The 72,089-nt window shown below is 37.2% G+C and overlaps 3 protein-coding genes across 4 annotated transcripts; 1 reads left to right on the forward strand and 2 right to left on the reverse strand.

Moving 5' to 3' along the window:
- The first annotated feature begins 4,434 nt into the window (after window positions 1-4,434).
- LOC120416710 (ras association domain-containing protein 10) lies at window positions 4,435-44,597 on the forward strand. 2 transcript variants are annotated; one of them, XM_052708269.1, is made up of 6 exons: window positions 4,435-4,684; window positions 5,300-5,468; window positions 27,241-27,273; window positions 41,716-42,308; window positions 42,369-42,691; window positions 43,283-44,597. In XM_052708269.1, exons 4-6 carry the CDS (start codon window positions 41,787-41,789, stop codon window positions 44,214-44,216), a joined length of 1,779 nt encoding a protein of 592 aa, XP_052564229.1. In that variant the 5' UTR covers window positions 4,435-4,684; window positions 5,300-5,468; window positions 27,241-27,273; window positions 41,716-41,786; the 3' UTR covers window positions 44,217-44,597. The 2 variants fall into 2 exon arrangements, with proteins under 2 accessions (XP_052564229.1, XP_039434460.1); XM_039578526.2 differs by having other exon boundaries at window positions 4,435-5,468.
- LOC120416698 (apyrase-like) lies at window positions 24,317-26,429 on the reverse strand. The gene is made up of 7 exons (XM_039578514.2): window positions 26,272-26,429; window positions 25,776-26,217; window positions 25,426-25,716; window positions 25,080-25,364; window positions 24,952-25,024; window positions 24,549-24,891; window positions 24,317-24,488 (listed from the first exon to the last, which is right to left on the reverse strand). The coding sequence occupies exons 1-7, from the start codon at window positions 26,421-26,423 to the stop codon at window positions 24,356-24,358; spliced, it is 1,719 nt and encodes a 572-aa protein (XP_039434448.1). The 5' UTR covers window positions 26,424-26,429; the 3' UTR covers window positions 24,317-24,355.
- Window positions 44,598-49,952: 5,355 nt separating the features above from the next.
- LOC120416704 (uncharacterized) lies at window positions 49,953-52,842 on the reverse strand. The gene is made up of 3 exons (XM_052707098.1): window positions 52,741-52,842; window positions 51,125-52,478; window positions 49,953-51,072 (listed from the first exon to the last, which is right to left on the reverse strand). The coding sequence occupies exons 1-3, from the start codon at window positions 52,840-52,842 to the stop codon at window positions 51,005-51,007; spliced, it is 1,524 nt and encodes a 507-aa protein (XP_052563058.1). The 3' UTR covers window positions 49,953-51,004.
- Window positions 52,843-72,089: the final 19,247 nt, after the last annotated feature.

Consider the following 72,089-nt stretch of genomic DNA (forward strand, 5'->3'; position numbering starts at 1 on the left):
ATTGAAAGCTTATGTTAATCATAATACAGAATATGATGAGGCTATTGCAAATATTTATCAAAGTTTATTCCCGACCCTTCTCTTCTTTAAAAATCGACCCGAATAACCAGGCGGCAAAACAAAATTTCAAGAAACTTCAAAATTCGGTATTTTTTTCAATTATTTGCAGCCTGAAATGGGACTTTTCTATAAAATTGGACACCCGATTGTAAGGCGTTGTTGGATTCCAAATTAAAACGCAATTTTTATTCAAAAAAATAAAATTAAAAATGGCTTAAATTTTGTCGGGACACGCCATTTTAGCCTGATACAAATATTAATTAAAGTTTTTGTCTTCCAATTTTACATAAAAGTCCATTTGACATCAAATTTCCATATCATCACCATTTCAGGCTACAAATTATTGAAAAACACGTCTTTTTCGAATGTTCAAAAATGGAAGGGGTTGTACCGCCACTCCATCACGAGATATCGAAAAATGGAGCTCGGATTCATGATCAAAAGGACAAAAGTTACCCCTTAGGACAAAGTTTCACACAAATCGAAGAGGGGTCGGGCAACTTTTTTTGATTTCGTGTGAGAATTACCCTGGTTGAAGATCTTTTGAAAAAATATGAGAAATTTAATGATAAGCACTACCTTGATTTCTTACGCAATCGCAAAATTCCCCGAAACCAGTCACAAGTTGGCAGTCAATCCTCCAGTGCCGTACCGAACTCTCACAATAATGTAAGAATCCAGTTAAACGAGCATTTTAAAAATAAATACCAGCTAATTGAAATTCACCCCCAGTAATGTCCCAATCGCCCTTGCCAGTTCCCCTCCCTCTCTTTTCTTTCTCTTGGCATTCCTGTTTTATCTCCTTCACTTTACTCACTTGACTCCTTATTCAATTGCATCAGTCGCATTTCTCGGTAATTCATTCATTTAAAGTATACCTTTGATACTCGCTGCACTTTATCTTCTCCCTTCTCCCACTCTCCCTCCAACTCTTACTCCTTCTCTTTCCTTCAATAATTGTGGTGCCTGGCACTTTGTCATAATCGTCGTCGTCGTCTTCGACATCGCATCGCAATAATGTAAGCCAAGCACAAAGTTTACTTTTTACTTCAAAAAACAACCAACCAGACTGCACAACAATAACAATAGCAGCGTGCCTTACGGACCATGTGCCGTTTTTTTTGCATCATTTTCTTGCGCTCTTCAAACGAAATTTGTGTACGTTTTTATTCGCGCCGAGAGAGACGGGGGAGAGTTGCGAAGCCTACTGTGGCCACTCTCCTGAAAGCTCAGCTGGGGTTAGCTTTCAGCAAAACATTGAGCAAAATGATGCACGTGTCACTGCCTAGCGAGACTTATGCGAAAATTGCGCAGATTTTGAGATTTCTTTTTCCTTTGTCATCACGTGTGGTTTGTTTCCTTATCTTGCAAACAAGCAATTCACTCGCTGCGTGCATGTTTCCAGCCGTGACTCACTCGAATAATTGTTGCATTTTTTCAAGTTTCCGTCTTGTCCATCATCATTTTCGGCATTTCGTGGAATATTTTCTGTGGACATCAAAATGCGCAGTTTGCGTGATTTTTTTTCGTCAATTTGCACCAAACGAAGAAATTAGCTTTTTTGATTTGAGCTCGTGTGCGCGTCGTGCGCCTTCGTGCGCAGCAGCTAAACGAATCAAACAAAATAATAAAGAGATAAGTGTAGTATTGATTGAATATGGGCGCTTCGCGCCACGGCGAAAATTACATTTATCAAATCAAGTTTTCTCTCCCCTCACACGCACGTGGAGGGAGAGAAATGAGACTCACGGGGATCGCTACTTGAATGTGTTGATTTTTTGCTTTGATTCATTCGATTGGAAGTGTTAACCAATTATTCCGGAGGGGAGACGGGAACAATACAGTAAACAGTTGGTGAGCTGATTGTTTTGCAACCCGTGTCTGTAATTCGATTCCTATTGCGCTGATTGAAGCTGCTGCTTGAGGCAGTTGGTGTTTATTGTCGTGATTAGTATGTTTTTTATTGCTGGCAGTTGAAATACCTGCGATTAAAGCTTTTGTTTTGTTTTTGATGCGTTGTTATTCAATAGCAATTTTATGGTGTAACAATAGTTTTATTGCATTAATAGCAGGATGTTAAAAACTTTTGTAATATTTGCTTTGCTCAGCACGTTGTTAAGCTAGTAGAAGCAGAAAAGAAACAAAAAAGTGCACCGACTTTAAGTTCGACGAAGTGTTTACAGATATCAAAGCTTAAAATTGTGTTGATTATAAAAAATGGGTAGTAAGAAAATGAGACTAAACATTCGAGTGATTCTCAAAGCACAGTGTCTTTTCTAGAATAAATAATAAGATTTTCTAATCTTATGTTATCAAGCGCAACTTTTGAAAAGGTCTAAAAATAGATTATTTTCCTCTTTTTACATTTCAGATCAAATTCAAACAATTTGAATTTATTTTTATTGAACATATCAGAAAATTTCACAAAAGTTTATTTTTTTACATCGAAAATCGAACCAATAGTTTCCGAGAAATCGTGGAATTCTTAGTGGAGCTGTAGCTCAGAAATTTAGTGTCCGATTTTCAAAATCGCAGTTATCAGCTTTTGAAAATCTTTTTTCAGGAGTGGCTTTCCTTCATCAGACATTTAAAAAAAAAAATAAAAAATGCAGAATTTTGCGAAAATTATAACATCTGACTTACAAAAAATTTGGAAGAGTATTTTTCAATTGCAGATTCGATTTAGCCTTTAAAATTGTTCTTTTCAAATCAATCACACAGTCTCATCTCAAGATACAGATTTTAATTTTTTTTACCCATTATTAATGACCAGCCCGCAAATTTGTATGAAGACTTGTATAGAAAACAAATGATGCAATTGCTTCTTTTGGTATAGTAAATGTTTGGACAAAAATTCATTCGCATCAAAAAATACAAAGAATAGTTGATTTACAAAATCGTAGAGTATAAATCAAGTTTCGTTTACATAAAAAATGATTTTTTGATTATAAATCTTTGACAAAATTATACAGTCCAGACTCGACTATCGGAAGCCTCGATTATCCTAAGTTTCGATTATCCGAAGTTCGATTATCCAAAGGTTTTTATGGGACTTCGAAAATGGAATCACAAACATATTTTGTTTTCGTATTTTCTCATTTTCTTGTTTTCAACATAAAATTTGAGTTCTACAACCCCATTTAAGTCAAATTTGAGATGTTGATTGCCTATTTAAAATAAAATGCATTTTTTTAATATTGCATCACCGCCATTTTTGTCGCCATCTTGGATTTAAATGTTCTAAATCATTTTACAGTAGTTTAGGGGTCATACTTAAGCTCAACAATAAAAAATTAGACAACGAAAAAAAAATTTTTTTACGAACTTTTACTATCCGAAGTGATTTTTTTCCGAGGCCTTCGGAAAATCGAGTCTGGACTGTAGTTATTCAGTAAAAAATATCCATTTCTTGTACCCATGGTTGCTGTGGAAGACTATCTTCAATCGTTATTTATAAACCATTTAAAACGTCTAAAAATGTTAAATAATGATTTATAAAAATATTACAGTTCAGACTCAATTATCTGAAACCTTCAAAGAAACTAATCACGACCAAAAATTTGTTTTTTGTTTTATTTAGTTTTCTTACTTTTAACAACAAATTCGAGTTCTTCGATCCAATTTTAGTCAGATTTGAATAGTTGAGTGCCTATTACATTACAAAATGGATTTTTTCAATATTTCATCACCGCCATTTTGGCAGCCATCTTGGATTAAAAATTTTACCGTAATTAAGGAGTCATACTTTAAGCTCGACAATCAAAAATAAGACAACGAAAAAAAAAAATATTTTTCGTGATTCGATTATCAGAAGTTTGGTTTATCCGAAGTGAATTTTTTCCGAGGCCACCCTGTCAGATAAATCAACAATAGCGAGTTGAGTTGCTCTTTTCAATTTGAGGTTTATTAATTTGGAGTAGTCAAAAACACTTTATGAAAGCTGTACTTCATGATCAAAGTTCTGTTAAGCTGATGGTATAAATGGGCCAAGAAAGTTACGAATATAAATGTTTCAAAAAATTTCAGTAAGGAAAAAAAAAACATGAGCACTATGATAGAAAATCGGAAACGACGTTCACGAAATCGCACCTTCCCTGTCCCTCACGCGGTTCGTCGCTTACCCGCCGCCTCAACTCCAGCATAAAAACCATAAACAGACCGAGCATGCTCTCAACGCACCGCTCAGCTGCTGAGCCACATGGCGCGCACCCGAGAGAGAGAGAGCGCGAGCAAAACACAGTGAGCATTTACTCACGCGGGAGTGAGCTTTTTTGTCGCGCGCACGTTGCTTAGCATTCCGCTGGCGTTTCCACTCCACTGGCTCGGACTTCGGCCAACTTAGACCGACCCTCTGGGCTGGGAGTCGGCGCACACCTGGATCAGTGCGGCTTTCGAGCTGGTTCGCGTAGCACACTTGGAACGGGGATCGCTCGGTCGGCTTTTTATTTTATTTTTTTCGTTTTTTGGTGGGATCGAACGGATTCGCGGGTTTCCAAAAAATAATTCCGTTGAAACATATCGCGGTGAACACCTGTTTTGTTAGAACAATTGTTTGGTTCGGATCCACTTGAACGGGGGTGGAGTGCTACTTTCGTGTGAAGAATTTAACTGACTAAAATTAGAGGTGAAAAAAAAACGCACAACTCATAAATCTCTTGACAGCTGGAGTGTGAGAAGTGTGAGGTTGCGTTAAGCTGAAGTGTCCAGTGTGTGAGTGGGGATTATTGGAATTTTGGGAGTCAATTTGGGCAGATTTGGTGGACGCCTCCGCCCCCAAGTTGAGGCGTTCGCCTAATCAGTTATTCCTAAACGCGCGCGCGTGCTGGTCCTAAAGTTCGACAAAGTGGTGCTTGAATGAGTAACGAGACTCACCGGCAGCGTTGACCGTTGGGCGTCGTCGCCCGTTCGTCTTAGGCTAAGGAGTTGGAGGTGTAGTGAAGTAGCCACACCGAGAAGTGGCGCGTACAGAAAAAACGTGTAATAATAAAAATAATAATAATAGTAATAACACACCCCGGCACTGAACTGTGTGGCAGATTTGGAGCTCGCCTGGAGAACCCAGATGACGAAGAGCACTGTGGAGCACTGAGACCAAGTCCTAAGTTTACCAAATGACTTGGATTTGTGCCCGGTTTGTTCGGTTTCGTCGTCGTCGTTTTTCAGTGTGAAGTGGTTTTTCGCGAAGGGGCACAAGGTGTTTATAATGTTTTATTGTTGTTGTTTTGATTTGGGAGCCTAGCCTATTTTGAGGAGGAGGATAGGAGAGTGATTGGTGGTGCTTGTGGCTGATGAGAGGGACGGACAGTGTGTTCACGCCGGGAAGAGAATTCAAGTGAGTACAGGAGCTGACGGAAAAGTGAGATCACTGCGGATTTATACGGATACATTTGGAATCAATCGTAGGAGAGGTGAGTTTACAATTTATCAAATAATAATGGCCGTTGCAAATATTTTCCAAAGTTCATCGACAAATCCCTCTCCCCTCCCTTCATTAAGAAAATGGTCCGACTAATCAGGGGGGCAATTTTATTAATCTTCAAACTTTGTATGCTAATAGAAGTCTAATCAACTGAAAACAATTTACAAGATATTTTCATATTTTGGATGTTTAGGCTTGCTAACAATATTTTCAGTTTTATAAATTTCCAGCTTGCACAGCTAAAAAAGTAGTAATCCAGCTGCGTGTAAAAGGCCTGGGTGTAAAATAAATATTGCACTATTTTATGCAATTTTATGTGATTTTACACCCTGCAATATGTAGCCCATCAGCATGGGAAACCTACTTGACCGAAATGACAAGCTCATATATGCGTTTATCCATGCAGCTTTACATCGGTCTGATGGCCGAGTGGGCTAAGGCGCCAGACCTTATTGTTGGTGCTGGGTTTGGATCCCGTCCCGTCCCCATGAAAATAAATAAAAAACAAATTTTAAAGTCTATTTTTCCAAAAATTGCTCCGGATGGTTTCCATGCTATTTTAGAAAGTTTCGTTAATTTAGGCAATTGAATCATATATGGTATGAGGAGATGGTATGTTACAGGAAAGGAATAGGACAAGGAATAATATGAACATTTAAATAAATTATATAGTGAGTAGATAAATTTACATGTACACCCAAAACTGGCAGCGCTAGTACGAGAGAATGATGGTCTCGAGTCGAGAGAATAGTGGTACCATTCACGGACGCAGAGAACACAGCTCGAGATGGGCGATAGAACTATTCTCTCGAGGTTTATTTGCAAAAAAAGTTCATCCGTCAAACAAAAAACCAAAAGTATCGACAACGGGAATCGAACCAGAGACCTTTGAAAAACCAATCCAATGACATAGCTGCCTCGGCCACCACAGCTTGGTGACCATGGAGAAGTCAGAAGTCGATGTATGACACTTGTTGGAGATTTATTGATTCAACTAACGAATGAACTCATTTGTTATGATGGTGTGAGTTGGTACCATTATTCTATCGATTTTGGCACTGAGCCCTCAATAAATTTTGAGAGAACGATTATCTCGATTCTGAATTTTGGGTGTAGACATTTAATTTAAAAAAATCCAGGAAGCTGTAAAAAATAACAATCATTTAAAAACTAATACTCTAGATGGAAGCACAAATAAAACAACAGAGACAAAAGAATCCAAACACGCGGCTTCGCACCTTCCACAGAATTCGACGTGAACACGACCACGAATCTGCTTTAAACCTGATGATGATTTTTGTCGTTTTCCGTTTCTGTGCTCCCAATATACAAAATTTACAAAAGTTCAAAAGTGCTTAAGGTAAAGCCGTTGATCATTTTCGAAGAAAATTGATCATCACTATAAAATATTCTGTATTAAATTCAATTCAACGAATTTCAGCACCAAAAGGAATCAGCATGTGCCGGTTGTTGCCTTCTTAAAGCCACTGAAGGATTTTTTTTATATCTAAAACAATTGTGCTTCAAAATTAATATAATTTAGTGGCACAGTCATTGACGTCCTAGTTGGCAATCACTGATTAATGACGATTTCCATAACTTTACAAGGAATGGGATAATCGTTACCAAAAGGAATCAGCATGTGTAGGGCACTATTCTAAACAACTTGTTGAAGGAATTTTGTCAAAATATTGAAAGCGACGCAAAATTTATACCTTTGAACGAAAAATCATGACAATGATGGAAGTCTTCACGTTCAGTTGATTAAAATTCAAAAATCAAAAAATCAGACCATAAATATAAACAATAAAAACAAAAAAGGCGACAGATTTTGATATTTTTAAAGTTCCAGCTATGAATTTTCGCCCCAATGCTTTTCAGGAAAAAATACTTAGAACAGTTCTAAGCTAGTTGTCAAATAACTGTAAAATTTTTTATTTTGAAACTTTTTGTAAAACACAATATTTTTTTAAACAAAGGCATTGAATATCATTCTTCTTTAGCTTTAGATTGTTTTTTTTTTTGTGAAAAATATGTAATACTTTAGCATCAAACTTTATTTTCCAGAACAATTGTAGTTCTACGATAATGGAACCCTTAAATTCGAGCAGTTTTTGCTATTATTACAATGTATTCCTTATGGGAGAAGTTATAAAATGCATTTTCATGCTCAGATTATAAATTTTAGAATGTTTGGCTTGTTTAAGTTTAAAAAAGGAATAAAAAGGAGATAAAAGGGTATTTTGAACAATTTTAAAAATTTCTATTCAAAAATAACTTTTTTCCTTTAAAATTGTTTTTTAATAATATTTGCAAGAAAACTAAGTACGGGTGTATTATGCATTTCAAATAGTACTCCTCATTTGTCACGTTTTAATATATAAGAAAAGTAACCTAAAACAAAACAAACTACCAAACCCATGATTTCCCTCTAAAAAATTCTTTTTTCCAGTGCTTTTTTTTAAGAAATTGATTTTAACGTAAAAAAAACATTGAAAATTTGTATAAAAAGTTTGTTAATTCACATACTTCGATTATCGTCACTGTTACAATTTCACCACCGGTCCCTGTCATTTGCCAATGGTGATATTATTTTAGTTTCTAAGCTTCTCCTCTTTTCCGATCTCTCTCTCATTCTCCCACGGGCCGGCCGCCGTTACGATCGGTAATATCGTTTAGTCGCGCTGTTACAGCATCTTTATTCAAATTTTTATGGTGCGAAAAAATACTGTATTTTGCTATTTATATTATTTTCCAACCACTTCTTCTACTTCGTTTTCAAAAGCTTCTTCTAGTCGTTTGGTTTCTGTGTTGTTTGCGCTGACCATTCCTTCCATCCGTCAAGAGGTGTTACTTTTTATGTTTCGCCCATAGTGCGTGCGTCTCGCTAAAGATGCTTTTATTTTCGTTCGCATTTTGAAACACTGTAATTGCAATCACAATAGCACGATAAATTGAGAGATGTATTGTTTTAGCACCTGTTTGCATTTTTTTTGTTATTTTTTTCTCAACGGTTATTTGAGGCAAAGTGACTACAACATCTTAGTTTTGGAGTTATTTTGATTTTGGGAAATGAAGCCCATAAAAAAACAACGTGCTATTTAGGGGAGGGTGATTTTTTCGGTAAATGCCAAAGCGGTTTCGGAAGAATTCGAAACATTTGAAGTGGGTGGAGAACGTTCATCAAAACAGAGCGCCAGAAAAAAACAACAGCCGCTCATCGAGGAGAGGAGGCTCAAATTAATCTAACGTAACGAAAGAAAAAGTATTCCGCGAGAAGAGGGAAAACTCAAAGCCTACTCAGCTCATCAATTTATGATTTACCACTATACTTGAATTGAAGTGTGTTCGGTCTGCACTGTTTGTTTGTGTGTGCGGTTTTCCGATTTCAACCGAAGCAGGCGTCGATAATTCTTAACTGTTTCGTGACTTATTGAAAATGAGTAATTATTGATAGTTTTCCATTTTTTTGTTTGCCTCTGTGCGTCCAATTTGTACCACCACGGCTTGCTTCGATCGATTCGAGACCCTCTCTTTGAACTCACTCTCTGCTTTGATGAGAGAGTAGGCCACCAACGCAAACGAATCGCGTCGAACGGAACTAATATATTCACACAAACGCACACACACATATGCTTTCTTTCTCTGGGGCAGACAAAAGAGAAAAGCTGTGGAAAATTGAGGCATTTGAGGAGTTGTCCATCAAAGCAAAACCACAGGAAGTGAGCCACCAGCTGGGGAAAATCGAGAAAAATCGAATAGCATCGAAAATTGGAGAGAAACATTTTTAAAGAGTGGGCGAGGTAAATATGAAAATCCTGACCAGTCATTCGGCTACCGGGGTGCTCAATTAGGGGAAAATCAAATCAACTTTCACACTCATTTTGGTTTTGACGAAAGAAAGTCAAAATTAAATTGAATGGAAAATAATACTAGCACGAGGCACGAGTCAAATCAATGCTTTTGACATACACTCAAACCCCGATGGTTTGACACAGTTCGTCACTTTTTAGTTTGACTTTGACCAACCAACGGGGTACAAACTAAAAAAGTGTCAAACGAAAAAGTGACCAACCACCGGGGGTTGAGTGTAATTGATTATTAGGAATTATGAAGATATAGAAAGAGATCAGTGTCAATACATTCCACCAGCTGACCCAGATCCCGAAAACAAAAGGTTAGTTGAAATCGTGAACCACAAATCAATCACTGAGCTAATCGTTCAGGGTTTTCGAGAACCCTGGGAAAAAATACCTCTTCCTCCTCCACAGCTTCAAAAGCCGTCATCGCCGTCACCTCACCGCAAATTAAATTCATTATGTCAAATAAAATTCACCGACTGTGCGCGCCGAGCTGCACCCGCGGCTTGAACTCACGGTTAAACCATGTTAAACTGCCCCGCGAGAAGAACCCCCAGCAGCGTGGTTAAGATAAAATTCATTAATCTACCCCTGCTTTGCGCACAAGACCAGACTTGACTGCAGAGTAGGCTTTGACACCATGCCACCACCATCAGATGGTTGGTGGTGTCGCAAAGCTCTAAGCAAGCTTTGAAACAATTGCACACCCTCACAGTTTAGTTTGGTGTTGTTGCTGTTGGTGTGACATCGAGAAACGGGTTGCTTGGACGAGCCCTTCAAAAAAAATGCTTCGAGCTTTTCGGAGCGATTCGGTGTTGTTCGCACCGCGTGACGATCGGAACGATTTCGTTTTCAACGGCAGGGTTGTGAAAATTTTAGGGATTGGATTTTCTCAAATTCTTTTATTTTGAAATGTTATTTATCATTGTCATAAAAAAATTGTATGGTACTTCAGATTCAGATTTTAAACTTTTTTTAAATTATACTATAAAAATGAAATCTGTCAAAAAGCAAAAATTTCAATGAAATTTCCCATCTCTGCCTGATCCCCAACCAAAGTGTATCTAGCTTTCCCGAGCAGGGGTAAATAACACGGGAATACCAAATTTTGGTATTACTTGGGCAAATAACAGGGACCAAAATGTGCCCTTGGTTGCTCAGTAATAAATGGTAAAATACCATGAAATCATACCAAAGTCTTGAATGTGGAAGGGCACAACAATACCAATCCATGTTATTCCAAGGGTAAAATAATACTTCTAAATATAACCATTTCAATACCAAGTTGAGGTTTTCTGGATTTTTGAACATTGCTTGAATACCAAAACTTGGTATTACCAAGGTTTTATTTTTAGGTATTCCCGCGCCCTTGGAAAATCAGATTTTGGTATTTTTGTGGTCTTCCACATACATGATTTTGGTATGATTCATGGTATTTTACCATCTATTACTGGGCAACCAAGGGAACATTTTGGACGCTGGTATTTGCACATGTAATACCAAAATTTGGTATTTTCATACCATTTTTAGTGCAGCAGTTGCAGTTAGTGAAAAAACGGGAATAATCCATATGCAACAGCCATATATACTCACCTGATGATTCCATGTTGTTCTTAGTGATATTCTTCACCACATCGAATGCATTTGTCATTGATGAACGGCCTGTGCTTGTAGTTCTAGAAGATTCTGGAAAATAACAAGATTGAAAAATAAGTGTTCTTAAAATGAAACTGGATTGAAATTTACCAATATTCAATAATCTGTCGATTAACTCGTTTTTCAAAGTATTTGGTTATCCCCACCAAGAGAGATTTCAGCGTTTTTTAAAAAAAAATCTTAGTGGGTATATAAAAAAAAATTAAATCAGCTTTTACACTTTTGGGTTTCAAGTCATTTTAGCGCAAATTTAATTATCTCGTCAAAATTAATTAAAAAAAATCCCATAGTTTCAGAGGAATTTGATGAAACCTTTCAATACCAAAATAATACCAAAATGTGGCATCCTGACTTAGAAAATTTTCCACAATTTCAAGTCATTTCTTTAGGGGGTATATCAAAAATGTTTAAAATCAAGTTTGAAATTTCCGGTTTTCTGAAAGCATTCGCTTTGAGACATCATTTTAGCGCAAAATTGATTATTTTGTCAAAAATGGTCAAAATTTTCCCATAGTTTCAGAGGAATTTGATAAAATACTGTAATACCAAAGTGTGGTGTTCGACCATTGAAAAATTCTGCAATTTTGCAATACCAAAACAATACCCTCAATAGGTATGATACCACATTTTGCTCTTGCATAATCCTTAAGACAAATTTTAAAGGGTCCAGGAACACCAACATTTGGTATTAATACCAGAGAAAGGTATGATTACACATTTCCTTGTTATTTACCCATGATCGGGTTGCTCACGCGCTTGTTCGACACAGCTCCTCATCCTGCCTGCGGCCGCGGCGGCGGCATCCGCGGCACCGACATCAACCTGTCCAACCACCCAGTTCCCCCAGACCCCCTAGACTAGTCTACAGTGCCGGTGTGGTGCCCCTGGAGCAAGTGTCTGGAACTATGAGATAACTCTTTTGGTGCGCGCGAGGGGCGCGTGGTTCGCAACTAAATACCCCAGTAATATTTCATCTCGAGAGAGGAAAATAAAAACGAAACCGGCGGCGAATCATTTCTTCAGACCTCTCGGGCTGGTGGCTTTGCGCAATCCAGACCCAGCGACGAGACCTACTGCGATTTGGTTGGACTTGCAGTACGCGCTGCAGCAATCGCAGTTTACTGGCCCCGCGTGTGGACGACTGACTGGTTGCCCTCGATTTGGTTCCTTCGCGTCATGGCCTGCTACTATTCAGTACATACTATTTTATTTAATCTTTTTTTCTTCTGTTGTTTCGAACCACAATTCTTCTAAAGGGGCAACCCAAACGGAATCGTACGCAGTCATTTGGATTTGTTTCAGCTCGGTTTCACTCTCCGTAGTGCCATAGTTTAACAAGATTACTGTTTTGAGAGCTGCCTGCCACTTTTGCTTTTCACTGCACTTAAGAGACCCGCTGCTGACGGATTGACTGACCGGCTGACTGACTGCTGACTGACGCGTTCGGGACTGACTCTCACCGCAGTTTCTCGGACTAATGACCTGCGCGCGTTTCGAACTCAAATTATAATAATACCGATCGAAATCAATTAAACCAATGAGCGATCACTAAATGGTGGGTTGGGCGCGCCCCTACCGCGCAGGGATGATCGAATTTGAGATTTTGCAATTCGAAAGCTGGCTGTGGCAGACGAATTTGGTGGGTTTAATGAAGCGTGATTGCTGTACTTTTGTCTCATTTATCTCAGTTAATTTTAGATTTCACATTTATTCTTTAAAACGGGTACCGCAAACCTTTGATAGGATTTCAATTTATTTTTGGAATATTTCCCAACTGGAAAGGTTTTTCTCAAGATTATTATTTTTAAAACATGTACTGGGGTAGGCCACACAAAGTTCATGCACTATTTCTGGAAAAAGTTATCTTTCTATAATTCTCAGAAAAATAGTTACGTTCAAAATTCTCATTTTTAATTCCGGGGTGACTTTGATAGTCATAGTTTTTCATGTTAAAATCAGATTATAGGTGTTTAAACTTAATTTTTACGTTGAATCACTAAGGTTGATGATATAGTTTTCGAGAAAAAAAAAACAATGTTTATATTAAGTTAACTAAGTTTTAAGGCTTTTTAACAAAATACATATACATTTTAGGTAAAGTAATTAAAAAGTCGGAATTTTGCCTGAAATTCGTTAAATCTAGTATTGTTCATAAAATTATCGATTTATATTACAATTTAAACTGAATCACACGAATCACAAGTTTTCACATTTCATATGAAATATGTTCAACTGAAATTGCCTATACATTTGGAGATTTTTTGAATTATGTTTCAAAAACACATATTATTTAATATTTACAAAATAAGTTTACCTTCTCCTAGTGGAAAATTGTCTAAATAATCCGAAAATGCATTCCATTTTCCGATTCAAAATCATGTTCATTGAGAAAATCATGACACTTTGAGAAGTTTGAAATAATGCCATTCATCAACATTTTCTTAATAATAGTTAGCTAACTTTTTAAGCCTTTCAAAATGTTATGAAAAGTTCTTCTTGAGGTACTTTAAGTACTTCTCTACCATGGTCAGTAAAGTTCCAAACCATTCCGTACGTATTTAATTTGTACTCTTCATTTTGCGGAAAAATCTCAAACCTGTCAAAGTCACCCCGTTTTACGGTATTCGAAAAACTCATTTTCTTTACGATTATATGAAATAAAAAGGTACAACTCATTTCCACAAACATTATCAAACAAGTTGAATCGATAGAGCGTCGAAAAAAATTTACAATAATAAAATTTGTAATGCAAAAAATATCATAAAATGAAACTAAAGCCAAGTTTGGTAATTTTAGTGGCATAAAAATTCAGAAATTCTGGATCATCAAGAATTTAAGGAAATATTTTTTTCCCATTCCCAGCCCACATTTGTTTGAAAACGGAAGAATTAAAAGCATTTCATGTATTTCAAATAGAGCGTCCAATTTCTCGTGGTTTCAAAATTCCCGGGAAACGGGAAATTTTCAACAAATTTCCCGGGAAATCCCGGGAATTCCCGGGAAATTTGAAATTTAACGAATATTATTCTGATCCTGTTTCTGATTAATATTTCGCAACAGAATTGTATAGAACAGCAACTTTAATGGTCAAAATGAGTGCAAGGATCAATTAATCAATTAATGTAAAAAATCATGCAACTTTGAGAAAATATGTAAATTTTCTATTTTTATATGCTGTCTATCAAATCATACCAAATCAAAAAAAAAATAGTATTTTTAGTATTTTTTCCTGGCAAATAACTTATTCCAGAACAAGTATTTTCAACTCGTGAATAAATAGATCATTGAATTTGTCTTCAAAATCTAAAAAATTGCGCTATTCAACTCAATACTTCATGAAATCACAACTCTAAGTTTTAAAATATTTGTAGCGATTTTTTCAAATATGGTTGCATTCTTTGGGTTAATTCCATACGATACGAAGTTTTTTTAAAATTATTTTTCATGGTTCCATTTATGGTATGATTTTAGTTATATGATTATATGGCCTAATAAATTAATTATATTAAAATCATTTTCATGGTGTAAAAGTGGTTGAAATTAAAAGATATTTTATTCATTTTTATCCCTCTTACGCTCTTGGTAGCTCACGTGCTTCATGAGTTTATAACAAACAGTAAACAATTTTTTCTCGAACATCCTTTTTGAAAAATTTAATTATATAAATTCAAATTTCATCAAATTTGGTCAAGGTAAACAAAAATGTTAAACAAATCTCAATTTTGATCTTGGCCGGAAGAAGTGAATATCTTATTTTCAAATGATACAAAAAAAATCGTTAAAATTGGTTGTCAAAAATAAATTAGTTGATATTCATTACATAGTAGCGTAATTTTTGTTGCCCAACATGGAAGCAAACAATATTCCTAGTTGTGAATGCTTCAGAAATAAAATATATCTGAATTAAACCTTGACATGAAATTTACAGGCAAGCTGATCAGTATATTGACAGTAGATTGAAATAAATAAAATCAAATCAGGTTCTCTAATTATTATTCCTACCAAAAAGGTAGGAAAGTATACTTTCGTATGTATTTCGGGAATTCCCGGGAAATTTACAAATTTCCCGGGAAACGGGAAATATTTTTTTCCGGGAAATCCCGGGAATTCCCGGGATTTTTTTCCCGGGACGGGAAATTGGACGCTCTAATTTCAAATAAACTACGATCTTCTATACAATTCTATTTATTTATAATTTTTTAATCTAAAGCATTTGCTTTGCCTTTTTTCAATCCTTATAAATTGAAAATATTTGGTTTATTTTTAAGATGAAATGTCATTCAGACCAGAGATACTAGGTCAAAATTGAAAAATACAGTGCAAAGTAACATACATTTTTTTTGAAAATCTGGCAGACAAAAATCGAAAAACTATGAATGGGGTAGGAAATAAATTAATTCAAAATCTAGTAGAATTAAAATAATTTAATTGATTTTTTGTCTTTCAAATGAGTTAATGTTCTTTTACATTAAAATAAATAATTGCATTTTTTGTCTAATTTTAATCAAACACGTTAACTTTAATCAAAATCTTGTTTGAAATTTGCAGAAAATCAAAAATCTGTCATAATCTGTCTAAATCTGGCTGAGATTATGATTGAAAATTTCTATTCCTGGTTATTCATATCGCCTAAATGATAATTAAAATAAATAAAAATTGATGCATCGTTATTTTTAAATTTGAACAGTTGAACAGTAAAAAATTTGGGTTGAGATTAATTAACAACAAAAATGAAACAAACTAAGGCTTCATCCATAAAGTACGTCACGCTAAAATAAGCCAAAATTTACCCCCCCCCGTGTAGGCCAGATCCTTGCACATCTTTTGGTATATATAACATTGAAGTTTGGAGCACCCTAGAGCTCAGTACAGACCTTCAAAGTTTGGCATTTTTTCGAAAAATCGGCTCGGCAAAAAAGATATGCGTCGCACTTCGCGACGTCCGAGACGCCATTTGAGTTTGCCGGGACCGATTTTTTGAAAAAATGCCAAACTTTGAAGGTCTGTACTGAGCTCTAGGGTGCTCCAAGCTTCAATGTTATATATACCAAAAGATGTGCAAGGATCTGGCCTACACGCCAGTGATGTTTTTGGTAAACGCATTGGTGGCCAAAGTGCCTCAAATATAGACATTTTTGAAAAAAAGTATTTTTACGGGTTAAATCCCATTTAAAATTGAAGGGCGGAGCGCCAGCCCCTGTTACGTCCAATCAAGCTCATATTTGGGATTTGGGTTCAATATGCCCACCGGAACAAACCCCTGAACGCTCACCAAAAAGTCAATTTTGTTACATCCTACTGTAACAATCTTTGAATGTATGACAAAAGGTCAAATGCAAAAGGTCGAATTCCAAAAGGTCGAATGAACAAACTGTCGAAAGTGGACAGATGGTCGAAAGTTAAAACAATAATTTAAATGAGCCTTAGTGCATACAAATTGAAAACAGCTACGAAAAACTCATCGAAATATTACAACAAGCACGAATAGTTTGTTCATGAAGAATGAAAAAAAAAATCTCAAAAAATATTCTGGAAGTTCAACTTTTATTAAAGATTTGGTCATTTTTGAATGAATAAAAAACCTTATAATATTTTTACGGCAATCACAAAAAGTTTAAAAGCATGCAAAAACTCACCAAAAAATATATCAATCAAGAATAGGTTGTTTATAAAAACATTTAAAAAAACTTGCAGAATATTGTAAAAGTCTAACTTTTTTTGAAGAACTGCTAATGTTTGTTCGAATAGGATTACAAAAAATCTAAGGAATGGAAATACTCTATGTTAAGCGAGTATTTCCATTCCTTAGATTTTTTGTAAAGTTATTCTATTTATTGCTTTATTCTATTTATTGAAAGAACTGCCCACAGTGAAAAATTGCAAAGTCAAAGAAGAATGCGGATTTGTTTGTAAGAAAATGAATTCTACAAAATTAATTTCAGAAGCCTGGCTATTTCTTCAGATGTTTGTGTACATGTTTTCTATGTCGAGAAATTCACAAAAATATTACAGAATTTTGTTTCAATTTTCCACATTCGACCATTTGTCCATTCGACCTTATGTCTTTTGGCCATTTCTCGCACATACAATATCGAAGACCCAACATTTGACTACAAATTAATAAATAGTTTATGATTCGATTATCTGAAGTAAACATTTTTTGAGGACTTCGGATAATCGAGTCTGTACTATATGTCAAACCTTTCGGTATTTTCTTAAGTTATTCCAAAAACCCACCATCGACAAATCCAGCAATCAGTACAGCATTGTTTAATTGCTAGGAAATAAAACTTGTTCCATCCATTAGCAGAACAATACAACACCGGCACCTTCTGGTCCATTATCGCACCTCACCGCCAACTGTGATGAAAACAAGTCAACCGTCTCGGAAACAACCGTTTTCTTCAATTCAATTTAAATCGAAAAATTCAATCAATAAAAAGAACCGCTTTTTCCGGCTTCCCATCTTTTTTTTCTTCTCCGCCACTAGACAAGACAAAAAGAAAAGAAAGGTGGAAATAAAACATCGCACACTTACTCGCCAACTAAAATAATGGAAATCTTCACTTAGCACATATTCTGTGCTTTCTCTATCTCTCCCCTCAAGTCGCAGTATGCAAGTGGTGGCGGCGTTAAAACATGGCCAAAAGCTAACGGAAACTTCCCCATATAGATAGATAATTAATATTTTTGTTACAGTACAGGCCGCCAACCCGCAGAAAACAAGGGGGCTCTCACAAGTGGCGAAACGAAGAAGGTGTGCTCAGCCAACCCAAACTGCCGGAGCTGATTAATATAAAAAGGTAGCAGCACCCGCTAGTATTGTTACGGTGCACTCTAGAATGAATACAGGGGCGGTTGAAGGTTTTTGGACGATTTGACTTAAGTTGATGTCTGTAAACGCTTCAGTTTTTTCAAGGTATGACAGATTTGGGCTCCCTGAACACGCTTCAATCGACAGAATTGAATTTTAGTGATTTCTTTACCAATAAATAAAATTGTAAATTTCGGGTGTAAATTGTTTGGAATCATCTTAAGAAACTATTGGCAGGGAATTCACTGAAATCCTATTATGTCATTTGGATCTTGCTCAGGGAGCCCAAATCTATCATACCTTGACGAAACTGAAGCGTTTACAGACATCAACTTCAAAACTGTCGAGTTGTGTCATTAGTAGATTCGTCAAAGACCCTACCTAGGATTTGAGTGACGGCACTCGACAAAGCCCAAGGACTCGTCTTCATTACAATTTTAATGCTCAATTTCATGGCTGGCTGACATTTTATCTTCCCCCTTTTGACGAAATAATTGTAACCTTCGCACCGCACGACACGTGAATTCTTCACCAACTTCGGAAGCAAACAGTTACTCTTCAGAATAGCGCGCGGCGGCGGTTTGATATTAATTGAATTTGCGCGCACAAATCGTCGAATTACGGCGACGACGACGGCACCACAATTGAAATCTACCGCCACTTTTTTGCTCAGCGCAATTCATCGTCAGTACTTACTGAGTTAAGACCTCTTTGGCTGAACTCTCTGGTACTAATGGCTTCTGAGCATCATGAGGAGTCGTGATCGCTGAGGTTGAAAATAACATAGAACATTACCGACTATTACGGTGCGTTCACGGCGAGCGATTCTCAGCACTATTAACCTGCGAGTTTAAGCTTGGTTAAGTCACGTGATTAGGGCGGATCAGGTCTCTTTCTTCTTTGCGCGCGCGTTCGCGCGTTTTGTTTCTAGTCTTTATGAAGACTTTTATTGGACCTCGCAGAGAGTTTGCGGTTATGACGGCGATGAATCATGCTCCAAAATAGCTGCGGATCATTAAGGTGGCCACTTTGTGTGGAACTTTGCCAGGGGTGGCCCTCCGGGCAAGCAGGAACAAACTCGTCCAGATGGAACACTATGCGCTGTTACAGTATGGCCGTTGAACCTATTGTTCGTGCTTGTCTTAACTTCTGACGAAATTATACGCGGCGCGTATACGACGCGGGGAACATCAGAAACCACACACCGGGGCTTCGGATGGGTGCACAAAGCAGTGTGGAAGAAACGCAAGCATAAGTACGCGATGGACTAATTTCGTGTGTTTGCGAATAATAATAACATGTGATAAGGCACCGTGGCGAGCGAAGATCACTGAACTTACAGGGCAGGTTGGAGGAGTTGGAATATTTGCGATTTTTTTCGAGATCAGTAGGCCATGGACGTCAACAAGTTGATGTCAGTAGACGCTTTAGTTATGTAAAGATATGATAGATTTGGGCTCCCTGAACACGCTCCTATCGACAGAATTGATTTTTAGTGAATTTCCTGCCAAGGAATAACATTTTAAATTTCGGATATAAACGGAGATAATTCCACAGCATTTATATCCGAAATTTAAAATGTTATTTCTTGGCAGGAAATTCACTAAAATTCAATTCTGTCGATAGGAGCGTGTTCAGGGAGCCCAAATCTACTGACATTAACTAGTTGACGTCCATGGCCTACTGATCCATGCGCACCTCTTTATTTTTGTTAAAAAAAACGTAGGTATATTGAGCAGCTCTCTCAGATTTCGGTCATTCGATTTTTTATATTATTTAATCCGACTGAAACTTTTTTGGTGCCTTCGGTATGCCCAAAGAAGCCATTTTGCATCATTAGTTTGTCCATATAATTTTCCATACAAATTTGGCAGCTGTCCATACAAAAATGATGTATGAACATTCAAAAATCTGTATCTTTTGAAGGAATTTTTTGATCGATTTGGTGTCTTCGGCAAAGTTGTAGGTATAGATATGGACTACACTGAAAAAAATGATACACGGTAAAAAAATTGGTGATTTTTTATTTAACTTTTTGTCACTAAAACTTGATATGCAAAAAAACACTATTTTTTTTTGTATGTTTTAGAGGACATCAAATGCCAACTTTTCAGAAATTTCTAGGTTGTGCAAAAAATCATTGACCGAGTTATGAATTTTTTAATCAATACTGATTTTTTCAAAAAATCGAAATTTTGGTCGTTAAAAATTTTTCAACTTCATTTTTCGATGTAAAATCAAATTTGCAATCAAAAAGTACTTTAATGAAATTTTGATAAAAAAAACGGAATCGACGTAACACCTTATAATGTGGCCCTCTTAAACCTTGCGGTTTTGTCAACGGATCCACAGGCGTGTATCGTTCTTTTTGCGACAAGACTCCGCCTCCCGGGTCTCCTAAGTGTGAAGGTATGGGCACGGGGAGAGGGCACCGAATACCTATATTTACACTTAGAATTTTTCAAAAAAGTCGACTATTTTCAAAAAAGTCATTTAAATATGGCTATAACTTGAAAACGGTACACTTTATCAAAATTTCCCTAAAGTACTTTTTGATTGCAAATTTGATTTTACATCAAAAAATGAAGTTGAAAAATTTTTTCGACCAAAATTTCGATTTTTTGAAAAAAAAAAACAGTATTGATTAAAAAATTCATAACTCGGTCAATGATTTTTTGCACAACCTGGAAATTTCTGAAAAGTTGGCATTCTATGTCCTCTAAAACATATCAAAAAATAAAAAAAAAATAAAAATATCATTTTTTTGTAAATCAAGTTTTAGTGATAAAAAGTTAAATAAAAAAATCACCATTTTTTTTAACGTGTATTATTGTTTTCCAGTGTAGTCCATATCCATACCTACAACTTTGCCGAAGACACCAAATCGATCAAAAAATTCCTTCAAAAGATACAGATTTTTGAATTTTCATACATCATTTTTGTATGGACAGCTGCCAAATTTGTATGGAAAATTATATGGACAAACTAATGATGAAAAATGGCTTCTTTGGGCATACCGAAGGCACCAAAAAAGTTTCAGTCGGATTAAAAAATACAAAAAAAATCGAATGACCGAAATCCTAGAGACCGAAATCCTCTGAAGCGTTTACTGATATACTAATAATCTATTTAGAAAAATAGCGAATTGTGTTATAAAAAGACTTCTCATTACTGCTATATTAATTTTTTCCACCACAATCCGTGAATGTCCTTTCCCCCAGTACCAGAAATCTCGTCCACATGTCCACACCCCACACCAACCACCATAATTAAAACTCAATTACCATCCATCATGACCAGTTGGAGTACCCTGTCCACTGGAGGCCCGATAAAACCGGCTGTTGACTGCACTTGTCTGCTCTCCCCTTAAAACAAGTACCCCCCCGAAACAACACACTCACATACACGCCGACGACGAAGGATTAATAATGAATGTGATTTATGAAATAAGGCAAGAAAACGCCGACGAGACAGTGTGACTGCTGGTCGATAGCCCGGCATTACTGCGCCCCTCGTGAAATGGTTGACAACGAGGGAGTGTGTCCTGCCCTGCTAGAATCCGTTGAGAACCAGTTCAAAGCAAGACCACTTCATACGTTGTTTGATGATTAATTTGCCCCTCGTATAGAACATTGCAAGAACATCTCAAGGTGGTCCTGGTTCTAACCTTTTGTTCAATAGGGCTATCGGACGGCTGCGTTAGGGTGGCACTTGCTAGCTCGATAAACAATTATAGCTCGAATAACTAGATCACCCTAACCCAGCGGCTTTGGGTTCGAAGTTCCGCGTCCTGATTTACTTACAGCAGCTCTAGGTCGTCGTCGTCACGTTGTTGTTGTCGCGCGCACACACCAGAGTAGGCTTTGAGAAATAGAACAGAAACCCATTTTCAAGAACAAGCACTTGTTGTCGTTGTTGTCGCCGGCAAAGGCTGGGCCGCGTATGTAATTAACTTTTGCACGCCATCCAGCGTCAGTTGACTCTCCTTGGCATTGCATTTATGACACAAGCAATTTCTCAGGCACTTGCACTTGACTCTTTTCTTCGGGTTTCCTCTCCCCCGGCTGTTGTTGTTGCGCACACCTTCTACACGGAACACCACCATGTGATGTGATAGTTTTTCCAAGTGCAATGCCAACTTGTACGCGAGTTGTTGTAATTCAGTTTTGCTCCAAACGGTAGTTCGGCATGTTTTGTGTCGATGTTGGCAGCTTGTTGATTTCAATGGGACATGGCTGGTAAGGTATGGTAATGGTGGCGTACCCGGTCGTCGTCGTCTAGTGCTCCTTGAGTCAGGGGGGTATCAATCTCCAAGGTTGGGATAGCGCAACATAGCAACCTCTGGGTGCCTGCACGGCACTTGTTGCAGTTGAGTAAACAAGCCGTGTGGCGTGTAATTATGCACACGCCGAGAAGCATCCAAGTAGGCGCGCATCAACCGGGAACGATCGTTACCTGTTTGGGATGGTGGAAAGTTTTGCTTGGTGTGATTTGTTCTAGACCTTATATTACGTGACTTTCAAACATGAAAATTTCAACAAATCAGGTTAATCAGGAGTAGAAATCTTGGATTAATTATATGTCTCAAGGTTAGATGACTCAATCAACAATCTGACATTTTAAGCCTCCTAATGAGGTAATCGGCTCCCCTCCCACTAACATTTACACACAAGATCCTCTGTAATTATTAAGTTTTTTGTAATTACAAAAGCCGACTCGGTCCTAACCAGGTCCCAGTACCGAAAAGGACCTAATAAAAATAATTTTATGAAAAAAAAAAAGCCTCCTAATGAACCTGTCAAGTCCCTTCCACACCTTGTTCCAAAATCACCAGCAGCATTGAACTCCGATCACCCGAAAAATTTACATCCCATAGGTCGTAAATCATAACTGCGAGTCGCGCCAGGCTTGCGCCGTTCTCGGAATCGCTCAACAATGGCTCAGTAGGAGTGCCCCCACAAAAAAACTATCATTCATATTTCGCACTTGCCACAAAGCAATCCACCGTATTTCCTTTCAATTTTCGCTCCCTTTAAATTGAAGGTTCAGCGGCACGGTGTCAATCAGGCAATCTCAATTTCAACGCCGAACGATGTGCGTAATGTGCCACCTGAACCAGTCAAAAGTTCGACACGAAGGGGAAGGGACGGAAATAGGAAATTGCTAAATATCGCCACTTCCGGCACAGACGTTCGAGGCTGCCACCCTCACGAGCAGTCCTTGCTGGAGATTGACACATAAAAATGCAACACAACTTCATCCGACTAACCAACCAAAATGTAGGTGATTTGTTGTGTGAAGAAAAAAGGTTTGGAATGCTCGCGAGAACTTGGCACCAACGACAGTCGCAGTATGCCGTGCGCGCCAATCTCCGGACGACGACGAGCATGCTGCTGCGATTGCTGGCGATGACAATCAATCAATTTGCTTTTGATTCGCGACGCCAGCTGCATACTTATCGCGCGTGGCAGGCCGTGAGACTTGCTCTTCTGAGGTGAGGCTTCGAGGGGTTCGTCGCCGACGGACGGCTCAAGTCTCGGGCCGTTTAATCCATCGGGTTTACACGAGAACTCAATCAAAAATCGTTGTCGATCGAGACGATCTTAATTGTTTGGGAAAGCAACAAAAGGGTTCTGGGATGAGCCGAAATTTTCTCCGAAAAAATCAAGATTCCACAGTGCCGCTACACGCTAATCAACAGCTAGTTACACCGCTGTTCTGGATGTCCACTCGTTTGGACGTGGAGATTCTATGCAGATATCACTTTACGTTTGCGTCGTTAAACCGTTCCCATCGTCTGTCCACCAAAGCTAGACACTTTCCTGGCGAAGAAAGCTTGAAATATCTCCGTTGTCATCCACATTTTACTCATCATACCTGGTGGGAAGCAACTTGGAAGCAACCAAGCCCAGAAGTGCCTCAAGTGTAGGAGAACATATTGCTGCCACCACTTCGTCGTTTCGTGCTATCTTGTCACACGTGGAATTTAAACCAAATTGAGTTGGAACGCAAGTTTGTACAGCTCTCAATGCATCATCTTTTGACCTTGTTGTTGTCACTCTTCGTATGAAAGAAGTTTCGATCTGATCGTGCTATCTTGACACACCCTGAAAATTGCTTTTAGTGCGACAACTGGTTAGAGGGATTTCAGGTCAGAACTCGTTTGACACACGTGCATGCCCGACTACTGTAAACATTTGTAATTATAACTCGGGACTCCGGCAACCAAATTCAATCAAATCTCGGGACAATGCACCGAATAGTGTTTGTTATTGTTTACATTGCGTGCTTTTTTTGACCGTCAAAAAGCGACGTGCGGCAAGATAGCACGATCGCGCCGACTTGAGGACGGGTTGAGTAAATAACGCAATCACATCACGACTTCTGACGCCGCGCCGTGACGCGGCGCGCGCAAAACAGTTCTTCAGGTTGCGGGAATTTCTCATAGTTTTGCCTAAGCTGGCGGTAGCGTGTACGGCACGGAAAGTGGCTGCTTGGATGAATTATTTAAAAAAAAGTTGACTCTTTTTTATATTTCAAACTTTTTCAAGAAGAACACTCTGCTCCTTTGTAACCGATGCCACAAATCTTGAGACGATTCATTTTCAAATTCTTCGAATTTACTTTTTTAATCTTCTTAACGTAATTCGTCAGCGCATCGGAGTCCAGAGGTCCAGTCCTAAAAATAACTCAAATATTAAATTTTAATTTTGGTCCAAACTGCACTGTTTTCTAATACCATCTTCCCACAGCTTTCTTCATCCAAATGAATCCATCTTTTCCATTTGCGAGATAACCTGTTGTAACCACGTAGTAAAACTTCTCTGGATCTAGCAGTTCCGAAGCCTCACTTTTCGGGTTGGCATAGTTTTTAGCTTCAATTTTCAAGATCCTGTTATTGAAGGATTTCTGTAAATCAACCACAACGTTGAATCCCGAAGTTTGCAAGCAATTTGTTCGATTTTCGTCGTCCAGTGTGAATGAGTGCTCCACCATGTTCATTATATCTTCTCCCTTTAGTTTGACCATATCGGCCGTTGAACCGTACGGAGCAGCTTCGATGACGTCACCGTTGGTGATTTCTTGAAGAAAGTTTGAAATGGTTATAACTTACTAGAAAACACGATGCTTGTAGTTTTTACTTCCAATGGGGATGGGATTTCTGAAATTTCCTGCCTGAATCATTGCTAGTGGCTTGAAAGAAGCATTAGAGAACTAAAATTGAAGTAGTTATTGAAAATCTAAAAAAAATAATTGAGTTATATCTTACTGCATCAACAAAAGAATCAGCCATTAATACTCCCAGAGTGCATTCCTGCTTTCGACACGACTCACGGTCTAAGTGAATCTCTGTGGAACCAATTTCGGTGGATCCAAGTTTTTCAACTTTTTGACGCCATGGGATCAACTCTTGGAGGATAGTTTCATCTGGTTTGATTGAATTTTTCACATAAACTGGATAACCCTCCCAGTGTTTAACCTCTCCTCGCTTGTCGAAATATAAGGTTAAGCGTCCGACATACTTTCCAAATGCCTTCGCTTGAACGATTGGAATCTGAAATTGAAAATTGAAATTGAATATTCTTCATATAACTATAAATTACAATCAAACGAACACTTCTTCCACTACTACTGCTATTGACAATTTCCGGATATTCCCCTTCAATTGTATCTCCTTTATCATAAGGCTTCCCCGATTCCCTGGAATACAAGAACGAGTGCGAATGAGCTCCAACAATCACATCGATATCGTCTCCAGCTTCGGCCGCGATCCTCTTGTCCTCCTCGAAACTGCAGTGAGACATAACGACAATGATTTGAATGCCCTTTGCCTTCAATCTGGAAGCTTCTGCCTTCACTGCTTGCACCGCGTTGGATAGTGTTACTTTTCCGGTCATTGCTATTTCCTGTAAATTAATTATTTCGCTGAAAATCACCTTAATTTTGTAACAATAATGCTACTCACGTGAGTTTTATCGTATAGTACGCCAATCAACCCAATCCACCTATTCTGAACCTTAATAGTGATACTCTTCGGCAAAGCTTTCAAGTTTGGTTCACCATTCAGTTCCAAATTCGCAACAACCGTGCGAATTCCAGCTTCCCTCAAAACTTTCAAGTAAGGCCGCAACCCTTCCGGTCTATGATCGAACTCGTGATTCCCCAAAGTCATCGCGTCAGGCTTCAGAAGCTTAACGAAATGAGCGGTTACCTTCCAGCGGAGCAGATTGTACCACAGCGTTCCCTGGTAGTTGTCGCCAATGTTTAGGTACAGGGCGTTTTTGCTAGCGTATTGCTTGCGAAGATTTTGAATCACGGTTTGTAGTCTTGCAATTCCAGCGATGCACTTGTTTTGCTGTTTGTCACTTGCAGAACAGGCCTTGGATTTGAGGTTTGTTTCCTCGTATCTTCAATTAAAAGTTTTAGTTTCTCTGAACAATTCATCCAAATTATTAGCCTACCTTGCATGAAAATCATTGTTATGAATCAGCGTTAGCGGAAAGAGATTTGACAAGTCTCCATTCGCAGGCAAGTTATCAACACTTTCGGTTAAACTAGTGAAAAATCCGATAATTATCAAAATAACTGAAGAACACTTTACAGGTTTTCCCATTGTAGTTTAATCACATAAATGACAGTGCGAGAGTTGATAATTATGGATTTTATATGCATTTCTACACCGTGGTTTATCAACAAAAGCATCTGTGTTGATTGAAGATCACGTGTACAAACTTACAACTATTGTAGGAAATAGTAAAATGTTTAGTTATACACCGTTGTGAAAATAATACCGAGATAAACAATAATTTAAAATTCTGAGAGGATTTTTTTTCAAATTTGTGTTAAATATCTTCTATATATATAAAAAATTTCGACGGTTTTGTTCGAACGCGCATCAGTTGATAACGGAAAGTCAGATCGGAGCGCTCTTTGCTGCGTTGGGTTCGTATAAGCCCAGGGAAGGTTCTTACGCTAAAGAGTGACAACTTTGGCCACTCCGGAACCGATTCCGGAAGATCTGCAGATTGTATGGGAAAAGTTGCGTAAAATTAAATTTTGATCACAGGAGGCTAAAAACGTCAAGAAGTGAAAAAATTACAAGACGAAGTTTGTCGGGGTTAGCTTGTTAAATCAGAAAAAAATAACACAAATTTCTTGGTCAATAAACTGGTATTAAAACATGAAGAAATTTTCAATATTAACAGCACTTAGCTTCTTGATTGTACAACACTGTTAACGGGGGGGGGGGGGGGGGGAATCCTTATTTTTGGTATTGGACTTTTTTCTTAATTGAATTTTAATATGGAAAAATATATAAGAACAATAATTCAGATTTTGTAAAACCAACCTTGAGATTATTAAAACATTAATTTTGACTTTTCTTAGCAACTTTCAACCATATTAATGATTTTTTTTTATTGTTTTTGTAGATCATCAAACACAAGGTGGAGTAAATTAACCCAGTAAGTATACTTTTCTTCAAAGAAATCATTTATGTCTCTCTCACTGAGAAAAGGGTATAAAATTACTTGAAATAAGATCTTTTTTAATAAAGTCTGTGTGTGTGTTTGTGTGTGTGACATAATATTTCACGATTTTTTATATGACTTTTTATCACTAATATCACGGGATTGAAACTCGTCTGAAAAACCTGTATCATTTTCTCATTCGAAACAGTGGTGCCACATGGTGGTAGCTGCCCTGTTTATTACACTGTGAAATTATCCATGGTCAATCCAAGGAACCAGAAGGTGATAACAGAAATGTCTGTCCAAAAGGGGGCTGCAAAAAAACTTATTATTTTTAACAAATTTTCGACCAAATCAGCAACGAATTACAAGTTTGACAGTCCAACTACTGTTAAAAGTGTGTTTTGTATTTTGTTTTTGCAAAACCACATATATTTTACGAAAGTGCCAAAAATATTCGTAATCACCTTTTGCCTCTTGGTGGTGCTTTGTGTTAGTATGTGTGTGGTCGATGTTTGCGGACGTGCACGCAAAACACAGAACAGTGAGAACTAGCGAAAACGCCTCACTTTCTTCTGAAACAAGTCGCCATATTGAAATTGCTTGAAGATTCATACCCGTGCTAATATTAAACTTTTGTTGATTTCCCAAAATACCTAGTTTTAGAAAAATAGAATAGTGTGTTTTGAAAAAAAAAATATTCTTAAAACAAACTTTAGAAATCATTATCAGATAAAATTAAGTTATTCGAAAAAAGTAGTTTTTTTGATTGAAAAATAGTTTATGAAGGAAAAGCACATTGAAAAAAAATATTTTCGAAAAGATGAGAAAGTTCACTCTATCTAATCATTTTTGGACTTTTTTAATTGAACTTCTGGTTGCTGAGGTACAGCCTCATAATGCATAAATTATAAGAAAAATCTTTTTTAAATTTTTACATGTACCTTTCTTCTTAAAAATCTTATCCATAACCTACGAATTTGCTGAGGATAGAAAATCTATCAGAAAAATACTTTCTCGAGATTCAGATTTTCGAATATTCACTTGCTGTTTTGTATGAATTGTCGAAAGATTGATTGTTGTTGTCGAGAGTTTTGTATGGAAAAACGTAATGACTTCTTTTGACATGGAAATTCATGGTCACAGTTTTGTCAAAATCAATAAAAATCACAATGAAAAAAATCGACATTTTTTTTGCGAAATTCTAAAGAATAATTCTAATAATAAGTAAATTCTAGAATAATAAGTAATGATTTTGACCATTTTTGAGCCATTGAAAATCCCTATCCCTATTGAAAATTGTTAAGTTAATATTAGTGCTTTAAAACAAATGTTAAACAAACTAGGTTTTGATGAATTTTCGAAAAGATGTAGTTGATAAAAACATTTTTTTTAGAAGGGATCTTTCCAATTTGAAAATCAGTTCGAATATCTGACAACTCTGTCTAAAGTTATTTGCACTTAGATGAAATGAACTTGCTTATGTCAGATCTAGGACATTTTGATGAATATTATGTTAAGATCCATCATGTGATATTTTTCGTTTTTTCTTTTAAACATAAATAAATTTTATGAGTTCATTTCATCATTTTCAGCTAGAATTGAAGCTATGATACATAATTTTAAAGTTTCCGTGCCCTGAGAACTCTCCTCCTGAAGTTCTCTCCACAAATCCACCTGGGGATGAGACTTCACACTGGAAAATCCCTGCTATTCCAGCCGACGCAGCTCACAAACATTCGAAGCTTAACTGTTTGTGTCGTCGCTGGCTGGCTGGCTGAGTCTGTGAATTGATGTGTGCAATTCACGTACCAAGCTTTGTGACGGAGGATTCGACGTGAGAATATGCTGGATTTGCTGTGGCTGTGTTGAGTTTGCTGTCGTTCCCTGGAAGTGCGACTAATTTTGCGTGCAAAATTTTTACTTTAGTGGTTTTGCCATAATATTAAGGTAATTTGTAAGAGTTTGGATAACTTTTTAAGGCGCGTAGAAGTAGCCTCGAACCCAACTCGTTTCGCACCCATTAATCACAGCATCGCAGCGGCTTAAGCGCCAACGCCAGACTTGAGTGGTCCTTGACGTGCGTGCGGCTGAATACAATCAGCTATCTAGGTTCCAAAAACAAAACAACAAAAAATCCGGCTGCGATAGGTATTATGACAAACTTGACACCTGCCTGATCCGGTGGCCTCTCTCCGGTAGGTCAAGTGCGCGACCGACAAGAGCTCCAATTTCAAGCACATCGCAAGTAGGCCACTAAACGACTATTTAAATGATGGACAACTTCTTTTTTTGCTGCGATTCTGTCAAATTTAATGGGTAACACCGCCTGCTTAGCAACCTTTCAGGCATCAATCGGAAGCCATCAGCATTCTACTACAGAAAAACATTTTTATGAGATCTGCGCGAACAAATCTGCCGACGAGTGACGACTTGTTTTTTTTTGGCGACCAGTTTCAGCTGATTACTATTCTGAAGGTCGCCCTGGTCCGTGTCTGGGCTCCGGATTTAATTGCACTAGATCAGTTGTTTTTCCTTCTTCTTAGCGAGCCCAGTTGACTTAAGCGCGCGCGGATAATTAGAGACCCTGATGGGAGTTCCAGGCCGTCGGGTCCAAGTCGGGCCAGGTCTGGGCTGGAACAGGTTGGTGGTTGGCGCTCGATGCGTGTGATTTGATTGTGAGAATGCGCTAAACGAGTGATAAATGAGCTTTGTCAGCGGGTTATGGCTTGTTATGACAAATTAAGTTATTAGTTGGATCATAATTATAATTGCCGTCCACGGAGAGGGGGGCTACGTCGTTTTAGAGAGCACTTGTGAAGGCTAATCGGTTGTGTAATTAGGTACAATGAACTTGAGTTGCCTTTTACAGATTTTTTTAACTCAAATATTGATCAATCGTGAGAAATAACGTCGAAAATATGCAAATCACAGAAGATATGCAAAATGGAGGGAATTCAAAGTAGTGGTGTCCAAATTTAAATTACCTTGATGGCAAGTTTTAACAATTCCGTTCTGTTAATGCAAAACGGTACTGGCGAATGCGGACAGCATTATCCAGCGTTGTATTTGGACGACGATGACGAATCTTCGTGTATGACACAGATTTGTCAGTCAGGCGATGGAAGATAAAATGAATGAAAGATAAATCTTCAAGTCCATCACAAACTTGATGAAGATGCAGTGCCGCAAAATGTGACATCGTCGGGTTTGTGAGTGTAAATTAATTAACCCTTCACGACTTAAGTATTTCTTTCGAAATGTATATTTTCCTATTTTTTTGTTATTACGAGTAATTTTTGTTTTACGAAAAAAAAATTGCTGGGTATTTTTATCCGAGTAATTATAAGTTTCACAATTTATTTTTACTTTTGGGTTTTAAAAAACTTGAAATTTATCATGCATTGGTCAAATTTAAAAAAATCGTAATGTTTTCCTTATGCTTGTTAACTGACTGAATCCAAATCGTTAAATGACATTTGTAGCAAGTTTTTCAGCAGTTAGCCACGTTTTAGCAAATCGATTTTTTTTATTTGGACGAAACTTTGTCCATGCATTTAAAAAAAGAAATTAAGAATCTTTATGCAACATTTCTAGGGTTAGTTATTTTTCGTGATTTTGCGGAAGTCGCGTATTTCGTGAAATTTAGTTAATACAGAGAAATGTCGTGGAATTTGAGATAATCTATTGTCAAATTGCTCCTTGGTGTGTTTAAACAATGATTCTTAATACTCCATTAGACATTTAAGTGACATTTTTGAAGCACAGGTGAAAAAAACATTGAAAATTTAGAACACCTTTTAAAAAACGATGAAAATATATCAATAACGTGACGACAACAAAAATAAAATCGGATTTATATATTTTTTTATTCAACTTGGTTTGAAATATTTTTTTTTCAATATTCGGGAATTTTCAAAATTTAATGTTAACATACTGCCTAAACTTTTTGAAATACTCAAATTTCTCTTTGCTGAAAACCATGACAGCAAAAAAAAAAATTCACTCGTTTTATTGATTGTACTTCTGATAAATCTGTTGTTCGGGATGGGCTTTGATTTGGCGATATTTTAATTTGCTAATTTGAAATGTCTTAAATCTAAATAATGAATCGTACATTTAGCTGATAAAAAATCTGCAAAAAATAGCAATCTTGAATTCTTTTTTTATAAAGAATATTTTGTATAAGAGTTTATATTTTGTATATTGAACTTCTGCTACTACTAACTCTAAAGTTACAAATTGTTGCAGTACCGTGAAATTTCAATAAAAAATAGTTTGGAAATTTAAAAATATACACAGAAAAAGATGGTAATATTTATAAGGGAATGGTTGACAGGTTTCAAAAAATTGTGTCATACTACATCAGGAACAAGTGAATTTTAATAATTTTCTGGTCAGTTTTCATCAGGTTCACATATTTACATTTTTTTTTGGTAAAATTGCTAAAAATGATGTATTGTTTAACCAATAAAATTTTCAACCTTCCAAGACTTTTTTTTCTGTGTATCCAAACATTTTAAAATGACCAAAATTAGTGTTTTAAGCTCATCCAAAAGGTAACTTTTGATTACAGTAATTACTATATTTTTATCAAAAGCGGCATAACATTTTAAAATGTTCGCTTTTTAACATTGAAAATTGAAACAATATTTTCCAGGATAGCTCGAGTTAAAAAATGAGGGTTTTTTACTCCTTTTTCAACTCTTTTATGAATTCTTTTTTCAGATTTTTTTTTCAGCCATTTGAAAATATTTTTTGCAGGGGTGCTTTTCCTTTATGAAGTATTTTTGAAATAACAAATTTAACTTGGAATGATTTATGTACTTTATCAAAAAATGAGCAAAGTTTTATTTATTTGCAAATTAGATTTTGCACCTTAAAAATGGTTTAGGGAAATGTTGTAAAAAATATTTGAGTTTTTTTTAATTAAAAAATGAAAATACGTTATCAAAAAAAATTCAACTTGAGATGCAAAGTCAAATAAAAAATGAATGAATAAAAAACAAAAATAAGTAGTAAATATTTTTTGAAAAATAATTATGATTTTCTGAACGGACTTGCTGTAGATTTTTAAATTTAGCGCTAGAGACTACAATGATTGCAATGATTGATAGTTGTGATTTAACTACTGACTAGATTTTTAATCCTGAGATTACGCCAAACCCAGATTCGAAACGTCGTTAGGAGTTAGAAGAAGTTGTTTTAATTTTCTCAAGATATCAACGCCAGAGAGCGAAGAGATTGACAAAAATACCAAACTAAAAAGAAGTTTATGGTAACCCGCATAAAAAAGTACCATATAAAAACTTTTTTTCATATGGTAATTGAACTTTAAACTATATTGTTACTACCATTTCCAAAAATGTTTGACTTCTATTTTAAAAATGGTATTTATATGGTTGGCATGAATTTTTACTATCTCACAAATGGTTTAACCATCTGGCATAAGGGTGGTTAGCAATGGTAACCTTAAAAAACTCAGTACTATTTTCGTCAAAAAACTGTTTGTTGTATGGTAAATAAATGGTTTAAGTACTATTTGGCAAAAAGTAACCTTAAATCAAACAGTTCACAAATAGTTTAATATAGTTAAATTTTAATTTTGGGAAATTGAAAAAACGATTTCACAAATAGTTACCATTTCTCAAAGTGTCATTGTATGATCCAATATGGTAATCAAATGGTAATTTTTTATCCGGGAAGTTGCTAGTTTTAATTCACCACCGACCTTGCCATTTGAAGAGCAACATCCATGGTGGAAAAGTTCATCTCCACCACAAAGTGCGACCCCATAAAACATCTTCTTGGCGAGTACTTCTGTTCTGCAGTCAGAAGCAAATTGTTGTTTTACAACTCCTCATTTCGATGCACCCAAAACAAGCCGTTGCAGGTGGCAATCCTACTGCCACGCCATAATCCGAGTGCGTAAACTTGGCAGTTTCGTACCTTGAGCAACCTTAGTCCCGCGCAAAGTGCGATATAAATCTATGACATTAAAAAATAGTACGGCCCGCTCGTGAGACCCAATTCTAGAAACTTTACGCGATCGAAGAAGGCCGTGCCCTGGACTGCTACTGCCGCTACTGGTCATTTATTTCCACCCCAAGGGTACAAATTACGCGGTGGCCACGCGTAATTCACCCTTAGCAGGCCATGAGAGAGATTGATATATCATCGATCTGTCACCCCATTAGTGAGATTTATGCCGTGGCCTGCTTGGCCACGGCGCTGTCGTCGCATAAACTAACAATTATAATGTAATAAGTTAAAGGTGGGTACACGCAGTTGTGGCCGGCGCGCGTTAGCGACCTGCTTATCCGCGTCCGAGATCAGAAGAAGCTGTCTGGGCTGGCGGGCAGGCTTGCTAAACTTTTCGTTCTCATGTTCTGCAGCGTGTACAATGGAAGTTCTCGACACCATACACTTCTCGACGCAGAGGACGACAGCATGTGGTTCGCCGATTTGAATAGACGCTTTAATTATGTCATGGACGGTGATTTAAACTGGGCTCGCGCGTCGTTGCGCGCGCGTTTCAACTTTCGACTACAAATATATGTATATGCGAATAGTAATTATGATTTAATGAATTCGTTGGACCTAGATGTGGGGCCCCGTTCTGCGGTAGCAGCTTTCTCGCATCTAGTAGGCGCGCGGTGAGTCGAGCTGAAGACTTCACGGAGGACCGAGAAGCAGCGTGCGTGTAAGGCCTACTTGTCACGGTTCGGTTCAAATCAGCAGTTTTTGAACGGTGACCTTCGAGGTCCGGTGATTATTTAAACTTGAACGACAAATTGACACACCGTCGCGACAGGTTCGTCACTCAATGAAGAACCTGCTTCAGCAGCTCGAATACTATACTACACGTACAGGTTGAGGTTCAAAGTCGAGAAGAATTCTGGCTGGCTGGCTGGTTCAGAGGAGTGCAAAGTGAACAACCGGCAATTAAGCAGAGCACGAGCAACTAACATCAATATGCCCTAATACATAAATTTGAATGGATAAACAAAATCGCTGCAGTAAAGTGCAGCCAACCGGCCGGGCTTGTAAGCTGTGCACCTTTGACGACGACCTTTACTACACGATCCGAAAGGAGCCCTCTTGGAAGCTGCTCTTTGTGTTCCACTCTAAGCTTCGAAATGTGGGTTAGCATCAATTCTTGTGTTTCAGTTTGAACTGAAAATCAAAATTTTGTATAATTTTGATAAATATGCATTTCTGCGTTTTTCTCAAATTTGTTTGAATCGTGTGAAGAAGTGTAAAAAAATGTTCTAAAAATTAAACAATATTGGTATTTCTGTCCCTCAGCATAACAGACAACATTTTCCAAGGAGTGTCTCACTGCTCACAAAGCCCAACCAGAGTCACCGAGCCGAAACAGTCAATTATGGGCTCATGCGGTTTCAATTTGCAAACAAGCGGTAAATAATTGGCTCTGAATTCAATTATACTTTACCACCGTGTCCCAGGTTCCAGCGCAAGTCTTCTTCGTCATCTTTCGGACCGACTTGTACCTTGGCTTAGTAGATAAATAGACGCGCTTTTGTTGGGTTAACCTTTTCGAGAAATTTGCGAATCTCGCGACTCGTTCGTCGGTTTCTGTTTGTTGACGACTTGCGAGGAGGTTTTTTGAAAGGGGATGTTTTTTAGGTTTTTCTCAGGTGCTGCTTTACATCATCATTTTGATGCTTAGCTTGGTCGTTGGTGAGATTTCTGGTTGTTGTTTGATCAATGAAGAGCTTTAAACGCGTGCCTTTGACTTTGAGCAGATGATCAGGTGACCTGATTTCCGCTATTTCAGACGATTTGCATGGTTTACTTCGATGTGAATAAAATTGACGTGGTCTTGTCACATTATGAACATTCACATTATGAACATTCAACTCTAACATTTAAAAAGGGCGTTATATTGAATATTTGACTTTTTTGAATGTCTTTTCGAAACAGTTTAGATTTCAAAATTATAAATATTTTTTTTTCGAAAAGATCTTTAAAATTTTATGTTTCATTTTTAAACATTCAAAATAGGTTCATTGGTTTTTGAGATTTTGATACTAGAAAATTAGAGGTTACTGGATGAGACTTAAAACTGAAATTTTCCTGTTCCTTTTTCACATATTCGTTGTACTTCGGCAACCAGAAGTCCAATCTTCAATGTCTATCATGCAATTTTATTGGAAATTTTCTAAACTTTTCGAAAAAATATTTCCGAGAATTAAAAAAAAAATAAAGAAACTTGCACTTTCAGATAAAAATTAACTTTTAAACAATGCACTTTATCGAAAAAATGAAAAGTTCCGTAAATCAGGGTGAGATTAATAGGAATTTGGATTTGAAATATTTTCCAAATGGCAAAGTTTTTTTCAAGATTTTTTTTTGATTTTGAATTTTTAAAACATGTACTTGGGTAGGCCACGTAAGGTTCATGCACTATTTTTGCATTAAATGTTCAAAAAAATAGTTGCGTTAAAATTATTTTTTGGAATTCCAGAGTAACTTTGAATCAGATTTAATGCGTTCAAATTTTATTTTTACGTGAAATGTACCAACAATAGAAAAAAAAAATTCAATATTACGCCCATTTGAAATGTTAGTCTTGATTTAAAATTTTTGAAAATATTTTTTTCGAAAAGATCGGAAAATTTCACGAATGTTTCATGTTTTTACATTGTAAATCGGACCTATAGTTGCTGAGATATCGACATTAGAAAATGGTGGGTTGTTTGGGTAAGACTTAGAAAACATCAATTTTCCTGTTTTTTAACCTTTGCATGGCAATATCTCAGCAACTAAGGGTCGTATCAACAAAGTCCGAAAAAGCAAAATAAAGAGAATTTTCTCAGCTTTTCAAAAATATTTTTTTCAAAAGAGGGCAAACATGTGCACTAATTTAAAAAAATTAAAAACTGCGACTATTTTCAAAAAAGTCACCTAAATATGGATTTTACTTGAAAACGGTGCACTTTATCTAAAATTCACTAAAGTACTTTTTGATTGCAAATTCGATTTTACATCGAAAAATTAAGTTGAAACATTTTTGCGACCAATATTTCGATTTTTTGAAAAAATCTGTATTGATTCAAAAAGTCATAACTCGGTCAAAGATTTTTTGCCCATTCTGGATATTTCTGAAAAGTTGGCATTTGATGTCCTCTAAAACATATCAAAAAATAAAAAAAATTAAACATTGTGTTTTTTTGCAAATCAAGTTTTAGTGACAAAAAGTTAAATTAAAAATCACCAAAAATTTTTTTACCGTGTATCATTTTTTTTCAGTGTAGTCCATATCCATACCTACAACATTGCCGAAGACACCAAATCGATCAAAAAATTCCTTCAAAAGATACAGATTTTTGAATTTTCAAATATCTTTTTTGTATGGATAGCTGCCAAATTTGTATGGAAAATTATATAGACAAACTGATGATGCAAAATGGCTTCTTTGGGCATACCGAAGGCACCAAAAAAGTTTCAGCCGAATTAAAAAATACAAAAATTAAAATTAAAGAAAAAAAACCGATTCCGTAGAGAACTGCTCTTAGTTTCTAAGCTTTTTAACAGAATACAATAAATTTTAGGTAAGATTTAAAAAAAAAAACGTCCGAATTTTGTCTGAAATTCGTTGAAACTAGTTTAGGTTATTAAATTATCGATTCATATTGCATTTAAAACTGAATTTCAAGTACGAAACAAATGTTTATATATTTTATATGAAATTTGTTCTTGTGAAAATGCTAATAAATTTAGTTTTTTTTGAATTATGTTTCAAAATCACATTATATTTATTATTTACAAACTTAATTCACCTTTTCCTAGTGGAAAATTTTCCTAAGAATCCGAAAATTCATTCCGTTTTCCTATTCGAAATCATGTTCATTGAGAACACTTAGAGAATATTAACATAATGCTTTTCATCAACATTTTTTATAATGATAGTTAACGAAATTTTCAACATGTTTAAAAAAACTCTTTTAGAAATAATTTGAACACTTCTCTAGCACGTAAAATATGATTCCATATCATTCCATACGTATTCAATTTGTACTCTTCAATTTTAGGAAAATCTCAAACCTTTCAAAGTCATTTTAGCTTTTTTTTTTAAATCACGACTCGGCGGCAAATTCTTTGTATATCCTTTTCTATGGTTCAAAAGCTGCAGTTTTTTGTCCCCTAAAACAAATAAAAAATACCAAAAACGATAAAATACGGATTTTGAAATTGTTTTTTTTTTGCTAAAAAAATGTGATAAAAAACGGTAGTTTCTTCCGAAAAGTCCTCATCAAAACCTACAACTTTCCCAAAGATTCTAAACCGATCATGAATTACCTTCAAAAGATTCAGATTTTGTAAAATATATAGTAATTTAATTATTGGTATGAAAGAAAACAAACAAAAATTGTATCGAGAGCTCTCAAAATTGTATGGAGTGAACCAATGATACAAAATGCCTTCTTTAGTCATAAGGAAGGCCCCCAAAAAAATTGAGTCAGTTCAAAAAATATGAGTAAATTCCGTTTCCGCACAGACAAAAATATGGTGAATATTCATCAGTTTCAGATGAATTTTCATCAGGTTCACATTTTTACTCATTTTTTTAGGTACAATTACTCAAAAAAGAGGAAATATTCATCCAACCTATTTTCATCCTTCTAAAATTAAACTTCCTTATTTTTGTGGAGAATTGCTCAAGTAGGTCAACGTTAAGAACTTTCCCATCAAGTGCATCATTATCATTTATTTTGCCTCATTTTTCTCAGCCTCATTTTTCATAACTAAGCCAACAAAGCAACCATTCCCGCGTCTAATATCGATCACTTTACCGTATTCCAAGGGTCCCAGAGCCCATTTTACGACCCTTTCAAACCGTTATTGATGGCACGCTCTGGTTTCACCCCGCTTCAAAGTAACGTCTGTCGGTGGTGTCTGTGACCGAATCGATCATCAGCAGCAACAGTAGGCCAAGCATAATTAGCCGAGCTAAGCGCATCGCTGAAAAAGCTTCCGAACAAGAGCCTACTGCGATCATCGTTCCTAATAGCGATCGCGGTTCACGTGGCTCCCGGTCGATTTATGGGAAAAAGTCAGTCAGTCAGTGTGTTACAATTACATCACCTACATAAAACCGTTCAAGCCCATAACGCCAAAGGGCTCGCAAGCGATGGGGTGCATCGCAAGTGTAGGTGAAATAATGATGATGATGCTTTTAGAAAGAAGGCTCAATTGGTTGGGATTTAGTTGGTAGAAGCGACATAACAATTGAAAAGGGCAAAGCTCAAAATCTTTTTTTTCTCCTGGTTTTTTTTTTTTTTTTGTAAAATATTATGAAAGTGTTAACATTTTCAAAAAAATAATAAATGCATTCTACAATACATTCCAACAATAACTCAAAGGGGACACAAATCTGCGGTTGGAGTTTAATTAGCTTCCATCATCCATCGTTTTAAAAGTACATTTATTTTCGAACAAGGGCTCGCTTTCACTTCTCCACCCCCTCTCCTTCGAGAGCAAAACGCGTAAACCACGGTGAATTCCAATTATTGCAATAGTCACAATTTGCGAGCTTTAAAACGGATCATCAATTGTGTGTTGGGAAAAGAGCAGAAATAAATAAAAAAAATCGAGCAATGGATTTTACAAGCGTTTGACCTTTGCGCTGCTGCGTTCATGTGGAAAATCGAAACAACAAAAGCAATAAAAAAAACTGTGCAAGCAAAAACGGAAACTGAGCTTTTGAAGCGCTTTTTGAGTGGGATTTTTTTTATGTCGCTCATTTCGCAACTTACATCCGATCCGATGTTGCGCGTTTCCATTTTCACCCAATAGCGATCGAGGTCGAAACGTGAGCCTGAATTTTGTTTTTTCATTTTTCCCCTTTTTTATGAATGAACATTGAAACACTGAACTTCCTATGACTTACTTTTTCCTTCAACGTGAGCTGACGAAACGCATGATCAGCAAGCAGTAGGGCCGAAAGCTGCTCGAAGAACGATTAGTTGCAGTTGCATTTCGTCAGGAGAGGTTTTTTTCAACTTTTTTTTTTGCATACGCTAACATGAAACCATTCAGGCGAGGAAACGCTCGATGTTTATGTGTTTGTCTTGGGAATGAAAGGAGTGCATGGTTTGCACTATAAATCCTTTTCATCAAAATAATCAAAATAATCAAAATAATCAAAATAATCAAAATAATCAAAATAATCAAAATAATCAAAATAATCAAAATAATCAAAATAATCAAAATAATCAAAATAATAAAAATAATCAAAATAATCAAAATAATCAAAATAATCAAAATAATCAAAATAATCAAAATAATCAAAATAATCAAAATAATCAAAATAATCAAAATAATCAAAATAATCAAAATAATCAAAATAATCAAAATAATCAAAATAATCAAAATAATCAAAATAATCAAAATAATGAGCAGTTCTCTCAGACTTCGGTCATTCGATTTTTTTTGTATTTTTTAATCCGACTGAAACTTTTTTGGTGCCCAAGGAAGCCATTTTGCATCATTAGTTTGTCCATATAATTTTCTATACAAATTTGGAAGCTATAAATAATTTCAAAATTTTTAAACCAAGACTAACATTTAAAAAGGGCGTAATATTGAATGTTTGGCCCTTTTGAAATGTTAGTCTTGACTTGAAAATTTTGAAAATATTGTTTTCGAAAAGATCGGAAAGTTTCACATATATTTCATATTTTAACATTGAAAATCGGACCATTAGTTGCTGAGCTATCGACATTAGAAAATGATGGATTTTTTGAGTGAGACTTAGAAAACATCAATTTTCCTGTTTTTAAACCTTTGCATGGCAATATCTCAGCAACTAAGGGTTGTATCAACAAAGTTCAAAAAAGCAAAATATAGAGAATTTTCTCAGCTTTTCAAAAAAAAAATTTAAAATTGGGAAAACATGTGCACTAATTTAAAAAAAAATGAAAAACTGCGACTATTTTCGAAAAAGTCACCTAAAAATGGATTTAACTTGAAAACGGTGCACTTTATCAAAATTTCACTAAAGTACTTAATGATTGCAAATTTGATTTTACATCGAAAAATGAAGTTGAAAAATTTTTGCGACCTATATTTCGTTTTTTTTGAAAAAAATCAGCATTGATCAAAAAATTCATAACCCGCTTAAAGATTTTTTGCACAACCTGGAAATTTCTGAAAAGTTGGCATTTTATGTCCTCTAAAACATATCAAAAAAAAAAAAATAAAAATAGTGTTTTTTTGCAAATCAAGTTTTAGTGATAAAAAGTTAAATAAAAAATCACCAAATTTTTTTTTACCGTGTATCATTTTTTTCCAGTGTAGTCCGTATCCACCCTACAACTTACAACTTTGCGTACCTACAACTTTGCCGAAGACACCAAATCGATGAAAAAATTCCTTCAAAAGATACAGATTTTTGAATTTTCATACATCATTTTTGTATGGACAGCTGCCAAATTTGTATGGAAAATTATATGGACAAACTAATGATGCAAAATGGCTTCTTTGGACATACCGAAGGCACCAAAAAAGTTTCAGCAGGATTAAAAAAATACAAAAATTAAAATTGAAGAAAAAAGACCGATTTCGTAGAGAATTGCTCTAATCAAAATAATCAAAATAATCAAAAAAATCAAAAAATCAAAAATATCTAAAAAATCAAAATAGACAATCTATTTTTATTGAATGTTGAAATGTTGTATACTTGGGGACCATCCATAAACCACGTGGACACTTTTTTTAAATCTCAATCCCTCCCCTACTGTGTTTATGAGGTAATGGATGGCTCATTGTTGATAAATCATATCTGGAATTATTTTTTTGAAAAGGTCCAATAAACCAAATTTCCAGTTTTTGCTTTTTGGGTGTTTTTGAATCCGCCTTGAGTCAGGGGTATTAAAAAACACCCAAAAAGCAAAAACTGAAAATTTGGTTTATTGGACCTTTTCAAAAAAAAAAAAAAAAAGAACTCCAGATATACAAATAGATAGCTTGAATGGTTCTGAATAAGAAACAAAAACCCAAAACCCAAAACCCAAAAATAAATAAAAACACTTCGAAAGTTTAAAAAAAAATAAACAAAAAAGGGGGGTACGTTAAACGAGTTCCTAAATTTTTTGCAAATTTTTGCGGAGACTTGAAATTTGAAGAATAAAGCCCTCACGAAAAGACACAAAAACTCGTTCAGTGCATCCTGAAAAAAGCAGAAACCCCTCCGAAGGGAAGTAACCGTTTGCTCCGTTGAACCCTGCACCTGTTGCATAATCATCGGTGGCCGGTTTCCGTGGCAATTATCGTCACGTTATGCGTTTAGTTTCGCCGTGTTTTCCCTTTCCATTCTTCCCATGTTTATGCCTTAATCTGCGCCCGTAATCTTCCTTCCAAACGGATCCTCAAATTATGTTTTTCCTTTCTTTCTTTCGGTTCTTCCAGATCACCACGCTCGATCGGCTCCTTGCAATGTCCGGTGGGAAGCACCGCCGTGAGGAGCAGCCGCAATTACGATGAATAACGCCGCAACCGCCACCATCGGTCGACTGGCCAATCCGTCGTTGGCGCAGTTGGCCACGCCAAATGTCGGCACGTCGGAACTCCCAGTTGGCGCCGCCGTCTTTACCGGTCCCAAAGAGTGCTGGGTGTTGCCTAGCAACCATCCGTTGATGACGCCTAGGTTGGGAACTCGGGAGATTCCCAGCGAGGACGATGAGGATGAGGAGGAGGAGGGGGAAGAGGAGATCAGCGATGGGGAGTCCTGTGGGACGGTCAGCGATTACTCCACGGACGAGATTCCGGTGTGGATCAAGGGCGAGCAAAGGTTCATTTCGGGGGTGACGGAGGAGACCACGTGCGCGGATCTGATCGAGGCGTTGATACAGCAGGAGAATTTGGCTGTGGAGGCGGCGGGGACGAGCGTGGAGCCCAAGGAGTACTGCATTACGGAACGATGGCGACAGGTCGAGCAGATTCTGGACGGCAAAACGAAAATCTGGCAGATTTGGTCGGCGTGGGGCAAGGCGCAACCAGAGGTAACATTTTGATATTTCTAACCTTGATGCATTTTTCAACGCCTACTCCGTTGCACACAGGTTAAGTTCATCCTTCGCCGATTGGACGGTTCTCACGGGCTGGCGCTGGCGTCGACGTCCGGGTCGGCCCCGAGCGGGTTGAAGGCAACTGCGGCGGCGGCGGGAACCGAGCGTGACAAAGACAGTGGTCGTGGGAGCCCCACGGGAAGCATCAATAGTGCAATAGTGCGCCGGAAGCGACACCGCGCGCACAAATCTTCCTTCGCGTGGATGACTCACGGAACGACGATCCACCCCAAGTCGAGCAAGAACTCGATCGAGCGGCTAATGAAGCTGATTCTCGAGCAGGGCGACATCATCCAGCAGCAGCTAACCAAGCTGAGGTGAGTCGTGTGTCACTCGGGGACGAACAATGGGGGTTGATAATGAATGACCCGCGGAGGTGACATTGCGTCGCGGCATGGGAAGAAGACAGATGAATACAATCGTTGGCACCTTGGTTGATGAATATCTTGTTTAATTGGGTCCATCCAAGACGGCGCGTGGCGTTTTGGGGTGGTGATGACGAGGCGCACTCAGTAGGCGGTCTGCGTGCGATGACACGACGACGGCGTGCGACGCACCTCAAGGCAAACTAGATCACCACGCTGACACGCGGGGCTGGATTGAAAGATAATAGAATGACCGCTATAAAAATGTGGACTGTTGATTTTTTTTTAACTGATTAATGCAGTTGGAGGACTAATCGAACTTCGGTGTGGGGGGTTTCCGTGCGCTGCGGGATCGATTTCGATTTGAGGTAAATAGCTTCATCAACGAGGTTAATACCGGAGAAGATTGACAGTTTATAGCTTCGTCACGCTGCGCGTGGGTTTTCAAATTGGGTTATTTGAATGCTAAGGGAATTGGATTACAGTGAGCAGTTCAGTAAAAAAGTTTTACCATGAAAACACTAATTCGATTTTTACTTTTAGGGACCGCGAGCTGCAAATCAGCAAGATCGAAGACGATCGTCACCGGCTTCGAGAGCGCGAACACGGCAAGAACTACCTCCTGGAAACGTACCTCAAAGGGCTGTCGGAAGCAACCCAAGAGGATGATCCGACCGCGGGTGGCGACAGCGGGATCACTTCGGAAGCCACCACCGCTGCTTCACCGGAAGTTGAATCCTGCCGGGACGCGGAATCTCCGGGGACTTCATCGACCGAGAAGGACGGCGGGTTGAAGGAGCAGATCAGGATGTTGGAGAAGATTGTCCAGATCAACAAGCAGATCGTCAAGGAGGAGGAGAGTGCGGTTAAGCTGTACGACCGGATTAGGCGCTATCAGTTGGACATTCCGAACCAATCGCCGGAGCAGGTTAAGGAGAACCTCACCAAGGTGAACGCTAGCTTGGAAAAGAGTCAAAGTGAGCTGATGGAGGTAGATGAATCCCTGAAGCACTCGGAAGTCACTTTAAGAGAGAAGAACCTCCTGCTGAAGCGTTTGGAGGAGGAGCTGGAAGAAGAAGAACACCAAGCCAACGTGATCATGGACTTTTCCCAACCAAACCCCGTGCTCAGCATCAGTCGGATGGGTCCTCCGGCGGAAGCTGCCGATCCCCTGCTCGACCCCCTCCCAGCTCACCATCCAAGTTACCCTCTGTACACGATCAACGAACAGCAGCAGCACAACACCCTCCCCCGGAATCAACGATTCCCAATACCTTCTCAAAGTGCTCCGGCACCGATCACGGTCCACCAGATCAACAAGTTCATCCAGAGCAACAGCAAGCTGGGCAACAACTGCAGCGCCATGCTCGACGACAAAATCTGCCCCAAGAAGCTGTTCAACTCGGCACTGTTCGAGGGACGGGACGGTCCTCCCCATCTGGACCATGATCTGGCCTGCATGGGGACATTAGTTTAACGGGGATTGCTGGTGCTCTAGATTTAGATTAGTTCGAAACGAAACACAAATCAAAGAAATCATTATGTTTGCTTACCGAAATAAAGGGCTTATCATCATGTTTAGGGGTTAAGTAAGGACATCACACGCACACACAACACACATTCTTATAACCAAACATATCACCTAAGAGTAGACGTTAGGAACGTTGCTAGTTTAACTTGTAAGCTCAAGAATTTTGTTTCGTGCTCGTAGTTGGTTTGTAGACAAGTTAGAGTAAATATAAAGTGAGTGTACTTTTTTTGTTTTCTTTTTTGTTTGTTTGCTAAGCTAGTCACTGTAAGATTTCATTGCATTTGTGAAAGATTGTGTTAAATAAATGACGAAAAATTGGTGCTTGAATGAGAGTTTTGCAAAATGGGTTTGTTTCAACAGAGTTTAAAATCATTTTATTATTCTGGTTTGTAAAATTTCTTTTTGTTTTAGCCACTTGTAAATCTGCACACTGACATGGTGGGCACCACTTATGACCAGGTTCATCTATCGACTATTTTTTTTTTTATCGAATGATATTTTGCCAAATAAACAATATTCAAAAATTAAATCCAAAATTATTGAAAACGGCTATTAAATTTCGCTTTAGAATCAATAAATTATTTATTATTTGATACATCGATCTGAATGTCTTCGATTTTGAATATCAGAATGCTAGAAAAAAGTGACATAACCTTCCTTATAATATATTTTCAACGCATGTTCATAATTTTTTATGATGTTGAAATAATTTTCCAAATCAAGTCAGAAGAATTCAGTTGTAAGAAAAGTTAACATTATTTTTAGGGCCAGTATTTTTTTTGCGATTTCGCAAAAGCCGCATAATTCGTGAAGTTTGTCCTTGGCCGTGAAATTTGTTAAATGCCGTGAAATGCAGCAAAATTCAAAATAAATGGCTTTCCAGTGTATTTAAACTTTAATTTTTAAATTTAAACAACTCACAAGATTTTTACCTGGCATTTTGAAAACAGCTTTATAATAAAAAGTTTCATGGCAAATTTAGAATTAAATTTATTGATTGATACACAATATTGAAAAAAGAGTGAAAAAAACGTTAATCAAAACGTCAAAGAATGAACGCAAAGCAATTCGAGATATTTTATTATCAAATATCCGCAAAATCTATGAAAAAATGCATTTAACGTGGTTAAACATAGAAAATATAGATTTTAGAAGTTTTTGATTCAACTTGGTTTCATGTGGTATGAATTTGTAGGAATTTGTTTGTTGCTTTATAGTACTGTTGTAAATGATTTTTCCTCAATTTTTTTGAAGACATTTTAGATAATTGATTTTCTTAAATCTCCGTATAATAGCTGAATCGTGAATTCAGCTGATGAAAATTTTGTACAATTTCATCCATTTAATTTTGCCAAAACTGAATTCGTATTCTTTGCAATGAATATGTTGTGTCAAATGGTAATATTTTGTATCTTGAGTTAGCAGTTGTTTTTCAAGGGCTTTTCTGAACACAATTATTCAAAAATGTAATTTTTTGGCAATAATTTCAAACCGATTTTAGGGTACCACGAAATTGCCGTGAAATGTCAAGGTTGTGTAATTGGCATGCCGCGAAATTTCTATTTTTTGCCGTGAAAAATCACTAGCACTAATTATTTCTTGAAAACTTAGAATTTATGGATACTAATTATTGCAAACCGACTGCTGTAAAGCAAACAGATACAAATTATTTCTTTTTCCATCTTTTAAAAACTGCCCATTTTGCTACATCTCAAAGAACAAATACAGTTTTGTAAAAAAATAAACACGTAAGCTTAATTGGTTCAAATGACAAAAAATAATCTTAAAATAAATAAACGACAAACATGAACATCAAATCAACGATAAATAAAATTAAAATACTTCAGTGAAATACTTTGAATGGCATTGTTTGTTTCTGTCCTTTGAGTGTATTTATATTTTATTTATATTTTGATCACTGTAAGAACAAAATCTGGCAATAAAACCGAAGCTACCAAAACACCAAATAATCAATTGCATTTTTTCTTGCGTATTTAATTTATTTAATGAATCGACTAATTGTCACAATTTTCCAACCGGGTTAACCAGTCACTTCCCTCCCACACTCTTTGCCACTTTCCCCAGCTTTAAAATCGTAATTAATTTCATAATTTGTGTTTTTCTTTCAAAATTCATGTTTCAATCAAAGCATGCCTGTCGGGAAAGCCAAACATGGAAAGTTTGCACATTCACACCTCACCACCACAATTACCCATAGGTGTGGAGGTGGCTTTTCCACGGCCTGCTTTGACCGCGGGATTTGGTTTGTGCGAGCTCTAGGATTTCCCCTCGCAGCGCAAAGCAAAAATGAAAATCACAAAATGATATTATTTCAAAATCCACCCCCAACTCGCACGCGAGGGCGAGTGAATTCATTATTTAAAACAAATTTTCAAACGCGCCCGCTCGGTGCAAATTAATGTTAATCTCATACATAAACCCACCGTCATCGTCATCATCGCCGCCGTCGCCACTGGACCAATGAACCCGGAACGTCACCGGTGAAACCTCGTTTCACCTTAGGTGGCCAGCAGCACTACCAGCCAGCCAGTCGTGGGGGGACAATAATTGTATTCATGCTCCACGAGAATTCACCAGAGTGCACGTAATTTATTCAGGACCCATGTTCACACCGAGCCACACATACAAATACACGAACGGGTGCACACAATCACACGTGGGCAACATCAGCATCCAAGCATGCCACGTGGTTGCTCAGAGAAAGAGGAACGCAGGCAGAGCAACGCCGGCACAAAACGTTTAATAGATGGGAAATGCGAACGAGATAAATGTTATTAATTTAGATTTGCATTTATAATCGCGCGGCTAGTTTAACACCAAAGCAGGCCATGCCATCGTTGGTGTTGTAGGGTAATTGTACTAAAAATGTCAAAAAATATTAGAAAAAAATAACTCCGAACAGAACAAATCAGCTACAAGTGCATTTTCAAGATTTTTGGATTCTACCTTGGTTTCCAACACAATTTATGATTTCTGTTACCCTAATGTGAATGGGTGAACTTTTTTCACACATCGACGTCGTCGTGCTATCTTGTCGCACCCGCCATTTTGACGTTCCGAGAAAAACGCGTTTTAATGTTTGACCTTGAATATTCAAAAACGAGAGCACGCAATGTAAACAATAACAAACACGTTTTGTTTGGCTCACCATTCTGTGCATTGTCCCGAAGTTTGGTCGAAGTTGGTTGCTGAAGTCCCGAGTTATAATTACAAATGTTTACGGTAGTCTAGCTTGTACGTGCGACAAACGCATCCTGACTTTCCTGGCCTGAAATCCCTTTGGCCTTTTGTCGCACTTACATCAATTTTCATGGAGTGACAAGATAGCACGACAAGATTGAAACTACTTTCATATGTAAAGTGACAAAAATGCACGGAGTTTTTTCGGTTTTTGTTGAATATCTCAGGATTGAAATCGAATTTTGGGAATCTGTGAAGGTCAAAAGGTGAGGCATTGTGAGCTGCACAAAATGGCGTTCTTAACTCAATTTGGTCCAAAATGCACGTACGACAAGTTAGCACGATGGCGACGACATGCAAATGCTGTTGCTTTCAGCGCGTCATCGTCGTGGAGCATCGTGTCGTTGACTTTTTCCGGTTCCGGGAAGAACAGTGGGAATGGGTGCCGTTGGTTCGAAGGTTTCATTTGCCATCGGAAAAAGGGTTGAATTTAGTAAATGTTCCTTTTTTGATTATTGAAAAGTAAAAACAATGCATTTTTTTATTTGAAAAATTTTGGAAACTGGTGTAATTCCAAATAATAAAGTTATTGAAATTGTAAATTGTGTCAAAACTAATCGAGCAATTCTTTATGGAATAAGTAAAGTTTTTTTTAAATAAAAATTATTTTTATATTTGAAACAATTCTCTACAAACCTAGATTCTTTTATATTTCAATCTTTAAATTTTTTTGGGTGCCTTCCATATGCCAAAAGAAGCCATTTTGCATCTTCAGGTTATCACTTTAATTGTCCACACCAATTTCACATGTGTCCAGATTTCCAAAAAAAAAATGTAAATAATATTTAAGGAAATTCAAGAGAGATCTAGTTTTAAGCTTTCTGAACTTCTATCCAATTTTAGAAAGCTTTTTTTTCTTTTTTTTAACTGTTGTTAACCCATTAGCAATAAGCTATAATTGTTCTAAAATGGATTATGAAGTAACACACAGCTGAAAGGAATTCTGTCATGTATTCCAAAAGAACTTATTGTATCTTGATTATTCACCAATAAAGCCGAATTGAATTGAAAAAAATAATAGATGGCATACATCTTTACTGAAAATGTTTTTTTATGAATTTAATTTTGTGAAATATTTTTTTCAACTTTTTTTTTAATTTCCAATCAAAACTACTTCAGTAAAATTTTGATAAAAACGCACCGTTTCAAGTTACAGCTAATTTAAATGTTTGTTGAATACCTAATATTGTTGTAATAGATTATTTTTGTAATTTAGATTTTTTGAAAAAAAAAACAGAAAAAAAATATATTTTCTTTGTGATTGGACAACGCCATTTAATCACCGTTACCTCAGAAACCACTTTTCAATGTTAAAATTAGAAAATTTTGTGAAATTTCCTGCCTATTTAAAAATATTTTGTAATTTAATAACCCAGCCCAACAGTTCGAAATGTGTGAAATAAGCATTTGAGCAACTCTCTACGAAATCGGCCGATTTCGACCATTTTTATTTTTTGTATGTTTTGATTTGACTTAAACTTAAACTCATAGGGAAGGCCCCCACAAAGTTTAAGGTTTAAGGCCTTCCCTATGACCAAATAAACTGTTTTGTGTGATTGGTGCATCCATACAAGTCTCCATACAATTTTGGCTGCTGTCCACACAAAAATGGTATGTGAATATTCAAACAGCTGTAACTTCTGAGTGAATTTTCTGATCAATTTGGTGTCTTCGGCAAAGTTGTAGGTATTGTTGAGGACTTTTGAGAAAAAAAAAAAATAGGTACACGGAAAAAAATGCAGATTTTTTTATCAACTTTTATTTCACTAAAACTCAATTTCCCTAAATACGTATTTTTTGATTTTCGAGATTTTTTGATATGTTTTAGGGGACAAAAATCCGCAACATTTGAGCCATAGAGAAACATGGTCAAAAAATCTGCTACCGAGTTATGATTTTTTGAAAAAAAACAGTGATTTTTGGAAAAAAATAGAAGTTCCTTGCAAAAACAAGTTTGACATTATTTTTTAATGCAAAATTGAATTTGCAATCGAAAAGTACATTACAGATTTTATGATGCTCCGTTTTCAAGATATAGCCACTGAATGTTTGATTTTAGCGAAATATTTGCAGTTTTTCAATTTTTAAAAATAGTGACCATGAGTGACCATTTCTAAAAATATATTTTTTGAAAAGTTCAGTGAAATTTCATTTGATTAGTGAATATCTTACAATAGTTTTGCATCCAAAAATTGTAGAATTGAATCAATTTTCTAACAATTTCCAATTTTATCAAAGTATTGGAAACGAGAACTCTTAAATTTAAATAAAATTTTAGATTTGAAGATTCAGCTTGTTTCATGTGAATTTGCCAATGTTTTTTTTATGAAAAGTACCTAGTAAAACTTATCAGAAAATAGTAGTTGTTAACGCACATCGTAGCGGATGTGGTCCTGTGTGTCGGGGAGAACTTAGTGATCCGGTAAGTCAAAACGCGATTTACTTGGGATGGTTTATTGTACGAAAGGAGTACAGATTGGCGGTTACAAGTATGGTTTTATTGCTCTACTTAACTTGCCCCTGAGGAGGGGTGACTGTCCCGGTCGACCATCTGGTCAGAAGTGTCTTATGGATTGAGTTCTGGTCTAGTTTTAAGCTCGTCAAGTTCTTTGCGACCGGGAAGTCTACAAACTTTACAAAAGACAAACCACTTCGTGTGCTGAAACGACTACTAACATTGAACATAAAGGTACACGAAGGGCTACTGAGATTGTGTGTGTGGTGTTACATAATCTACAGTGTTGTCTGAAAGTGTTTTTCTACTAATCGTCAAATTTGGTTAACTGGGCGTTAACATACCGCCCGCCTTGAAAGGCCGAAGGCTTTCAACAAGAAATCGTCCTAACAGCCCTACGCTACTTAACATTAATATCACAGTTCTTTTAGTATTCTTAGTCTTGTATTTTGTTGATAGTTGAGCTGCTGGCTGGTTGACGATGTTCTGCAGTGTCGTTGACGATGCTTGGCCGAATCGAGGGATGACAGCAACCTGTGAGGGTGGAAAGCGCTGAGCTTTGTACAAAAAGTTAATTTGTTGCTGTACTTAACTTGGAGTGGGGGTGGAGCGGCAGTTCTGGCCCGTCCGACCCCGAACGCGCCACTCCTCGTGCCTTGTTGCTGTGACCTCGATTGCCGTAGACTTTGGCAAGAGCGATCGGCTCGCTCACTTGCTGTGCCACCACGCTGTGATGGTGCGACCGTTGAGAATACCGCCGCCTTGTTGGCGCGGTTAAAGACGATGATGTTGTTGGTGGGCACGTTGCCACCGGTTATAAGGTCGACTGGTATGATTCCTCTCTTCGTTGAGAAGACTTGATGTGGACTCCATCGCTGACGTCACGTGGTGTGTTCTCTGGTTCTCCAGATCATCATTACCGAGGGTACGTCTACCCAGTCAACATGTGACGACTCGTGCAGCATTGGCCACTGCTGCAGGTCGTGGGGATGAACGATGAGCTTCGGTTGTGTTGACGTCAGGAAGTGTCCACGTCGACCGCGTACGATGCCAATGGCTGGCATTTCAGGGATGTTCCAGCAGGACCTGTGAGAGTTGTGTGATTGAGCCACTGTATGAAGAACTAATCAACAGGTACTTATCTTGGGGAAGTGGCGGGGTGGCTGTTCTGGCCCGTCCGACCACGAACGCGCCACCCCCAAATGCCTCGGTGCTGGAACTCCGCTTTCAGCATTTGGCTCGCTGAACTGGTGCTGATTTGGTGCCTCGTGCACCGCCCTAACGTAGGGGTAAGCGTGGTGTTTCTGCGGCTTACGTGCCGCTCGGGGACCGCTGTGCTGCGGTCGTGCGATGATAGTGTCACCATCGCCGTCGTTGCTCGGGTGAGCTGTTGTCAGCGGCTCGTGCGCCGCCCATCGTGGGTCGTAGGAGTGCGGCCTCTTGCCGCTCGTCGTGGCTGTATTGCCACTTGAGAGTGCAGCGACTGTGCTGCCCTTGTGTGTGTGTGGACTGTATGTGAGTGTGTGGATGTACTGCGGCTTGTGCGCCGCCCGCCGTGTGCTGCACCGGTTGTGCAGCTTGGTGACCGTGGTGTGGTGGTTTGCGGCTTGGGTGCCGCCCCTGAAGAGTGCCCGGGCCTTGGTGCCGCCCGCCATGATCTGCTGCGCCGTCCGCGCGTCCGTACTGCTGCTGTTTCCTGCTTGTGCGTGTGATGCTACCGTTGTGGCCGACTTGGTTTCCACCGTGTGTGGATCGTGGTGCCTCCAGTGAGGGCTTGAGTGTGCCAGTTGTGTGGCCATAGGTTGCCTCCGTTGAGGCCTTGGAATGTGCCACCATGTTGTGGCTGGAGTGTGGGAGCAGGTGTCCCCGTTGACCATGACGTCACGCTTTTGCTCGTGAACTTCAATCCTTCTCCGCGAGCCCAGAGAGGAAGGTGGCCGAAGACGGCCGGACCGATGCTGCTGTGCACGGCAACATAGCCGGGATTCCAACCGGTGTTGGATGGGGAATCTACTCCTGGTGAGCAGACTGAAGATTGGTGACGTCGATGGGGGAGGTAAAACGACGCGGTAGATCGGTTCTACCCGCCGCGAACCAGACTTTACTTCCAGCGCCTTGGTGCGCTGGCCGAACATGGGCAGGAAACTGGTTGCTCGCTCTCGGCGTTCCGAGGGAGCCTCTTCTTCGGGGACGCGTTTAGCTCTCGGCGTTCCGGTTCGCAGAGCTTCTTGGTGGGGGACGCTCGCCACGTCCGATGACAGATGATCTCCGGCAGCCCGTCCAACTGCGGAGAGTGTGATGACCTCCAGTCCGTCCGACTGCGAGGTGCGAGATGGCAGCTCGTGTGCTGCCCAGTGTGTTGGTTGTCGACTGGCTGGCCGACCAAAGCTGTTGGCGTTGCTGACGATCCGTCCGATTGCCAGGCCGTGGATATCCAGTGTAGTCGTTGGGTTGAGAAATCCAGCAGCACCAATCCTGAGTGTTTGAAGCGACTAAATCACTGGTCAAACTACAAAAAAGCAAGATACTTATCTCAGAATGGTGGTGGGGGGCTGTTCTGGCCCGTCCGACCACGAACGCGCCGCCCCTCAGGCTTTACAGCTGGATCCTGCCTTCAACGTATTGCGTGCTGAGTCGATCAGAATAAGCGCCCCTGCGACACCTCTGAACTTTCCTGCTGATGGTCGGGTGCATCTCACAGCTTCCCTGCTGTCGTGAGCTGCGCGTAGCGATGTGTGTGCACCTAGTGTTCACCGACAGAACACTAGCACTTGAGCGCGGTTCTTCAGCTCTGGTCGCATTGGACAACACGCTGCGCTGGGCTTCGGCCCGTTCTTGCGATTGCAATTCTTCCATGAATCAAAATGCACTCGCGACACTGGCAAACCGATTTTGCACCGACGATCGAACCAAACTTCCACCGGACTGCACCCGCGAACCGACGAGGTTTGTTTACCTTTTGCCTTCTCACTTGGTAATCATCGTCATTTCACGTCTCACTTTTCTCACTTCGAAAGCAAGGTTGGTTTATCAAGAGTGATCGTGAGGTTGACGTGTTGGTCGGAATCACTGTGCTGCTACATGGGTTAGCGCAGACTTTTCACTTACAGGATTTGTTTGGCGGAAATATTGTGTGCCGAACAATGTTACGTTCGACATTTGTTAACTAGGGCACCATTTTCTTCGCGCAAAATGGCGTCCGCAATCACGAATTTTCCACTTTGGCATTTTCTTTCAGACGATTTTCATGAAAAGTTTTCACAGCTACGTGCGTCCGCTGGCTTTGCAGACTTTCACACTCTTCGAGCAGACTTTCTCATGCGAAACTGGCACACCTTCTTCGGTCAACATCGAAAGTTGTAGCAGCAAACGACAAAACAAACTGTCAATGACTTTTTCACCAAATTTGTTTTGGTCACGTATTTTTCACTTCGCGCAGCACGGTTTAAACGAAATGTTTGTGTTTTACGCGGATTTGTCGGGTTTTTTGCACTTTCGCGTCTTCTTCGAGTGGCAGTATCACAGCGTGACACTCGTGCGATGGTGTCACGGGTCGGCCATGCTGTAGCCGACGGTAGAATGGCGGATTGGACGGGTTTCTTCTTGATGGACAAGATTGGAAGATGGCGAATCCTTCCAAAAGAACTGGATGCACTTCTGATGCACTTTTCGACGCGGGATTTTGGATGCACACTCGGGAAGTTCTTTCATCTTTGCACGACGGTTTGCGTTTCAGCTTTCTTCTTTGCAGGTGAGAAGTGGACGGGACTTCTCCGTGCGAGTACGGTACTGCGGCGGCAGGAATGGCGCTCGGGCCATTTGCAACTTGGACGGGGTTTTACACGGCGCCATCGCGGACTTCTTTACTGGCGGAATTTGTCTTTTCAACTTCGCGGTTCCCGACACACTATCCGGTTCGAAGGACCAAAATGTTAACGCACATCGTAGCGGATGTGGTCCTGTGTGTCGGGGAGAACTTAGTGATCCGGTAAGTCAAAACGCGATTTACTTGGGATGGTTTATTGTACGAAAGGAGTACATTGGCGGTTACAAGTATGGTTTTATTGCTCTACTTAACTTGCCCCTGAGGAGGGGTGACTGTCCCGGTCGACCATCTGGTCAGAAGTGTCTTATGGATTGAGTTCTGGTCTAGTTTTAAGCTCGTCAAGTTCTTTGCGACCGGGAAGTCTACAAACTTTACAAAAGACAAACCACTTCGTGTGCTGAAACGACTACTAACATTGAACATAAAGGTACACGAAGGGCTACTGAGATTGTGTGTGTGGTGTTACATAATCTACAGTGTTGTCTGAAAGTGTTTTTCTACTAATCGTCAAATTTGGTTAACTGGGCGTTAACAGTAGTTTATGCAACAAGTTGCAAAAAGAGGACATTTATCCAACGAAGTTCACCGTCCAACTAAATACGAAGAGTGCTGAAAAAATCAAGTTTTGCAACGAGTTCCATACAACATTTTTTGCAATTCCAAAAAACACACACTGAGTGAAATTTTATGTCAAATTTTCATGTATTTTGTCAATAAATCGTTTAAATAGAAAAAATGTTGAAAAAAGTTACTTTTAAGCATTTATTTTGAAAAGTGTTGCTATTCGATTCTGTTATTTTTGGTACAGAAAAGTAGGCTATTTCGTCGTTCAAGAATGACAGTAAAAGTAAGTAGTTTCACGACGGAATTGCAAAAATTGATATTTATAATTTCCCTACATTCTATTGCAATTGTGTTGAAGATAAATCAAGAACTATTGTTAGTTCTTTGTATCTTATAAAATTTGATCTTTTTTTTATTTTGTAGAAATTTGATTGTTAAACTAAACTTTATCTACACAGCATAAAAGTAGTGATGAAGCTGCGTGTAAAATAAATTTAGCAATATTTTTTTAATTAATGTGTAATAATCTAACTTTTAATTCAACCCTTTATCATTCTCACGGTGGAAATCCACCGTCTATTTCACAACACTCATTTCCCCCCAAAACAAACAGACATCCAACGAAAGCGAAAGGACCTCTTTCTCTGTTCTTCGGACCCGTTCTCCGCAGCAGATTCCCACATTGTGTGGCCATTGTCCGACGCCGTCTGGGATGGCCAGGGAAACCAGCAACGACCTGCGGCAAGAAACAAGAAAGCCAATCAGATCAAAAATTTTAATCCGATTTAACCCAATCGTCGTCGCGCCACCGTCGGGACAAATATAAATTATTCTGCTCCTTTTTTTGGTTGAGCATCATTTTAAGCTGAATTTCGAGCAGCATTTTTTCGAAATTAAGACAAGGTTAGCGACGGTGAAAATCATGCAATAACTGCAAACTCAAACAGAAGTGAATTGTTATTTCTTTCTTCTGGAGAAGCAAAACTAGACAAACAATTTGCAAGCAAGCTGACTTACTCCACTTCTTGCCGGATTTCCTTCGCTCCGACAGCAGACGTATTCTTCCGGTTGAGTGGAGGCACATTTTCGAAAATCGCTTTTACGCTCTCCCCGCCCAAAACCGACCAAATATTGACATTTGTCGAGTGCTGCTGCTCGATTTTGCCCGCAAATGCCAATATTTGCCCGGCCAACAATCCAACAGCTCGGATAAAAAAACGAGCTTTCCATCACACTAAAACCCACACACCAACCTCACACAATCGAAATTTTGATTCATTTGCTCGTTTTCGGGGGAGGGTTTCCCTGTGAAAATCGGCTAGTCACACACTCGTCGGGATCATTGCCGATGCTAATCACGTACTTTTGCGGCATTTTGCAACTTTTTCGTCGTTTTTTTTCGTTTTTCCTCCTCGTCAGTTAGTGCTGACTGAAGTTTTTATTTGGCATCAATAGAGCGCCAGAAAAAAAGTACAACTTCTAGCACATCAGACAAGTATCCGTTGAAAAACTTGAAGCTTTTTGGGTTGGAAGTTGGGAAAGCAAGTCCGTACAATCAAAGCAAGCCTTTCCAGGGGAAATTTGAGTCAAAACACAGTTTGGAAACAGGAATCCTGTTTTGGTCGCTCCACGGTTTGGAGAAAATAAATCCAAGGAGGCTGTGTTTACCACGTTTACGATTCGTTTATTTCGAGCTCGGCACAGACTGTGAACGCGGAAGGGGTAATTTTTCTCGAGATTCGTTAAGATTCAGTGGGAGAGCTGAAGTTGGAAAGTTTTTCGCCAACAGTGACGAAAGGAGGGAAAGAGTGAATTACTTTTGAAGGTTTTTGGGACTTGGCTTGAAAGCGTACTTGTTTATTGCCTTTTGATTGAAGTTGAAGATGTTTATGAGAGAGTTTGAGGTTGTTTAAGGCAACAATGACGTAATGTCGAAATGAATTGAAATTTGGTAATGTTAAAGCATATCTTCGATATATTTATCAATTTTGTCTTTTTTGAAAAATTCGAAAACGAAATTTTAATTCTGATTTTTTTTTATTAAAGGTCAAATAAACATTTTTTTTTTGCTAAATAGACTAATGGATTTAACTAAATGTTTGGGCACTTCAGAAATATTAGTCTTGATTCCAAAATTTTCAAAATATTTTTTTCGAGTATTGATCTATGAACTGTAACTTGGATTTGAGCAGCACTTTACTCTCGCAATTTTGAAAACTGAACATTCGCTCTTCAAAATTGCGTGTGACAGCTGAAAAACAAGCGATAAATTGACTATTTTCTCATTCTTCTCAATGGCTTAATACTATTCTTTTGCCGTGAAATAAATAAAAACCGGTCGATCGGTTGCCACGTTTTCTGTCGAGTTTGCCACACAATTTGCATATTTTTATTTTTATATTTTTTCATTTAATATTTAATAAGTTTTCGCAAATCAAAAGACCTTCCCACAGCAACAATGCTCGGGAGGCACGCGTTCGATTAAAAAAACTTTCTAAATAATTAACATTGTATCTTTCCGCAGCCGGCTGCCTAAGATTTTAAAAACTCAATCGATAAACAAATTGCTTATGGTCGCATCACCTACCACAGTGAATCCTGACCTCATACCCATCTTACTAACCCCTCAAAACTCATGTGATACTTTGTCGGAGACGCAGCTGATTTAGCGGTCACATCACTCAAGTATCGGACTAACATTCTCATCCACTTCCCCGTGTCTTACCACTGGTCGTGGCCGGCGTCGGTATTGATCAGCATGATAGGGACCTTAAAAAATTGCGAAGGGGTGATGATTGGTTCCTACTTTTCATCTGTGGTCCACGGAGCAATGTTTGGGGGTCCTGGTCAATAACGAAGTAGCAGCTACGGGTAGACACCAATGCTATGCTATGCTATGCTAAATCTGATTTAGAATGGCACCATTATCATTTAAATTGTAAAAAAAATGTGTAGAAGCATAGTCTGGGACTCTAGAAAATTACTGCTTAAAAACACAGTCAAAGTTGACCCCTTCAAAAAATATATTTAAAAATAATTGGCAAAGTCACATAAAACAAGTAAAACTTCCAACCCTGAAATTCTATTAAATTTTAAGAGTTCTTCTTTCCTATGCTTTTTAAAGGTCAAAAATTGATTGAAAAATTGATTTTTGGCGATTTTTTTAGATCGAAGCCTGGTGGGGTTGGGTTGTAGGAGTTGATTTTAGAAATTCCATGTTTCTTTCAGCCTTTGCAAATTGTATGGTATTTTTTTCTGGTCCCCTTTTTTACAATTGTTTAGAAACTATTTTAAATATATTTTATAACATTTTTTGTGTATTTTTAATCAAATTGGGCACTTCAAGACAATTGGAAAAAAAGAATTTTGAAGAATTTAAAGTTTTTAAAATTATTTCGTCTACGTTAACTTCACTTTATACATTTTTACAATGGACTAACATGTTGGAAAAGTAACATTCGAGAATGAGAATGATATTGTGTAAGAAATAAATATTAATTTTACCCCAGAAAATATGTAATAGAATATCTGTGCAAATTTACATTTTCAACATACAGGAATTACAGCTCAAATCAGGAATTTTTCTGGTTCTTTTGTACCCGACCCTCTCCGATTTCAATGAAACTTTGTAGACATGTTATCCTAGGCCTATATAAGCCATTTTTGTGTATATGGAGCCAATAGCACTCGAAAATAACATTTGAGAAGGGTGTAAGGTATTTAAATATTTTTGTATTTTGTAATTTAAAAATTACTGTATCTCGAAGCCGTTGCGTCGTATCAAAACTTGAAGGAAATTGGACGGGCTTTCTGAAAAAAAAATACACTGACGCAAAAATACACGCCACATCTATAAGATTTTTTGATTTTTAAGTCTAAAACTTAAATTTAAAGGATATGTCACGATTTTTTTTCGTTCAAAATTTTTGAGGAAATAGACTAAAATATAACCAAAAGACTGACGAAAAATGCAGGATGGTATGTCTCTCCTAAAAAATACAAAAATCATTTACTAAATCTGTTTTTTTGAAAGGTGGTCTAAACGTCAAAATTTTTGAAAACCTGTAGTGGGGATCGATTCTCCAGAAAATTTTACATAAAAGTCTCTTTATTGACCATTGTCCTATGTCCAATCCTTGGGAAGATACAGTGGGTTTAAAAATGAAGATGTTGAAAAAACTGTTTTTTTTTTGTGGTTTTTTTGCAATTTCTATATGACAGACTTCGTTTTTCAGTCTCGTAAATATTTTTACCGGAAAGCTCGTCCAATTTGCCATAAGTTTGTCTTTAACAGCTTTTTGATTTATGTCGTTTTTATATTTACGTAATATAATTTACTATCCTGGTTTCTACCACACTGAAAAAAATATTCTATTTTCAGTTATAAGCAATGTAATTAAGCTTATATCCCTTACATCCAATTGAAATGCTGTCAAAGGCAAACTTATGGGAATTTGGACGAGCTTTCCGGTAAACATATTTACGAGACTGAAAAATCAAGTCTGTCATATAGAAATGGCAAAAAACCAAGGATCTTCCCAAGGATTGGACATAGGACAATGGTCAATATGGAGACTTTTATATAAAATTGTCTGGAGAATCGATTCCCACTACAGGTTTTCAAAAATTTTGACGTTTAGACCACTTAAAAAAACAGTTTGAGTAAATGATTTTTGTATTTTTTAGGAGAGACATACCATCCTGCATTTTTCGTCAGTCTTTTGGTTATATTTTAGGCTATTTCCTCAAAAATTTTGAACGAAAAAAAATCGTGACATCACCTTTAAATTTAAGTTTTAGACTTAAAAATCAAAAAATCTCATAGATGTGGCGTGTATTTTTGTTTCAGTGTATTTTTTTCAGAAAGCCCGTCCAGTTTCCTACAAGTTTGTCTTTGATCACTTTTTGATACGACGCAACGGCTTTGAGATACAGTAATTTTTAAATTACAAAATACAAAAATATTTAAATACCTTACGCCCTTCTCAAATGTTATTTTCGAGTACTTTTGGCTCCATATACACAAAAATGGCTTATATAGGCTTAGGATAACATGTCGGGTACAAAAGTACCAGAAAAATTCCTGATTTGAGCTGGAATTGCTCCATAAACAAAGGTTATATTTACAGTAGAGCTTATGATCATCCATCCAATTATCAAACATCCAAATTATTTTTTTTAATTATGTAGATAAACTTTCCTAGCTTGTGTTCATTATCTGCCTACTGCAATCGTTGAGATTCAGTTGAAATCCAAGTCAATAACTTTGCCATAATCATAGCCCAGTCATTGCAATAAACATATTATAATAAAAAATCAACCAACTCATGCAGTTCAAACTACGCTAAACCCCTTTCCCTATCAAAAAATTAAACTTGCCCGCTGAAATTGCCTTTGTGCAGCGCCATTGACAGTGAATGCAGTGCAACACACTCTTCCAGCCGCCAAAGTACATTTTATTGGACAGATTTTCCAATTTTACGGACCAACGATTTTTACGCCTGTGCACTTCGCGTGTCCTTTCGCCTAGAACCACGCGGGTGGGACACTTTATCCTGGCTCATTTCTCTTCCCGATCCCGACAGCACCCGTTTTGGGGATCGATTCTGACCCCCATCGGGTTTCCCGCCACCGCCAAAAAATCCGTTGTTAAAGCTGTTGTTGTTTTTGCACGTGGACCGTCCTTAATTCACCGGTTCTTTATCATTGTGGCTCACGTGGGGAGGGGGTGGGAAGGGGTACACGTGGTGGGACGATAGTTGCCCAACTCTGGATGAAGTTTTGCCGTTTTTTTTTGCTTCCTCACCATCGGAATTTGCGCCAGGACTAAGCGGAGAGGAAGGTAACAGTTTTGCAAGATTTATGTTCGGGGACAAATCTGCTACGCTATCATTTTCCGTTCAAGTTTTGTCATAACCCCGGTTGGGCCCTTAGGATTTGGAGGGGATACCACGTTCTGCAACTTTTTAGCTTGTTTGGTGGAGGGAGTTGTGTTGGTATGGTGTGCCTAGAACAATGTTGTATTATTTGAATAAGTTCAACATGGAAACAATACTGTTACCTTTCAAAATGGAAAACTTGTTATTTTTGTGGCGTGTTAATCTATAAGTTTGTGACTTCATGACACATTTATTTATTTTAGGCTTTTGTTAACACATCATTCAGCAATGTTTTTTATATTTTAATTTGACCTATCGAAAAAGCAAAAAAAAAAAAAAAATGGTTGGAGAAATGCTCCCTTTTTATTTTAAATGCTAAAATTCATTAGCGATGATTTGCTAACATATGCATAAATATTCAAATCAAAAAGCGGATACACCTTAAAACACAAAACCAAACGGAAGGATTAATCCGGAGTTGTAAAGTCAAACAGTCCAGCTGAGCAAAAGTGCTCATGCCTGCTGTGCTCCAAATAGCACGGGGGAAAAAAATGTACCATACAAGTTGATTTCAAAAGGAGAATGAGTCAAAATATACACGTTCCAAATGTGTGTAAATTTGTGAAAAATTCCGCCACTTCCCTTTTTTCTGAGCCATCCCCTACTTTGCATACCCAAAAGGCAGAAATGTTTTAATTTTAAATTCATACGAGAAGAACCGAATTTGTTCTTGTTAAAAAAAAACTGAGCAAGCGATTTCCTCCTCGCATTTTCCTTCGGTGTCCGTCCACTCAACGCCCGAAGCACTTCTCGTGGCCAACTGTGACGACGACGACGAATTTTATGTTTTATGTGCCACCTTCGCACAGCGACTTTCCTTTCGTTTTGCAAAATCCTCATTATCATAACAGCCTCACACACGAGCTCAAACAATGGCCTGCTTGATGTGTTTTTCCGCCCAGCCCACTTTGACCGCAAATCGTTTCCACCCTCCCAAGTAGCCTAAAATTATGCAACCCATTTCTCCGAACGCCGTCGCGCGGTTTGCTCGTTGCGAATGTTTGTTTGTTTGTTTGGGTTATGGCCCATATGTGTGTGTGTGAGAGTGTTAAGGGTTAGCACACCCCAGCTTTAGCTGAAATAAAAACATAAAATTATGCCAGATAACTTTAAAATGATGTTTTTATTATTTTTTCTAACGGGAAATTTGGGGGTGGTGGTGGTGAGGAACAGAAAGTTTTTCCGTGAGGATTGCATAATGTGGATTCCATCAGGCCGCACTGTTTTGGTGGGGGTTTGAGAAAAGTGGGGAAAAATAAAGGAAAGAAGTTTTCACTCATATTCAACTTTTATATTTCATCAGCAAGTGCACCCAAAGGCATCATCGTTGAGGACGAAAAGAAGGAGAAGACTCGACATGTGATGTATGTGTGTCGGTGTGTGTGTGACTATGTTGGTGGGAAAGCTCATGTTCAAGTTAAAAAGTTTACCTTTTGATCATTCCGGCCGGTTTGTTTGGTGTGGCACAGCACCAGTGGCTGCAATTAGGGAAATTGTGGGATGGATCAAGGTAGGGAGGGTGGGGGAGAGGTTGGAAAGTGACGGAAGTTTGCTTCGTAGTTTAAATTTTATTCAAATTTTTACACAAACAGCTGCGAGGATCAACTAATGATGGTAATTTCTTCGGGTGAGCCTCGGTGACCTGTCTGTGGGTTGACAAGAAGAAGAAACTGCTGACGATGTTAGTTCTTTGGAGAAAGTTGGTACTTGAAATGGGACTCAAGCCTGTGGTAGTAAGAATATTTTATTCACAAATTGCTCTTTAAAAGACTCATTGAAAACTCGCTTTTGGAATTATCGAAGTGATTTTGAATTAACGTACAATAAGAATTATTTTATAGACTTTCACAGCTTTTTTATGAAACGTTGTTCATGCATCTCATTTAAAAAAAGAAACTTTATCGTATCATTAACTTATCAACTTTCTTATGTTTAATTTATGTTTTGTTGTTTAAAATTTTATATTTTTTTCACTTTTCACTTCATTTGCACTTTTCATTAAAATTTTCACCAGATGCTTTTTTCCAAAAATCTAAAATTTTCATAATTTAGAATATGAGTATTAATTGAGGCTAATTTATGACTGCATTTTTATTTTATAAGAGCTCTCTGTCAAATCTTTTCACAAATTATCGTGTTTTAGAAAATACTCAATATTTCATCATGTGTTTGCAATAAGAGTTATTGTGAAACACTAAAATTTTCACAAAATACCTTTAATTGAAAAAAAGTCATAATTTGCAATATGGGTTTGATACGTAAATTAAATAGAAGTAAAATTTTGTATGCATTTTCACTTAATAAGATTTTCTGTAAAATTTCCAACCGATTTTTGCACTTAAAAAAGCATTGCAAAGAAGAACTCTTAAAAATTTAGAAAATTTAAGAGTTGGAAGTTTAACTTGTTTTATGTGACTTTGCCAATGTTTTTAAAAATGTCATTTTTTTAGGGGTCAGCTTTGGCTGTTTTTTTACTAACTTTTCCTTTATTTTCAGTAAAAAGAAGTATGCAGTAATTTTTGTAGTGTCCCAGACTAGGCCTCTACGCATTTTTTTGCAATCTAAATAATGATGGTGCCATTCTATAGCAGAAAATGTGAAAAACATGCAAAAAAATGAAAAAGTGACTGTAAAAACGTGAAAAAATTAGATGGACAAAATGTCATTATATTAGGTGGTAGAATAGCCCGAGCAGACGGAAATAACTTGAGAATAACATTTTTTGATATTTGAAAATACTAGGCCAATAACATTTCACGTTATTTATAACAAAATTTGTTATTCGTCGTTATGATTTTTTTGTTATTGTGATAACAGATTAACAACATTTTTAGTTATTCTTCGAACTAATCTTTGTTATTAATTTTTGTTATTTTAACAACTAATCCGATCTTCCCAATAACATTTTGAGGTATTCTTCCATAACAAAAAATGTTATTCCAAAGTTGTTTTGGCTTTCAACCAACATCAGACCAATAACAATTTTTTTTATGATAACTTAAACTGTTATTAAACTCTTATGCAAAACTGGATTTTTCAAGAAGATTCCATAACACTTTCTGTTATTTTAACAGTATTTGTTAATGAAATGGCATGAATTTTGTTATTACCGTCTGCCCGGGAGGCCAAATACTACCAAAAACAAACATAAACCAAACAAGATAAATGCAAATTAAAATACTAAAAAAAAAGAAAAAAAAAACATAAAACAAGAGTAGAAAAGTTTTTCGTAGAAAAAAAGTTGCTCAAAATGACCTCCTGAACACGGGAAAAATATTTTTGTTAACAAAATATCTTAAATTTGTAATATGGGTATCATACGAAGCAAAATTTTGCATGTTATTTTTTCAAAATGATGTTTTTGTAATAAATTTTTCACAAAATACCGTTGTTTAATGAAAATTTTAAAATATTTTAGAAAAGAACGAAGCAAAAAAAAATATTAAAGTGAAAATTCATACAAAATTTCACTTCGTTTGGTAACTATACTGCAAATTAGTGAAATTTGAGTATTTAAAAAAGTCAATTTTAGAAATATGTCAGAAATGACTTTTTGTACGTTGTCATTGAAAAGAATATCGCCGATTGAACCATTAAAAAAATCGGTTTTACTAAATTACGGTTATGCATAATTAGGCTCTCAAAATATCATTTTGATGGCTTTTCATAGCAAAGAGATCGATTTGAAGTCTATTCTGAACCAATTTCAGAATAATTGAAAAAAGTGAAAATAAAAAAAAAATTAAAGCTTTATAATTTTTAATATTTGTATCTAACGAAGCAATATTGAGTATGCATTTTCGATTCACAAATTATATAATTTTCTATTAAAATTTTTGTATTTTGTAGAACAAACAAAACAAAACAAAAAAAATCTGATGAAGTGAAAACTCAAACAAAATTTTAATTATTTTTTAACTATATTGCAAATTATAGAAATTCGAGTATTTAAAATAAAGGTAAATTTTTAAAAATATGTTAGATATGAGTTTCCATACGTTATCGCCGATAAGATTATCGCCGGTTTCACTAAAATACTATTTGTTATGCATTTTTTAGCTCTCAAGTATCAAGGTAGCATTTTGATTACTTCTCATAGCAAAGAGATTGTTTTGAAGTCTATTCAAACCCAATTTCAGGGTAGTTGAAAAAAAAAGTGGAAATAATGGTTTCTTTTTCTTGTCATTTGATTTATTGGTTATTTGGGTTACAATTACGCACATTATTCGATTCCATGATAGTTATTTTTGTCATTTTAAATCAGGAAAAATCTTTAAAAACTTGCATTTAAAAATTTCAGAAATACTTATCATTTGGGGAAAAATTGACTCTTAAATTAGAGATGAAATTTTAATATTAAAAGTGTTATAATTTCTTCATGAAACAAATGTACAATCAAATTAAAATTGATTTAAACTCAAATAATCCAAAAAATAATTCGGCATTCTAAGCAAATCGATTCAAACCCAGTGAAAACATTATTACGAGAAATCGAACCTTTCTTTAAAGGAAAAACTCATCCCTCCATCAGTCCCGTTATTACTCCCCAGACAAAATCCAATCAACTGAATGTGGGTATTATAAAGCGGCTCAATCGACTCAAAGAGAGCTCCGATCCATTTCGCAGATATGATCCATTCAGGTCCTCTTTTTGTGTGTGTTTGTTGCTTTCTTTTGGAGGGACAATCAAATCATGATACCTGTATCATTTTCCTCAACTTTTTCCTCCTTTTTCAAAGAGACAGGTCAAATATTTATTTCTTGTTTGCGCTCGCGTCGGGGAAAAACTGAAAAGTTTCCTGTTTTTCTCTCGTTCTCAAACGCCCCTTCATAACGCGCGCCGCAGGTCGAAGAAGGAGAAACTTTTTAATAATATTTGTTAAAGTTTTTCCTGCTTACTTGGCAGCTCTTCGAGCTGGGCTGTCCCTTGATTGCTGCCACGCGGTGATTTTTCGGGAAAACTACTCTCCTGATGGCGGAGATGGAGGTCTAATTTAAAGTAACTTCAAATTGGTTGGATTCCAAAATCTGGTTTTGAAAACTAACGAGAAAAGCATTGCAATTGATTTTTTTTTCTCGCTTTTCCCTTCTCACGTCAGAGAAACTTCCTCTCACGAAAATCAAATCAAATATAAATGGTAATAACAATAATTTGAGATTATAACTTTTTTTGCACTCGCGAGTTGTAAAGAGAAGTTTATTTCCTCAATCACCGCACCACCACCACAAACCGCGTCCACGGCGGCGGGGCAAGTAACCTTATTATTTCCTTCCCAGCATTTTCCAACCGAAAAGTAATGGCGAAAAGATTTTCAACTCCTGAGGCGAATAAATTGTGGTTTACGTGGATGGGTGGCACAGCATCTTTCCCGCCGACATCATCATCGTCATCAACTTGGCAAACTGGCAAGAATGAGTGAGGGAGTGAGGGAGAGAGGAAGAAGTGCTCCCAAATCAGCACGTTTAATTTGTCTGATAAATTTCGCTTAGTAAGCTCAACTTTATGATACCCACCTTTTTTCTCACCCCACCCCACTTATTCACTTAATTTGGTGGTGGATGGGAGTGGCGTGGAAGGAGGAGAAGTTTGGTGTGGATTTTAAAGTTTTCATTTTTTTTGGCCCGCGGTACGCGGCCTCGAATAATTGTTCAATTGAACGGAAAAGTGAGGCGAGTTTTTAAAGGTATGTTTTTGAAGTAGTTACAAAGATTGAGATCTTGAGAAGTTAATAATTTTATGCACATTTTTCATTACGAGAACACTTTAAATAAAGATATAGTCATCAATATTTTATAAATGCTTTCTACAAGAACACATTGAAACTTTTTTTTTGCAATTCCGTTTTCCTGTCATTCTAGAGCGCCGAAACGGCCTACTTTTCTCTACCAAAAATAACAGAATGGAAAATGAATACCTTTCAATACCAGTGCTAAAAATGGGTGCTGAAAAGTTCAACTTTTCAGCACTTGTATCGAAAAGTAACATTTTTCAATATTTTTTTGTTTTGAGTGGTGAATTTACTTAACATTCCAACGCCCAAGGCTCCAAAAAAGTTGGAACGGTAACTTCAACACAATGGATGTCTAGATGATTCTAGAACTTTGCAGAACTTAATTTGATCAAATCTGTAATTTTTGCGTTCAAAAACATCGTTCCACCTTTTTTTAAAGCTTGTAAAAATAATCCTCCAAAAAATCCGAGGAGGCAGTCGTTTTAGAAAAGGTGGAACGATGTTTTCGGTCGCAGAAATTACAGATTTGTTAAAATCAAGTTCTGCAAAATTTTAGGATCATCTAGACATTCTTACAAATCACTGGAAACAAGAATCGTCCCGATTGGTTGAGTAATGCCTGAGAACCAGCGAGTTGAAGTTACCGTTCCACCTTTTTTTGGAGGCTTGGGCGTCCGTAAACCTCATCGGTTAAATGTACGACTCGAAAAAATCTTCTTTTTGCAACTTGTTGCGTAAAGTACTATTTTAACATTGTTTTAAAACTCGGTTCTGTTTTAAGGAAAGATAATTAAAACGGCCTAACAATTTTCAAAATGTATTTTTTCCTCCTATTGGGTGGCTTTTAAAAACAATTTTATGAAATTTTGTGAAAATTAAGTGATATTAATTAGAAGGTAAGACCCAAGAAAACCGATATCCAAAACTTACCTCAATACATAATTTTTAAAACGGAAATCATCAATTTCAAACCATAAAGTTTAACATTTCTTCTCAATTATTTCAATTAACCCAAATATCGTGTATTTTGATCGCTACTGCTAACGAAACAAAATACTGTGCATTTCGTAAATTTATAGATTCTTGTTCAAATATTTTTCTATAATTTCTATATGGACCAATCTCTGGAGTTCTTTCTGATTGTTCAAGGCCATTTTTTCAATCGTTACCTTGAACAGATTCAATGACATAACAACAAAAATTAGCAATGCCATATAATTCAAGTCAAACGGCTGAACCTATATGCTGTTAATTTGAAACACTTTTCAAAATTATAATTGTGTTGACAAACGGAGTTTTTATAAAGTTTGGTTTAAAGCAGTACTAAATAGTTTAAAAAAATGCTATTATCACATGGCATCGCGTGTTAAAAAAATGTAATTTTGCAACAAGAATGAGGATTTTTTTATCAGTTTCTGTTAAATTTCACCTTTTTAAACAAAATCTTAGGAAAAAACAGCTAATCAAATTTTCAATCATCAAAAAAAATTTTTTTTACGGTGTACACATTGAAAAAGTTGAATTCACCAATTAGATGTAGTATTACCACAAATTGTGTCGAATAAGTACACAGTAAAAATGTATAAAATTTGAAGCTGTCAAAATGGTAGGTTTAAATTGCCGTCGGGGTGACATTGGGTCTCTAGGGAGGGATTGGGTCATACAAAAATGCTGAAATATGTATGACCCAAGAGATACAAATGATGTACCCATTTCCAGATAAAATATTACCATGATTTTTTAAGCTGTGTACTATCACACTAGAACAGATTTGCAATTCTTTACGAAATCGGGAGATTTCGACCATTTTTCTTGTTGCATTTTTTTTTGATTTAGTACAAACCTTGTGGATGCCTACCTTATGACCAAAGAAGCCATATTGTGTCATTGGTTCACCCATACTAGTCTTCATACAATGTTGGCAGCTGTTCATCTAAAAATGTTAAAAAAATTGTCCGTCATGTTAGATCTTTTGAAAAAAAAATTTAAACAAATAGAAATTCTTGTTGAATAAAGTTTTAAATGTGAAATCGATTTTGCAATCGAAAAACACTTAACAGATTTTTTTTAATAAAGTTTACCTTTTCCATGATATAGCCAGTTAAAATTTAATTTAACTAAAAAATTTCCGCTTTTCGATTTTTTTTTGAAATAGTGTTCATGATTGTCCATAACTGATAATATTTTTTTCGAACATTTCATTTCAAACATTCAATATTGTGCTCATTTTAAAATTATAGTCTTTATTCCAAAACTTCAGAAATGTTTAAATCACTATTTGGGAAATAGATATTTGTGAAAATAAAATAATGATTAAAATCCGAAAAATTCAGTCTGCTTTTTTTAAATGGTCAGAAAAAAATGTACAACTTTGCCGAAGACATCAAATCGATCCAAAAGTTCCCTTAGAAGTTACCAAAATTGTATAAAGACTTGTATTGATGAACTAGTGGCACAAAATGCGGGGAGAATATCGCAAAATTTGAACCAAATCAATTATAAATATAAATATTATTTCAGGATTTGGTGGAGGATTGTTGAGATTTGAATATTCCGATTTTTTGAAATTTAAACATTTTTACACACTTTTTTTCTGACACAAAATATATCAACATTCAAAAATGCTGAATTCAAATATTTTTCTAACCTGGCTGTTTTTTTATAAAACGGTTACGTTCTTTTGAAAAATTAGCTCAGCAATGATTCCGAGAAAACAGTTGTGTTTGTGTAAATTTTATTTGTTCCTGTTATCACTAGCGTGCACAGGGTGGGACAATATGGGGCAATTTCCCCACCATCCTCAGAAATTTGTTTTTAAAATTTCTTAGGTGGTGTCCATAAACGACGAAATTCCCAAATTGCTCATATTCTTGCGCCACTAATTTTGAAAGAAATCTCTATTTTTTAAATATTTTGCTCAAAATGGAAAACCCAACAAACAGCTGCTCAATTTTAATAAATGAGCAATGAATAGAAAAGCTGAAGGGAAAGATATATTTTTAAACATTAAAAACAACTTTTATTATTTTATGATTGCTTAGTTCATTTATGCCCGTGATAAGTTTTTGGGACATTTTTTCATAATGGTTGAAGGCATTTATTTGAGTTCATGGAATTTTTCAGGATCATTTGATACAATGATCCAAAAATTTATAAAAGTATATATGAATGATGAACAACTGAAATAAGAAATTTGTTTCAAAGTCGACTGACTTCATCTGCCCACCATTGAAAAAACGGCTAATTTCCACTTTTGGCAAAAACGAGATATCAGCACCAGGCGGTAGAGGATGTTCCAACACATCTCCTGGGACTTGAATTTCACTGAAATAGTGTTTAGACTCGGCTGCCGATGCGAAAAACCAAACGGCTAATATGCCACTCTTATGGGAAATTGCGTTGACGGAGATTTTGTGACAAACACTTAATTGCGTTTTTCTCGGAATACTTGATTTGGCACAATAGCCGAATTTTCAATTATGGGCAATCATAAAATTTTTATTTTGTCTTTTTCATGTTGTTTGATCGTTATGGTGGTCTTCTTTTGATCAAAAAAAGTTTTTGGTTTTTAATTGATCCTTTTCATAAAGAAAAGTTAGAGACTACAATTTAAATCCGATTCTTAAAATTAATATTTATGTGTTTCAATTTTGTGGGCTGTTTTTAGAAACAAAAAGAGGGGAAATTTGCCGAGAGGGGAATTTGGGCCTGATTAAAAGGAAGGTGAAACACGGCGTTTCATTTCGCTTCGCGAAATTTTGGTTAGCTACCCTTTAAAGAGCCCTGAGACGAAGTTCTTTGAGCCTTAAGAAATAAAATCCAGAAATTTAGTCACCAAATTTTGTTTAAACCTTTTTAAAATTTAAAACAGTGAATTAAATTTGGCTCATATTATAAAATTTACTTCCTATTTTGATAAAAAAAATTAGTATCTGAATGAAAAATTTGGTCTTAAATCCTTAACAAATACTATGAATTTGTGAAATGGTGCCTATGAGTGATATATAATTATTTTATGCAAAGAAAAACTAATGATAAGGTAAATTAAGATATGATCTTTTTTCCATGGCTTTCACCTAAATCTGCCACACTCTTCGCACATCTCGTTGCTTGTTTTGTGGAACTTCAAACGGTTTGAAATCAGCACCAACCCAAAAGCGTGCAGGTTACATCTCCAATCGAACGGATAAATTTGTAATTCCAAATGCAAACCTGGTTCGCAACAATCAGCCCAACCTCCTTGCACACAAACCGTTTGATGATGCAATTCAGGAGGCTACAACACTCTCTCCCCAAATCAGTCACAAAGCAGTCAACTATATGTGGTGTCCCTGTATGTGTGATGATTGTACGTGTGAGTGTTTATACTGCCTGCAATCAAGGGCTTTCGAATGTGGTTTCCGTTTCTTCTTCCTCCTCGTCGTCGTCGTCGCATTCATCTCAAATCCCACTGCATCGGCATCTGCAAACAGCATCCAGCATCATCATTTGGTCCTTTTCGTCCTTGCCGTCGTCGTCGTCGTCTCGTATGTCAACTGCTCTAATGCGCTTCCTGCAACCCACTCTTAATTCAGCAGCAATGCCTCCACCGCTCTCCTGTTTAACCCCAGTGACCCCCCCCACTAAAGAAGGGGTCCTGTTTAGTTTGGAGCAATATAGTTTGAAGAGTGCAACAAAATCTCAAAAGGACGAGAGTTTGAAGAAAAAAATGGCCGCTTGTTAGCTTCTGCCACGTCGTCGGGTAAATAACGAACGGGAAAGAAGATAAAAAATAAAACGTTGTTTACAGCCTCGGAATTCGGAATCAGGTTGGGCCATTTTTTTCGGATCCTCTTTTTAAGAGAAGCAAAAAACGTACAAAATTGAACTCATGCACTAACGGATAAGAAGAGAGCGAAAAAAAATCTGGGATATAAATCAGACCGAAAATCTTTATCTGGTCCAGCGACGGCGAATTGGATTTGGTTCAGGAAAAAGGACAATTTTCCTGCTGCCCTCTGCCTTATTCAGTACACACCGGGTCAAGTGTCGCCCCCTGTGGGTGAGTGAGTGTGTAAAATTAAATTTATTGACATGTTTCTGAAGCAGCAAAAGGACCCCCCTCGAGAAAGGTTCAATCTCCAAGCCAGGCCTCTTCAGGTGATAGCGATCTGATCTTGTGCTAGAGAAAGAGAGGGCAGAAAACGATTAAAGGATGCCCTGTCACATGGCCTACTCTGCTGCTGCTGTTGCTACTCTGTAGTAAGGAGAGATAACAAGAGTCAGCGGATCGACACGCACGATGGCCTTTCGATTTATACTGAGCTTCCACCACTTGAGAGTTCAATCCAAGTGGGCTGCGACCATCGCTACCGGCGGCGCGGGGATTAGTGATGAAGAAAGTTGACCATTTCCTTTATTTTCTTTTGAAAAGGGGCTATGCGAATAGGGTTTGGAATGGTTTATTTGCATGTTAAGAAAATGCATTGTTTGACAAAAAAATTAATCATATGCTTTTTCAACGATTAAAAATTTTAAGAGCGAAAACTAAAGATTTTGATTTTGAAATGACCATTTTCTGTTTTTCAGCCATGTACTCATTTCAAAACTAATATTCTGTGAGTAAGCCTAATTTTGTATTGTATTTTTCTGTAGTTTTCATATTTAACTTTGTGTTAACTTGTGTTTCGCACTCTTTATTTTCTTTTTTTACTTCAAAATCGAATTCTGAGACCTCATTTTAGTAAAATTTGACTAGTTGATTGCATAATAAAAAATAAAATGTATTTTTTCATATTTTATTTTGGTAATATTGATCACTTTGGTCATTTTGGTCATTTTGGTCATTTTGGTCATTTTGGTCATTTAGGTCTTTTTGATCATTTTGATCATTTTAAAAGCCGGGACCGTGGTGTAGGCACGGGGTTGGGCACAAGGTTGATCCGTAGCGCATATGGATTTACTTCCGTAAATATCGTAAATATTATTCATCTGCACGATATTCGGCACAACATTTTGTTCAGTGTGGACAATGACAGTTAAGAACTGTCACTTGTTTTTTTC

The sequence above is a fragment of the Culex pipiens genome, chromosome 2 (assembly GCF_016801865.2).
Source record: "Culex pipiens pallens isolate TS chromosome 2, TS_CPP_V2, whole genome shotgun sequence".
Classification (NCBI taxonomy): Eukaryota; Metazoa; Arthropoda; class Insecta; order Diptera; family Culicidae; genus Culex; species Culex pipiens.

Excerpts from the sequence above, each read along its gene's own strand:
- LOC120416698 (XM_039578514.2), bottom strand. The coding sequence starts at position 26,423 with ATGGGAAAACCTGTAAAGTGTTCTTCAGTTATTTTGATAATTATCGGA. Across the intron at positions 26,218-26,271 it reads AACAATGATTTTCATGCAAG|ATACGAGGAAACAAACCTCA; the intron begins GTAGGCTAATAA and ends TTTTAATTGAAG. Across the intron at positions 24,489-24,548 it reads AAGAAAGCTGTGGGAAGATG|GACTGGACCTCTGGACTCCG; the intron begins GTATTAGAAAAC and ends AGTTATTTTTAG.
- LOC120416710 (XM_039578526.2), top strand. The coding sequence starts at position 41,787 with ATGAATAACGCCGCAACCGCCACCATCGGTCGACTGGCCAATCCGTCG. Across the intron at positions 42,309-42,368 it reads GGGGCAAGGCGCAACCAGAG|GTTAAGTTCATCCTTCGCCG; the intron begins GTAACATTTTGA and ends CGTTGCACACAG. Across the intron at positions 42,692-43,282 it reads CAGCAGCTAACCAAGCTGAG|GGACCGCGAGCTGCAAATCA; the intron begins GTGAGTCGTGTG and ends TTTTACTTTTAG.
- LOC120416704 (XM_052707098.1), bottom strand. The coding sequence starts at position 52,842 with ATGGAAGAATTGCAATCGCAAGAACGGGCCGAAGCCCAGCGCAGCGTG. Across the intron at positions 52,479-52,740 it reads CAAGTGCTAGTGTTCTGTCG|TCGCTTCAAACACTCAGGAT; the intron begins GTGAACACTAGG and ends CCAGTGATTTAG. Across the intron at positions 51,073-51,124 it reads CCGCCACTTCCCCAAGATAA|GTCCTGCTGGAACATCCCTG; the intron begins GTACCTGTTGAT and ends CAACTCTCACAG.